General features: G+C 33.6%; 3 protein-coding genes across 4 annotated transcripts; 1 reads left to right on the top strand and 2 right to left on the bottom strand.

Moving 5' to 3' along the window:
* The first annotated feature begins 13,922 nt into the window (after positions 1–13,922).
* LOC140881440 (uncharacterized) lies at positions 13,923–18,349 on the top strand. 2 transcript variants are annotated; one of them, XR_012149959.1, is made up of 16 exons: positions 13,923–14,160; positions 14,242–14,367; positions 14,453–14,512; positions 15,230–15,343; positions 15,435–15,522; positions 15,813–15,958; positions 16,048–16,149; positions 16,423–16,494; positions 16,569–16,668; positions 16,751–16,833; positions 17,114–17,191; positions 17,271–17,369; positions 17,465–17,484; positions 17,565–17,621; positions 17,725–17,766; positions 17,949–17,962. XR_012149959.1 is itself a non-coding variant. In XM_073286758.1 (16 exons), exons 1-16 carry the CDS (start codon positions 14,020–14,022, stop codon positions 18,018–18,020), a joined length of 1,431 nt encoding a protein of 476 aa, XP_073142859.1. In that variant the 5' UTR covers positions 13,923–14,019; the 3' UTR covers positions 18,021–18,349. The 2 variants fall into 2 exon arrangements, 1 of the variants encoding a protein (XP_073142859.1); XM_073286758.1 differs by having other exon boundaries at positions 17,434–17,484; positions 17,949–18,349.
* Positions 18,350–21,705: 3,356 nt separating this feature from the next.
* On the bottom strand, positions 21,706–22,872 carry LOC140882924 (thioredoxin H2). The gene is made up of 3 exons (XM_073289186.1): positions 22,678–22,872; positions 22,329–22,451; positions 21,706–22,074 (listed from the first exon to the last, which is right to left on the bottom strand). The coding sequence occupies exons 1-3, from the start codon at positions 22,834–22,836 to the stop codon at positions 21,925–21,927; spliced, it is 432 nt and encodes a 143-aa protein (XP_073145287.1). The 5' UTR covers positions 22,837–22,872; the 3' UTR covers positions 21,706–21,924.
* Positions 22,873–23,432: 560 nt separating this feature from the next.
* LOC140882638 (uncharacterized) lies at positions 23,433–26,779 on the bottom strand. The gene is made up of 10 exons (XM_073288754.1): positions 26,485–26,779; positions 26,319–26,380; positions 26,085–26,228; positions 25,853–25,963; positions 25,565–25,769; positions 25,169–25,227; positions 24,995–25,047; positions 24,678–24,900; positions 24,030–24,138; positions 23,433–23,865 (listed from the first exon to the last, which is right to left on the bottom strand). Exons 1-10 carry the CDS (start codon positions 26,744–26,746, stop codon positions 23,606–23,608), a joined length of 1,488 nt encoding a protein of 495 aa, XP_073144855.1. The 5' UTR covers positions 26,747–26,779; the 3' UTR covers positions 23,433–23,605.
* Positions 26,780–68,457: the final 41,678 nt, after the last annotated feature.

Below are 68,457 nucleotides of genomic sequence, written 5' to 3' on the forward strand. Positions count from 1 at the left end.
CATTGGTAGGAGCAGTAAGAACTTGGGCTGAAAACCTAGTTATTACTAATCTACCACAAGGAATGACATGACATCGATATTTCAAACTATTTGTTGATGCCTTGTACCAAGAATTTTTAGGAGTTTCTAATAATGATGCTAATTTGGTAGCTAAGAATATAGAACAAAATAGAGCAATATTTATATTAGATAATATTAAATTATGCAATTTATGTTACTTAGAAGAGTTTATTTGTGATTATGAAACAAACTATTATCAATTAATAGATGCTGATAAAAAGGAACATTATAAACTAAGCATCTTTAATAAGATACCTAATATACCTATACACATTAAAGATGAATTCCTAACTAGTCCTTATGCTAAAACTTTAGGAGGAGCTATTAAATTCATCAAAGACATAATAACAAAGAAATGTCATGAAGTAACACTAAATAAAAGAATCTCTAAATCCTACAAACAAAACAATAAACTTTGTTGTGACAAAATGAAATTCACAGTAAAAGAATACGGTTGCAAAACAAACATGTCACACAAATATTTAAAACGACAGAAACAGAATAAATTTAATAAATCTTTTAATAAGAAATTTATTCCCTATAAGAAAAAGAAATTTAAAAAAAATTTCTTCAGAAAACTTTATAAAAGAAAATTTTATAAAAAGTTTGATAACAAAAAACCACATTGCCCAAAGGGTAAAGGAAAGAATTGCACATGTTGGTTGTGCAACGAAGAAGGACATTATGCGAATAAATGTCCAAAACGAAATGAAAAGAAAAATAAAATTAAACTTCTTGAAGAAATATATACTATTGGATTCTATCCCGTAAAAACAATTGAATTTTCATCCGATGATGAAAATATTTATTATCTTGATGAATCAAGTGAATCAGATTTTGAATCTGATTCCACATTTGATCATTCAAGAAATAATAATGATTAAAATAACGGCAAGGGCATTTTCGAAAAGACAAATATAGGGAGTAAATTGAAAGTTATGTTTGATTTAGAAAGTTATCTACAAGTTGCCCTTATTTCTACTGTTAAGTATTATATATATATTTGTATTTAATTTTCCAACAATTATATATTTCATAACATAAAATAAAATTACACCCCAACGTAAAATCACAACTCCGCCCCTCCTCATTCGTTGCCTTCAAAATCAAAGTGGACTAAATAAATGAATACATAAATCTGGCCTATATATATCCATAAGGTAAAAAAAATCTCGGCTCTGTCTCTGCTGTTCATTACATTCAAAATGAAAGTAGGAGTAAAGAAATGAATAAAAAAAAAAATTTGAAACCAAGAATGAATAAATTAAATCTATCAAACTCATACTATTTACAAATCCGAAGCCGGGCCGGGCCCTCTTTGGTTACATAATTCTAGCAGTACGTAGTGAGGCTGAAGCCTGCAGCAGCATCCTTGAGCTCACTATGGGATACCTGATGCGAACACAGCATTGAATTTGAATCCTTCACCGAAGAATCCGAGCTGCAGGTAAATATATTTTTTTTTTCACATTAATGCATAAAATCGATAACAACCAAAAAAGATTTGCTAAAACATGTTCGATCATACCTTGATTCACATGCCTCTTTCATCTCGATATATGATTGTCTATCGTCCGCTGACGGATCAAATTGCATACCTTCATAGTTCAGCATGTCAACTTCCCTGTCTTGTTTGTAATTTGATACGTGATCCATTTGTGCATGAAACGGCGGTGTAAAATTATCGGGGTGGTTAATGTTTAATCCCATCAATGGTCTGGTTATGTTCTCGATAGATTCCAAATATAAGTCGTGATTTTCATTCAAGAAAAATTGACTATCTATCTCGTTCCCAGCCAACTGCGGGACATCGATACCAGAACAAATGTCGTCGCCACCGTCACCAAACTCGATTTGTGTCGAAGGCCAATAATAAGAATATGGATCCGCTTTGTTGTTTGATGTATGCTGATCTTTAAATACCTTGACCTGTGCAGTGACGGCCCTCAAATCGGACATGGCTTCTTGCAGCTGGAAGCGGAGCTGACAGATAATCATGGAACAGCCGTATACAGGGAATCTATCCCGCATCTCGGACTCGTATATGATGGATTTCATGGCATCATCCCTTTGATCCTCTGAATCCAAGCTGCGCAGCGTCTTGGTGACATTCGAGACCCCGAATAGTCGGTGCACGTTTCGGAATATTTTGGTCTGGTTGGCTGGAAAATACGGTGCAAGAGGGCAGGTTGGGGTGCACTTTCTTCTCTGGTACTTGCACGCAGCGCACGCAGGGGTTGTTCCACCTTTTACTGTCATGTTAAAATGGACCAAATTGCATTCAAAGCTTATATAAATTGTTGCGTTTGTAGTCTTTCTATTGTATGTATATTTTAATTTTTTTTTTTAAAAAAAAATTAAAATTAATTTTGAGAGAGAGAGACAGATGTTGCACGAGGAAGAGATCGGAATCAAGAACTTGGATGCATTAAGGTTACTATTAGTCCACGTGGAGGATTTGTTGGGATCTTAAGATCTAATAACGATCCTAAGATCTATTCTAATGGGAAGTCAAATGAGGACGAGAAAAGATATCTTGAAAGTTTCAATAATGTACATGTACTACATGGTACGCTGTGTACATCATTCATTTCATAGTTTGTTGGACTTGTATCAAGTATATGTTTTTTTTTTGTATTATTTTCCTTTCTCAACGTGACTTTGTGTGTGTATGTACATATATAACTGGTTTAATAATTAATCCAATTTGCAATAATGTATCGGATCACGAGTTGAGTTCATGCTATCGTAACGTATACTGCTCTAACAGTCGATCGAATGACTCGTATAATACTATTGACATATAGGCTCGATTAATGATCGAGGTACTACCCGCTTTGGTGCTGGGATAATACATTGATTAGTCATTCTTGTTTATAATATTTACAAATGATTAGTCTCGTACACCATTATCTTATCCAAACATATTGATTTATCACTTTCATATTATGCATTTTTAGGGGTAATTGCATACACTACCTTGTGAAACATCGAGATTGCTAAAATCCCCTTATAAAAAAAATGATCTATTAGCTTCCTGTTTTTTAATCTTGAGCATATACCTCCTCATATTTCAAATTTTGAGCACACAACCTCTTGTCCGAACGTGTTTTCAGGGGTATGTACATATATAACTGGTTTAATAATTAATCCAATTTGCAATAATATATCGGATCACGAGTTGAGTTCATGCTATCGTAACGTATACTGCTCTAACAGTCGATCGAATGACTCGTATAATACTATTGACATATAGGCTCGATTAATGATCGAGGTACTACCCGCTTTGGTGCTGGGATAATACATTGATTAGTCATTCTTGTTTATAATATTTACAAATGATTAGTCTCGTACACCATTATCTTATCCAAACATATTGATTTATCACTTTCATATTATGCATTTTTAGGGGTAATTGCATACACTACCTTGTGAAACATCGAGATTGCTAAAATCCCCTTATAAAAAAAATGATCTATTAGCTTCCTGTTTTTTAATCTTGAGCATATACCTCCTCATATTTCAAATTTTGAGCACACAACCTCTTGTCCGAACGTGTTTTCAGGGGTATTTGTGCTTAAAATTTTAAAACACAAGAGGTTAATAGCAATAGGGGGTTTTCAGCAATCTCATTATTTCACAGAGATAATATATGCAATTATCTCGTTTTTAATCCACGACGAAAACGATCAGGTATGTAGCATCTCATCAACCCTTATTACCATGATAGAGAGTTGATTGGCAACAATAGGATTGATTTTGAAGTTTAACAACATGAATATCACTTTTATTATCTCAACGTTTGATAAGATATGTTTTCAATGGGATTGCTTTTAAAGTATTGTGATCACCATATCCTAGTTATTATTGCCCTCAAATCGGCTACGGATATTCCGTGGAGCTTAAACTCTTATTTTGGAATGAACTACTCGGACTATCATCAAATTATTCCAAAATCATTCAAAATTAATATATATAAATTTTTTAAAAAAATTTGTGCCACCCAGGCTAAAGCCCGGGTCGCAGTACTAGTAAGTGTGGCTTCGCCACTGTGTGTCAGGATCGAAAAGCTACTGCAGCTAAGGTAAAACAAGTAGTGAGCTGCTACTGTACTAGAACTTGTTGCATGAAGCAGTAGCTGACTGCTACTAGTGAGTTCAATAGTACTGTTAGCAGTTGAACTCTCTTTTCTCTTAGATCTCCGAGAGTCAACCAACAAATATACGGTTGTGCGAAAAAAAGGTAAATTGGGAGATTGAACTTGCATCAGCTGACTCCACTGGTTGTGTGTGTGTGTGTGTGTTCAGCAAAAAGTAATCAACACAACAATTTTGTTTCTAGATGTTCGTAGACTCAACTGCTCCTACGTTACCTATTCTTCTGTTTCCAGAAGGTATCACTAGAAGACTTTGACACAACGGCTCACCTCAACCAGAACTTACCCCACTGCCTACTGCTGAGACTCCTAGTTACTCTACTAGTTTCATCTCTTTGCTGAAATCAGGTTACAGAGGTTTGGAATACCTCAACTGCAACAAATACAACATTTGTACAACTCAACACTTAGTGCAATATGATCCTAAAAGATCTGATAGCCTTGATGCGTGTGCTGGTGTTCTTCGGATTTTGTACGATCTTCTATGTAAGTGTTTGAACTCTTCTTGTGTGGATATGAACTACTGAAAGTGTTCAATTGTTCTTTGATAAGCTGTAAGTGATTATGAGTTCTTGGGAGCCGGAGGTTCTTCTGTTGGTTGTGGTCTCTATTTATAAGTGCAAGATAACGGTCATCTTTGATTCAAATGCATCTGTTGGTAACTATCCGTTTTCTTATCTTTTAGCTCACTGTAAGAAATTACACTTGAGCTGTGTAGATCTGAGTCTAATCAGTGTTCTAGAGACCTTTAGTTAATAGCTTTAATTGGTTCATGGAGAGCATCTGCTGATCTACTCTTTCGCTTTTGCTTCTGCTTCTCCTTCTGCTTCTCCTTCTGCTTTTGGTCTTCTTCTTACTTCTTTTGATATGCTCTCTCTTCTACTTCTACTTCTGCTTCTGCTTCTGCTTCTTAATCTACTTCCAATTATTTATATATCAATTTGATGTCTGAAGTATTTTTTGTCAAACACTAGAACTCAGATATTTGATATTCTAAAACTATGGACTATACTTTTTTCTCCTCTCAAATTTTATTTTAACAACTCTATTGTGATATCAATTCTATATTATATATTTCTCAATGTCTACTGACCGACAAAATCAGTTGGTACTAGCAAGTGTACTAGGTCAAATTATAATAAATCGAGTTTGAGTCCGGATCATCCCACAAAGACTGATAGATTAATACCAAGATTGTAATTATTTTACTTAATCTAAACAAAATATTAAAAGGAGATTTGATGGATTCAACTAAGATTAAATTAATATGTAAAATAACAATGAATAACTGGAAAATTATCTTGCAACTAGGACTTAAAGAAGAATTCAATTCAAGTAGAGCGATCAAGACACACGAATGTACCAAGCTAATTCATGCATACACGTGGCGCAAACTAAGAACCATGTTTATTTCAAATCACGGTGAATTTCTCTATTTTATTTAACAATCTATTTCTAGATTTGCTAAACCATTAAAGTTGGATGGATTAATTATTTTTAATTAATTCTAATCAAACTCAAATACATTAAATATTTATGAAAATTCAGCTTTTCACCCAAAACTGCACAATGAAATCGAATACTATTTTTAGTCGATTTAACCTTGTATTAATTGTTGAAACGAGGCTAAAATCAATTCATAATATTTCAACTTAGAATCAAACAATGAATCATGCAAATAATTGGCCAAATCATTCACAAAAACAATATGAAAATCCAACAACTAATAATTGAAAATACTCAAAATATCTTAAACATGAAACCACGTGTTTAAAATAAATCAGTTTCGGCCCAATCTCGCGGGAAAAAAATATACTCCATAAACATAAACATAACTGGATAAATTGTTTTTATCATCAAAAGAAAAATTAAAAAGTGAAAGATGAAAGAAATCTCAGCTTTCTTCAACGGGGTTCTTCCTTCTATGCCCTAGCCGCCAGATGCATTTTCCAATTCTATATTTGCCAAAATTCCTTCATCTGATTGAATTTCTCCTATTGTCCTTCATCTGATTGAATTTCTCCTATTTATAGGCCCTAGAATCCTTGATCCCTTTCTTTCCTTTTCAAAATCCACTACAAGAAAATTTTCCTCATCTCGATCGCGCTCGAGCGGATAGAAATCCATGCTCGAGTGCAAAGTTCTCTGTTTTGTTCCTTTAAAACTCCCTCGGGCGCGCTCGAGCGGATAAAAGTTAAAACCATTTGCTCGAGCGCGAAACTTTCTGTTTTCGCATCTAGACTTCTTCTTTGCATGCTCGAGCGCCCAAAAGTGACGGCTAGAGCGCAAGATTTTCTGTCCAAACACCGAGAATTCTTCATAATACCTACATTTTAACCAAAAACTCGAGGAGTAAATCGAATGCATGAATTACAAAAAAACCAAACATAAAATGATCCTAATGACGTAAAAATACATGCAAAATAACGACACGAATCATCTAATTTATACAAAATTATAAGATTGAATACTAAAATATTTTTCAACAACTATAAATTTAATTAGATTTGTAACCCATAAAGATTTTTGAATAAAGATCTTTTTGCATGCATTTTATAATACATGTTATTGAACTTTACCATTGATTAAAATAGCATGAAAATAATGAATTTGCTACAAATTAATTTTTTTCTCGACTCATATTTTTGACAAATCTTATCGGCAAAAAAAAATGTGTTCACACGTGCATCGCACGTATTTTTCTAGTTATTGAAAACATTCAAAGATATTCGATGATTCTTCTGTTAAAAAAACAAAAATAGAAAAAGATAATAAAAATAGAACAAAACAGTTAGAATGTTCAAGATGTATCTTGAGTATCCCAAAATCTTGTAGAAAGATCCAACATATTTTAGGCATAACTAGTTAGTAATAGAATAATTATTTAGAGTATTGTAGTGACTTGAAGTACTCTAGAACCATATAGTTGCACCACAAAGGAGTAGAACACTCTAGAATCTTCTCACTTGTACATAAAATCTAAAATACTCTAGAAACTTAAGATTGATGACTAGTATAAATTGGATTCTACTAGGCAAGGGCACCTCAATACTTGAGGTGTTCATCCGGGTCTTTGGTTAAAAGATAGTTAATAATAATTGTAAAAATGTTAAATTTGAAAGTAATAAAAAGACAATAAGAATTTATTGATATAGGAGAATAACAACAAAACTACAACGTAAAAATTTTAAACATCATATGCAAGATGACTATAATATATTACTCGAAAGGTTTTAACATATAGGTTTATATCCACATACACACACGCACACACATACACACATATGTATATATATATTACTGATATTACAACATAACTATTAGAAATCATGTCAAAATAAATAGTTCTTGACATAATATAGAACTTGGTGGTGACAAACAAAATAATCTGATCATTTTGATGCATCAACAAAATCGATTGATGATTTTAGAACATGATTTGATGAGTAAAAAGATAAAAGAAACAGAGAAATCACCTCGACCAAAGAATGTGAATAGAAATACATATTTTCACACACTTCTTAACGGAGAAACCTAATTACCTATCTTACGAGTTAGTTACCTGTCTTATTAGTTGTTTCTTCGTTTATGATTTTTCCTCTTGCAGCTGTCAGGATAAAGTAGAAGTTAAAAGTATTAGAACACAAACGGGAAAAAAAAAGGTGGTGGTTAGCTAAAACAGAAACTAATAGACCCATTAATCATGTACAACAGAGCAGAGCAGAGTATAGGTATAAGAAAGCATGTACAAACAGAACAGAGCATAGCATCTTAAAAAGGACAACATCAAAAAAGGCTGGAATAATAAACCCATACGAAAGCTACGAGTCCAAATGGAATATCGTGAAAATAAAAAATAAAAGATACAGGGCGTTGACAACCTAGTTAATGGTAAACAATTGTTGAAGGGAAACATATATCTTAAACCATTAAAAAGATCCCTGCATAACATATTCTTTGTCCATGTGAGATTTTTTTTAGGGAAACAAATGCGTTTTTTTCAGCATATCTCTGGAAGTTTTCGACTATTTCGAGCGGTAAAAATCCAAGATATTGAAAATAAACACTAAATATAAGTATAGCATACAAAAATAAACAAGCAGTAAGAATACGACGCAATCAACACTCAGATCTTGAGACAAAAATACAAATCTATGCACAATGCAAGGGTTTTGTTTTCCATAAGCAAAAACTTTGACGTAAAATCGAAGAAAGCAAAGGCTATATACAAGGAAAAGCAAGGAAAGAAGAAAGAAATACGGGAAAAAAATGAGTCGTCGTAAGAATTCAAGAGTCATTATCTTCATTCTCACATCTGTAACGTTTACGAACGTAGACAAAAGAAAGGAGCCTCACCTGATAAAGATCAATTCTAGAACAAGAAAGCTGATGGCAAGGCTGTGAAGATCTATAAGCAGAAAGAGTTGTTGGCCTACAACCTATTAAGAGAAACTGATGGACCCATTAAGCACGTACAAACAGAATAGATCACAAGTATAAGCAAGTACGTGCATACATCACGTTAAAAAAAAGATAACATGAAAAAAGGTTGAAAGAATAAACCCATACGAAAGGTAAGAGACCAACTGGAACATCGCAAAAAAAAAAAAAAAAAAAGATGCATGGCGTTGACAACCTAGTTAATGGTAATTCCTACACAAAACTTCGTCTCTGGAAGTTTTCCACTTTTTTAACGGGAACGTATGATAGACATAAAAGAAGAAAACCCAATGATTTGAAGCACAAGAATTTATCAGAACGTAGATCTGCAGGTGGAGGAAGTCCGTAGAAAGGATACATCTGCTTTGTAAGCGTTAGATCTTTTTTAGGCAAACATACAAGCATTTTTTTCAAAACAAAAAAACAAAGCTAAGTACAACATCTGAAAAAATCTACACAAAACCTTCTATCTAGAGGTTTTCCATTTTTTTGACGGAAAAAATTTCAGATCTAAAAAATAGAAACAAAATATACTTATGAAAGACAGAAAATAAAAAAACCCAGCGATTCACTAGTACGCAGATCGGCAGGTGGAGGGATTCCGTAGAACTGATATATCGTGACCTAAACAAGAAAGCAATAGATGTAATTACAAGGAATATCGTGGCGTAAACAACAAAGTAGTAGATGTAATTGCAAGAAAAACACCGAAAAAATTCATAAGCAGAAGGAGAGAAACAAAACCGAGAGAAAGTTAGAGAACCAGACAAGTTTGCGGTTGAGGAAGTAGGGAAAAAAATTAATATTAAAGGTGCAAACAAAAGCCAGATATAAAGAACATGTACCAAAAACTTAGCAAAGCTCACGGTGATCAGTCTTTCAATAAACCGCCAACATAACCATTCGTTAAACACAACCACATTACGATACATGAAATGCATGACGGAATTAAAAAAAAGTATTTGAACTTAATAAAACACAGATCTAAGAAACAAAAATTTTTTTTGCACTTTATTAACGATAGAAATGACACATCTTAAAAATAAAAACAAAGAAACTCAAGTTACACCACACAGTAATGATATAACATGTAAATTTTTTTGGAAGATATTGGAAACTGGAAGAAATCGTTTTGAAGGAAGAAGTATTTTAATGTTATGGAAAAATTACTTTTTTGGTCCTGTATATTTGTCACTTTGCGATTTCAGTCATTTATATTTTCAGATTTCATTTTTAGTCCGCTATCTTTATTTTTTTGGAAATTTTAGTCCTTTTTCCGATGTGGCGCTGACGTGGCACCAATTCAGTGTTGATGTGGAGCTGACGTGTACAGTGCCACGTAAGTATTTTCAAATAAAAAGGATCGAAATTGCCAAAAACCGAAACATGCAGGACTAAAACTGAAATATGAAAACTTAGAGGACCAAAATCGCAAAGTGACAAACATACATGACCAAATTTACAGTTTTTTCTAATGTTATTTACTGAAGAAATTGTATAGAGGTGTATGCATAAAGGTTTGCATTTGAAAACAGTTAACATGGAATACAAAATAGGGAAGAAAATAAATATTAAAGTCTTTGTGAAGAAAATAAATATTAAAGTTTTTATGCAAATAAAAGCCAGATATAAAGAACATGTTCCAAAAACTTAGCAGAGCTCACGGTGATCACTCTTTCAATAAACTGCAAACATAACTATTCGTGAAACACAACCACATTATGATACATGAAATGCATGCTGAGAAAAAAAAGTACTTGAACTTAATAAAACACGGATCTAAGAAACCAAAAGTTTTTTTGCACTTTGTTAACGGTAGAAATGACACATCTTAAAAATAAAAACAAAAAAACTCAAGTTACACCACACATTAATGATATAACATGTAAAAAATTTTGGAAGATATTGGAAACTGGAAGAAATCGTTTTGAAGGAATAAGTATTTTAATGTTATTTACCGAAGCAATTGTATAGAGGTGTATGCATAAAGGTTTGCATTTGAAAACAGTTAACATGACATACAAAATAGGGAAGGGGAAGAAAATAAACACTAAAGTCTTTGTGCCAAAAAAAGACATATGAAGAACATGGTTCAAAAACTCAGCGGAGCTCAGGGTGGGGAGTAGATATTTCACATTACATATTATTTTATTTTATTTAAATCTTATAAAATTAAAGTGTAATTATTTCATTTAAAAATACCATTTCATTTGTAAGATGGAATGGAATTAGTATTTCCACGAATAATTTATGGGCAATTTGCTCAAAAATCCTCAAATGCAAACATGTTTTGCTTTGGGGTCCCTAGTCATAAAATGTGATACAAAACAATACAAGATGTGGTACAAAAGCATACAAGATGTGGTACAAATTAACAAAAAATGTGGTACAAAAAAGTGGCTAGGAAGTGCAGAGCAAAACATATTTACATTGGGGATTTTTGAGCAATTTGCACATAATTTATTATGAATTGAAATGTATAAGTAGGGTAAAAGTCTCTTCGAGTACTATTTACTACTAGCAATCAACACACAATATTTCGCATACACAAACTTCTAACGTAATTAAATATTTGTTTAAATTTTTAAGTATTTTTGTTCAAATTTGGCTCATACTATAAAGAATAGATGATTCTAATTATAGAAAAATTTTGTCTAATGAAAATTTAAATTTTAAACTATTTTTTTAATAATAAATTACTTAAAATTTAGAAGTAATCAAGTAACTACGTCAAAAATTTTAAATTTTAGAATACTAAAATTAAAATTTTAATCATTAAAAATCAAATATGGACTTAAAAATTTAAATTTAGAAAGGATATATAAAAAAAATTATATTTACGTTGATTACAATTAGATACTTTATATTATGCTCGAGTTTTTATGAATTTTAGAAAAAAAGTTACGTATAAATAAATGTACATTACCAAATAACTATTAAATTAAAACATCTATCTTCTACATTATTATGTACGTAATATCATATTTAAAATTCCTAGAACTAAAAATTCACACTCTATTGTTATAATGAATATCGAATAATTGATTTTAATTAATATAATGATAATACTAATCAATTATGTTTCAATTTATAATAGTCCTTACAAATCTAGTATTTTAATACATTTAAAATTTGGCGATTGTGCTGAATATCAAATATTCTCAAACTCTAAATAACACTTTATGGGTAATTGTTTTTTATTTGCAAAATCATTGAAACGATTTTGTAAAATAATGTTTTGCAAATATAACTAATATTATATTATTTATGTTTAAAGTTGATATTCATGTGTAACTAATGAGAAACGTGATTTCGATCTCACAAATATTATAATTAGGACCTATATTTAAATAAAACTGAAATAATTTATAAATTTTTAAAAAGTAAAATTTGAAGGGAGCTAAATTGTGTCAAAATCAGTGTTCTAAAAGGCGGCATCTAGGACCGCCTAGGCGCAATGCGGTTTGCTCACCGTCCCAATTTTTAGACATTTGATGTTTTTGGGTGTTATTACATTAATTGGCCATCTAGGCCGCCTAATCGTCGCCTATGCTGCTTAAAATCCGTCTAGACGGTTGCCTAGATTAATATATAATATTTTTTAAATTTATTTTTTAAAAAAATATTATTTGACATATTTGTACATCAATTTGTATCGGATTAAAATGATAAATATACTATTTATTTTGAGTTTAATTAGATGAAGATGAATTATTGAGAAAATTTTAAGATGAACAAGAATAATCAGATATTTATACGAAAAAAACACCACGTAGTTCATATTCAAGTTGGTCTAGTGAGGGTGACCACGAACGTCATCGAGAACCCAAGGAATCCAGAAAAGCAAGTACATATTCATACCATGCAAACTTAGTTAAAAGCGGCAGATAGTATGCTTTATATAGGTCGGGGTCAACGAGAACTTTTATAATAAGTTGAAGCGATAACTGCAGAATCATACTTAGAAGTGTCGATCTAATTTATAAAGGGGAACAAGGAATTTTGTTAAATTCATTTTGTATCTCTTTTCGCTGCATGAGCATCGACAAAGAGAGAGTTTAGAGCATTGAATAGAAGATTCAATAAAAATTGTGAAATAAACATGGACGTGGGTCATTTTTATTTAGATTAATTCGATCGAGAGGAATTATTGAAAAAAAATAATAAGATGAACTAGAATAATTAGATATTTAGCCTAAAAAAATCGCCTAGGTTGGATTAGATATTTAGCTTAATAAGTGTTTAGGTGGGTGATCGCACGCCTATCGTTTTTTAAAACATTGGTCAAAATTTTATTTTAGACAAAAACTCCTATGAGACGGTCTTAAAGGTCATTTTTTTGAAACGAATCTTTTATATGGGTTATTCATTAAAAAATATTACATTTTATGTCAAAAGTATTACTTATTATTATAAATATGGATATGTACGGTTGACTCATCTCATGGATGAGACCGTCTCACATGAGTGTTACTCTTTATTTTAACTTTTTATATTTAATTAGTTATAAATTAATTTATAATATTTATAATTTTTGGAAAAAGTTGAGGGGCGGTGGCCCCCACTGCCCTCTATAACTCCGTCATTGTCCATCAATTAAATTAACAAGATATTTACCCAATTATTATATTGCAAAAACTCCTATGAGATGGTCATGGTAATTTTTTTGAAACGAGTCTTTTATATGAGTTATTTATTAAAAATTATTACATTTTATTCCAAAAAATATTACTTATTATTATAAATATGGGTAGGTTGACCTATGTTTTTTTAAAAATAAAAACAAATTATCATTTCAAATATTTTATGGTTTTGAATTATTTACAATTTGTTTCTCATTTATAAATTCTATATTCTCTATTGAGAAAACCAATCCCATGTCAATAATAAAAAAAAAAAGGAATGCTATACTTTTTAAGAAAATAAATTTAAAAAATATAAAGTTTGAAAATTTTAATTACTTCCACAATAAAATAAAATGAGTTATTGTGCAATTTATTCAAAAATCCTCAAATGCAAACATGTTTTGCTTTGAGATCCCTAGTCATAAAATGTGGTACAAAATAATACAAGATATGATACAAAACCATACAAAATATGGTACAAATTAACAAAAATTGTGGTACAAAAAAGTGGTTAAAGAGCGTTGAACAAAATATATTTGCACTCTGGATTTTTGAACAATTTGGGTTGGGGCATTTATTTGTGATAATAAATATAAAAAGGTTTAGCTTCCTATTCCACCCACAGTCGTAGTAATAAGCAGGACAACCCGCTCGCAAATCTCTGCAATATTTCCTCTTTGTCTGCACAAACAAGCTGGAGCTTCTGAAATTCAAAGGATACTCATACAGTCATACTCCATGAATTTCACCTTCCCGCGGCTCGTTATGCCCAGCAAATTTCTCTCGAAAATGCAGATTCTGTCCACAGATTATAGATGTTTTCGATTTTATCCGCACACAAGGAAATTTTGTGCTGTCACAGTCTCCTTGTGTTCCAAGGTAACGAACACCCAGAAACGATAAATTTTGACTTTGTTTACCAAAATATTTATGGTGGGATTTGGTGAAATTCGTGAGTAGTCAGGTGAAAAAACGTTGGTGGTGGTGGGGGGTGGAGCTGCTGGTGTGTATGGAGCTATTCGGGCTAAAACTGTAGCGCCTAATATTCATGTTGTTGTGATTGAGAAAGGGAAGCCTTTGTCGAAGGTTCGTCGCGTTTAACTTCAGATATTGACCATTTTCACCTGAGAAATTGTGGGTTAGTTTGGTTGTTTTTGGAAATTTCTGACAGGTGAAAATTTCTGGTGGCGGTCGGTGCAATGTGACAAATGGGCATTTCATAGACAATGTGGTAAGATTTCGTGTGTCATTGGATTTGTTTTGTTTGTAAATATGAGCATGTCTTGTTGCCAATTTTTGTTGTAATTTCATCTTACGGCCAAACTATGCTATGAACAGTTGGGGAGTAGATGGAATTTGGATGCAATTTGTGATTGAAAGGTTTACTTAAATTGTGATCTGTTGCTATCTTGATGCATTTGGATTACCTGCATCTAGATGGGCTTATAGGTTGGCATAGGCAAGATGTAGATGTTCTGACATTTGGGGTTTTTTGCCTATTATTTTTTACTCGTGTTTGCATGTTATGTTTATTGTTTGCGGTAGAAAATAGTAGTTGGATCTTTCCGAATGAGAATCATGCTCCATTTCACGATCAGGTGTAGTTTCAAGTTACTGAGTCTGAATGAAAGTTTGGAGTCCTTTCTCTTTCGAGATTCACACACGATTTTATAGTCAATTCTGATGCACAGAATGAGAAAAAGTATTGCAAACTTTACTCTATAACAGAAGTTTTTTTCTCATTAGCTCTTTTTTGTTCTATGCTACCTTTTGACCATAAATTATACAAGTCTGAATTTGTCTGGTTTTATTTCTATTTTGTTGTCATTTTGGGTTATTTTTTTAAGTTTTGCTGGTAATCGAGTGCCCTGGTATGTAGAGAGGTGAGATTTGAAGCATTTAATTATATGGCCTTTTTGAGATGATGAAACTGATGTTGCTGGCATAGACTCTAGCAGGAAGCTATCCTAGAGGCAGTAAAGAATTGCGAGGATCATTTTTTGATGTTCATGGCCCAATAGATACCATGTCATGGTTTTCAGAACGTGGAGTTGAACTGAAGGTAGAATCAATTTGGAAAAGTAGGCATTATTCTTTTTTACTATGTCACGAACGAGATGAACTGAGTTTCTGTGCCTCAACTTTCTACTCAGACTGAAGATGATGGAAGGGTTTTCCCAATCAGTAATAGTTCGTCTACCATTATAGATTGCCTCATGTCTGAAGCAAAGAAGAAAGGTGGTAGGTATTGCACGGCTTTGTGCCAAATAGTAGCTAGCTTGATTTTGAGTTCTATATATGACCGTCTAATGAACTTGATGCCCTTCTACTGCCTGTATTTATGATGGAAAAAACCGATCTATACACAGCATCATTCAGCAAGATGTTCATCAATAGTTCTGAAACTAAGAAGAAACCTTTTTTCTAAATATTATGCCAGAGGGTCATGTTTTCACGCGTGAACAGTAAGGATTTTGTGTCTTCCGAACTAATAATATTTCAGTGACGCCGACTGCTTGTTTCTCATTCAGTTGTATTGAAGACTGGCTGTATTGTAACAAGTGTGTCAACAGTTTCCGGTGTGAAATTCTCTGTCAAGATTGAGAAGCGCACAATTGATTATATTGAGTATGTTGAAGCTGATTACGTAATGATTGCCAGTGGAAGTAGTCAGCAGGTTGTATCGAGTATTAGAAGTTCTGGGCATATTATATTAATGGTTTTGTGCATAAAATCCTGACTTAGCTTCTATTCTGATCGTGTCAGGGATACAATCTTGCTATTCAACTTGGTCACTCTATTGTGAAACCTGTTTCCAGTTTATTTACCTTCAAGATTGACGATTTTCGGCTGGCAGAATTGTCTGGGGTAATTGGCTTTGTCCACCTGTATGGATTTCGTTTGGTAACTAGCAGAATTTAGTGAAACCAGCTCTGAAGGTCACCCATGGCTTTCAATGAACTCTGCATTGCTTTGAACAGATGATTGATAATTAGCTTTTACCGCCGATCCTTAACTTTTACAACTTTTATCTGTTGTTCTTCTTTAGGATCCTTATTGAGCACCACAAACATGCACCGAAACAGAGACACTTTTGATCCACTAGCCAGTACTAAGTCATTGCCCATTTTTTATACGTAGATTTCATTTCCAAAAGTTAGAGCAAAGTTGAAGTTAGAAACTGTTCGAAAGAGCATCCCAGAACATACACAGGCAAGACATTTTATTGGCAACCTTATCTAACATTGTCAAGATATCAAATCTAATTATTTATATTGGAACCATAGGCTGGGCCAATGTTGGTAACACACTGGGGATTGAGCGGGCCAGTAATTCTTCGGTTATCAGCTTGGGGAGCACGTGAGCTCTCTGATTCAGATTACAAGGGTGAGAGACAAAGTAGAATATAATTTCTTAATATTTTATTCATGAGTTGTTATCTCAATGTTTTAACAAGCCATGCATACAGGGTCACTTCTTGTGGATTTTGTTCCTAATCTCAATATAGAAGAAGTGAAGTTGGTTCTTAGTCAACACAGGAATACATTTGCGGTAATGATGTGGCCTAAAGACCTCTGTCGGCCGCTGTTGCTGCTTGTTTTCTTTTCCTTTATATTTTGTTAATTTGTGATCCCATAGAAGGAAAATTAAGAAGAAAGAATTCCGGTCTCATCAGAACAGGAAAATGGATTCTCATTAGTTACGCGGACCAAAGCATAAAAGAAAAAGTACCTTAGAAAAACCGAATTTTATGTAAGGTGCATTGAATAGAAAAAAATTGCTGTGGGTAACCTCTGAAGAACTGTGCTAATATTCTCTTTGTCCACTGCAGAAGCAAAAGGTCATCAACTCTTTTCCTTCTGAATTTGGCCTTGTGAAGAGATTCTGGAGATACCTATTGGAACATGAGGTTGAAAGGCCATTCCACTTGAAAATGCGTCGTTGAATCTTATCGATACGTTTTTGGTGACTTCAACTTGCTTATACAGGATATAGATGTGGATCTTTTGTGGGCTTCAATATCCAACAACTCAATAACAGCAATTGCTTCTTGTCTAAAGCATCGTTCCTTCCGTGTGAAAGGGAAGGTAAGATCACCCAATCCTTTTCCGTCCTCTTTCTGTTGCTAATGCCTTTGTATCCGAAATGTAGGGCCAATTCAAGGATGAATTTGTCACTGCAGGTGGTGTTCCATTGACTGAGGTATCCTCTGTCGCCCATTTTCCTTTATGTGAGGCTTGCGTCAAATGGACTTTTACGAGTGCTCATTGCTTTATGTACAGATATCACTGAATACCATGCAGAGCAGGATCCGGCAGCACCTATTTTTTGCTGGGGAGGTACTTCTACTAGATCCTATTCAAGTGTTTCTTGTTTTGGATAGATCAAGAATGATGCAGACTGTATTGTAGACCAAATTCTCAGTTTTACTTACATGTGTAGGTGCTCAATATAGATGGTGTAACTGGAGGCTTCAATTTCCAGGTAAGGGGACATTCTTTTTTCTGAAGATCCTTTCCATCTGTGGTTACTGACAACCTGATGCTTTAAATTACTGACCCCAACTTACTGACAACCTAACTTTGCAATTCACTAAAGTTTTGTAAGGCCACCATTTGATCATGCATTCTTTTTTGTTCATTTATAAGCATCAATTTTTGTTCCAGAATGCTTGGTCGGGAGGATATATAGCTGGAACGAGCATCGGAAACCTAGCAACAGCTAATATGGAGGCGTGAAAAGTTGAGTGTCAGCTTATTTATTCTTGCTCTGGAGGATATAATGGCAACATAGTGTTGGATTCTCATTTGAAGGAAGAAATCAGGTGAAAAAGATCCAGAAAAGTGTAACGATTCTCGCGGCAGTATACACATTTGTTGGGAGAACTGAAAGCTGCATATGGAACATCTCTTGCAGAAACGTGCTATAACTTTGAGCACGAGGATATTGGGTGATTTGATTAGTTTTCGGTTAATTTATAATTTAATCTTTTATCTTTTCACTTTTCAGTTACCTAAAATAGTCTCCCTACTTTTGGTATTTATTTTAACCCGTTTAAGTTCTTATAGCCCATCATGCGCTCGCAAATCAAATCTTATACCTCTTGACCAAATTGTTTAAAAACCGGGACTCACCGTCTAATCATTGAATCGTAATAGATGGTTTCTGTCCCACATCTTTTCATCAGCATAGTCTTGTTTCGTTTCTTACTTTGACGAGTCGAGTAACATATTTAATTTGAAAATAAAGTCAACATGAGAAAGGTAAAAGCCTGACATAATAATTATCATTACATTAACATTAACCCCGTTGTGGAGAGGAGACTACATCTTGAGAATAGGCTACCACAAGCTGATAAAATCATAGTCTCTGATCGAATTAGAGGATGTTTGCAGGCTAATACTCACTTGTGACATGTAATGGGTTTTTTTTATATATAATTTAAAAAATAATAAAATTTGCATAAATAATGCATTACAGGGTGACTTGCACAATTACCTCAAAACGCATCTATGAAGAGCGGACCCTGACAAAAAAATTTAGGGTCCGCTACTGTGTAGAGCGGACGCTGCAATTCATGCTGGCAGCGTAGCATTTCATGAGGACTTGCGAAGTGCAAGTCCCCATGTGTACTTTATTTTTTTTTGTTTTTTTTAATTAATTAATTATATAATTAATAATATTTTTTAAAATTATATTTAGTAGTATGATAATTTTTTTTTCAAAATTTTAAATTTTGAATTTGATAATTGGTCTGAAAAATTATTAAAGAAACAAAACATAAAATTTACGGTTAAAAAAATTATATTGATTAAAAAAATTTACGATTTAACTTAAATTTTGGTCAGTGGAGTTATATATTTATTTTAGTCATTTGGATTTGTGGAGATCCCTCGTTTACGTGGATAAATCTAGAGTAGTTAATTCAAATCTATTTAAACTGAACTGATACAAAAATATTACAAAATTTCTCAATCCGAAACAAAATCATATCAAAAATTAGAATTAAAATTTATGGTTAAAAAATTCAATTGATTAAATAAATTTTTTTGTGATCAGTTATCACCATATTTTGATAAATTTATTTTAATATAAATTTTATTTTTTTTATAAATTTATTTTATATCATATTTTTTAATATAAATTTTATTTTTTTTATTAAAAATTGGTTAGCGGAGTTATTATCAAAATAAATAATATATATATATATATATTTAGACTAATATAAATATTTTATATGTGTACATAACATAAATAAGATTCAAATAATATTTTTAAATTATAAAAAACTACGCTATCATAAACGAATGTATTATATATAATTTATAAAATTATATATAAACGAAATAATAATAATACTTTTAATTTTAATTTTTTAATAAAATTTTAGATTTAAAAAAATTTGATACCTAAAATATTATTATTATTATTATTATTATTATTATTATTATTATTATTATTATTATTATTATCGAGGCGGTTTCGGGGATGGGGATAACATCCTCATACCCGCCCCAATATATTTCGGGGATTTTTAAAAATCCCCGAACCCGAACCCATACCCGAAAATACTCCCCCAAACCCGCCCCGTTTCGGGTTTTCCCCGCGGGAAAAATTGTCATCCCTAAAAATCATCTCGAAAATTAGAATTAAAATTTATGGTTAAAAAATTCAATTGATTAAATACATTTTTTTGTGATCAGTTATCAACATATTTTGATAAATTTATTTTAATATAATTTGATAAATTTATTTTATATCATATTTTTTAATATAAAATTTATTTTTATTAAAAATTAGCGGATTAAAATTTTTATTATAAATTTATCCACGTAACCGAGGGATCTCCACAAATCCAAGGAAACGAATTAAAATAAGTCAATAACTCCACTTACCAATTTTTAATTAAAAAATAAAATTTATATTAAAAAATATGATATAAAATAAATTTATCAAAAAAATAAAATTTATCAAATTATATTAAAATAAATTTATCAAAATATGGTGATAACTGATCACAAAAAAAATTTATTTAATCAATTGAATTTTTTAACAATAAATTTTAATTTTAATTTTCGAGATGATTTTGTTTCGAATTGAGAAATTTTGTAATATTTTTGAATAAGTTTGGTTTAAATAGATTTGAATTAACTACTCTAGATTTATCCACGTAAACGAGGGATCTCCACAAATCCAAATGATTAAAATAAATATATAACTCCACTGACCAAAATTTAAGTTAAATCGTAAATTTATTTAATCAATATAATTTTTTTAACCGTAAATTTTATGTTTTGTTTCTTTAATAATTTTTCAGACCAATTATCAAATTCAAAATTTAAAATTTTGAAAAAAAAATTATCATACTACTAAATATAATTTTAAAAAATATTATTAATTATATAATTAATTAATTAAAAAAACAAAAATAATAAAGTACACATGGGGACTTGCACTTCGCAAGTCCCCATGAAATGCTGGCAGCGTCCGCTGCCAGCATGAGCGGACGCTGCAAATTACACAGTAGCGGACTCTGTCTTTTTTTTGTCAGGGTCCGCTCTTCACAGGTGTGTTTTGAGATAATTGTGCAAGTCACCCCGTAATGCATTATTTATGCAAATTTTATTATTTTTTAAATTATATATAAAAAAAACCCGACATGTAATACAAAAGGTATAGTGTCGTTTATTTTGTCGAAGCATCATGTGCTAGGAGAAAGATAAAAATTAAGAAAAAAACACGGGCACAATTGGGATTTGTGAAATTTTGGACTAAAACGAGCTAAATACTAACACTATTATTAATCTATTTGTAATTTGTTTTATACAATCTCATATTTACTTGATCATATTATTTATCTATGAATATTTATTCAATCAAATAATTTATTATTATTTTTACATCAATCAAATTTATAAATGGACATCATTGAAAAGATAAAGAGACTATTAACCGAGACTGTGATGACCAAATCAGGTATTAATATTATATTGATAGACTTTGTTAGAATCTATATTTTCATTTTAAATTATTAATTAATTAAACAGTCAAAAGTGCGAAATTTCTATATAATATTGATAGACTTTTAAAAATCTATATTTTAATTTTAAAATAAAAACTACACGTGATTCATTTATATAAAGTGCTATTTGTTGTAGTCAATGAGACTATTCATCATACAATTTACATAAATTACATATATCTAAAATCTTCTTCAATATATATATATAATCAATCCCTTTTTTTTGTCACATGCATTTTTCGATAATTAAATAATCACATTCTTATCTTTTTGATAATCACATCCGTAATTTCCTAATCATTCCATCAAACGTATGGACCTTTTCACAGTAAGGAATGCAAATTTGCCCGTAAAGCAAGACAAGAAGTCACATTTCTCAATATCTTTGGCGTGCAACGAAGTCCAAGTAAAAATGGGAGTAAATTTTAATTGCAAACAAAAATAAACATCAAGACAAAGAAACAAGTCTGCTAGCACCAGATTACACAAATATGGGGCCACCAATCTTGCATATTCAAAGTAAAGATTCTCCGAAAGAAAACCAATCTGCATTAAATCTTAATCTTTAATATTACAATGAAATGTCAAATTTATTCCACATAAACACAGATTTTTGTAAATCAAGCAGCGAATTTAGGGGCTTCCCTGTGCTTTCGGATTTTGTTATCCAGCTCATCTTTCTTGGCTCCCATAATCCTCTCCATTTCCTTCCCTTGTTTTAGTAACACAAATGTTGGCATTGCCTGCACCCCGAACTCCCGGGCCACATCCTATAATAACCCAAATTCGATATCCATTATTATACATAATTTAGGGGGATGAGACGAAATGCCAAAATGTCCCTAAATTAACATTCAACCAATTTGGGGAAAAATTATGCAGCCATAAATTTCTCAGTTTCTAGCGGATTTGACAAGATTTCATGCGAGTTTAGATATAGTTTTTGCAAGAATTTTCAATGTTATTGTTGAAATAGATGGGAAACTGATACTGTCAAAAAATAAATAATTAAAAAATGGCATACGGAGAGTTCATCGACGTCAATCTTGACGAAGTCAACGTCAGGGTATTTGGCGGACATCTCGTGAAACACAGGCTCGATGAATTTGCATGGCCCACACCACGACGCCGAGAAATCCACCACCATCTGATCGATCATAAACAAATTAACAAACAAAAAGCGATTACAAAACAAAATTATTCAGATCGGAAAGCTTAAGCCGCGTCGGCACTCTATGAACGACAGACTCCGTTCCAGATAGATCGGGATCTAGAAACGAGAATTGAAAGAAAATCGAACAATCACGGTTTGAAAAGCGTTGAAGGAATTCAAAGAATGCGAAAATGAGATTTAGGTTAATAGAGAAAGAGACCAATTTATTCAACTGCTTCGCGGAGTCGTAGTGGAGTTTCCATCTCTGCGATGAGTGAAAGGCGTTAACACGAGATGTACCCGACGATTCCGCGGCGGAGGGCTCCTCCTCCGCCGCCGCCGCAGGCCCTCCCACAACGTAAGATAAGACCGAACCCATGCACTCTCTCTCTCCTCTCCGTTTAGACGATGCTAAGCAAAGTGAGTGTGTGAACGAACGGTCAAGTCAAAGTCCAGTTATAGTCGTGTGGATATGGGCTTGGCCCATGTTCTGTTAAGAGCCCATTACAATGGTCATTTTATTTGCTCCGCCAGGCCCACGACCCAAAAACCATATAATAAACTGATTATATAGAATGGTAAATTGTTCAAAAAGAAGAATTTGGTTTTCAAGAACTAGAATTGAATCGTGAGCTTTCGATCCGATTTTTGTTTTTGAGGGATGAAGTTTGTACCTACATATCAATTATCGGAATTAAAATCGAACTCTAAGGCACCATTTAGTATCAAAAGTCTGACTAAAAAAACATTTTTTTAAAAAAAATTATGTTTTTTTATAAGGTGTTTGGATGGTCATTTAAATGCTTAAAAAAACATTTTTTAAATCAAATTTAAAGTTTTTTCAAAAGCCCTAAATTAGAGCTTAAAAAAGCACTTCTTAAAAAAAAGGCTATAAAATCCAAACGAACTCTAACTCGAGCTCACATATTTTATTATTATTTTTAAAAAAAAATGTCCGGTAAAAAAAAAGGAAAAAACGAAAGAAAGTGCATTTTTAATCGTAGAAAATTTGAAATACACAAATATCAGAGCCGACAAAAATTAAGACAAAACCCAAAGGACAACGATAAATCAAAAGCAACAAAAGTTAGCATGCATAAAGAATTGTACATATAGATGAATACATAATCAAGCGACTCTACTTGTTTTTATTCAAACGGAACTGGAATGCCATGCTTCTTGTTAACGATAGCCATGGCTAAGTACCGGGAACCCATCCCAATAGGAGTATTTTCATCAGGGCCCTCCCAAAATGGGGCTTCACCTTCACCAACCAGACGCCAATAACCGGTTCTCAGAGATTCGGCTTGTTCTTCATTGCAGTTATCTAACAATGCTTCCACTCGAAAATTGATCCCAAGTGAACCAAGAAACTGCGACTGAGTCATTGGTCCATGGACGGATACGCCTGCATCAGTGCATATAACATTGTGAATCACTTTTATAGATATGGAGTAGGGGAGAGAGTGGGTTCAAATATCAAAAACACCATGGGGAATATATTCTTTATAATTATTCAACTGAAGCTGCATCATAGTCAGAAGTACAATGTGAGAAAAGAATGTTGAAAACCTGAAATCTCTTCTGCAGAATGCCTAATGGCAGCAAAATCGACATATGCACTGAGATCAGCAGACCCCGGATTATCCAGAATGTAGACAAACTTGTGTTTTCGAATTGCCTGCAGAATAACATGGAAAACGAGACTATTTTTGCAGTTTTACCAAATGATGTTCATAGTAAATCTATCTACAGTACAAATTAAGCAAGAGCATCTTTGCAAAAGCTCTTTGCTTTGTCACTAATGAGACCTCTCTAAGGCGCTTTTGGTATATACAGTATTGCAAAACAAGAAATAAAAAATTAATTATTCTTTATTAAAAAAAAGGTGTTTCAAAAATATCATACTCCAATTATCTGTTATACATCACTACCGACTACCGAGTAATAAAAAAATCATTTACTTCAGTCTTATGAAAAGAATCCTGAAAGTTAATTTTGATTCTCATCACTCTTATGAAAATATCTACAATTGTATTTTATTTTTAAAAAAACAATCTGTTATGCCCACAGGTCCCATATTTTATTCATTCCAATGAAAATAATACGGTCACCAAAAGATGGTGATCATGGCAGTGTACTTCCATTTTGAACAATGTGATACAGAATTTAAGTTGATTGTTGATGCATTGAAGGTGGAAAAAATGAGAAGAAGCAAACCTGCAAACTATCCGAGACTATTCCATCGAGGCCATAGTCGATTATAAGAGCTCCACCTCCGTCACTGCCTATTCTTTCAGCAATCTCTCGAGTTAGATCCATTGCTTTGGGGCAAACTTCAACATTATTAATCTTTGCAATTTCATCGGTCTCTGCCGATTTGAACCGCTGCATGAGATAGAGAGATGCAGGAGTAGGATGTGGGGATAAAACAAAGCGGAACCTACCCAATGAATGACAGATATATTACACACTATTCTACTTCTTAGAAGGTATGCAGTGATAGAGAGATGATAAAAAAAAATTAAAAAACTTACGTTGAATCCTCAGCAACATCGACCATCTTCTCACACCATCCACGAGAAGCTTTCTGCGGAAAATCATGAATAAGTAATACGTTTCTGCCAAATCCAACTTCTGGGGCCAAGACAAAATCATATTTATAGAAGACAGCACTGAAAAAAGTAGCACATTGTGGTTTAAAGTCAGACCTGAAACTGGTGCACTGGTAAAGCATCATAGAACTCATGGGCAATGATGATTGTAGGCACTGAAAGAATGAGCATAAAGCTGTATGTTAGTTAAATGTAAATTACATCATGGACGCATTCTCAACTATCCTAACAATTTCAAATTGGTAAAGTTTGACTTTAAGTGCAATTTCTCTACTAGTGACGAAGTACAATCTTCATGCTTCAAATTTTCAGGAAAACCTGATAGTAAATAAAACCATACTTGACATGCACGTTGTCGTTCATTGACCATCTACAGTGCATAGACAAAAACTGTTATACTACAAACACGTTTCTGTCCTGACATAATAGACCAACTGAGGCTGGACCGTGCAACACGAAATACTACAGTGATTGACAACAAGAATTCCATACATCCAGTAGGAACTTGCTCAAACATGGCATGCCATGATACAGGGGTTGCAGCTAATGTGCTTATTGTTCTCTTCTCAGCATTTTGATCAGCAGCATCTTCCGTCACACACTTCAAGTTCTGATACTGGAGCTTCTGTAATGCTGGGCTACATTCAACCATATGTATTTGCAAAGCATTTGTGAAATTCTTGAACTTTGATGCACCCTGACGCATTACAACTCAAAACTTTAGTCCAAATTCTAATAAATTGTTGTGCGGAACTGCAACATGTGAATCAATAATCATACTCGTAGAAGATCAGCCAAGAGAGTTCCTCTGCCAGGTCCGAGCTCAACTAAGTTAACTCTATCTGGTTGTCCCATTTGCTGCCAAAGGCACATGGCCCAAACAGAAATCATCTGGGGGCAAAAGATTGAATTTAATCTACAAAAATTGTCGAAAAAGATAACATTTTCATCTTTTTGACTGAAATAGTTAGATTTACAACAAGAATCATATGCAAGTAGCAAAGGAAAGGACCTCTCCAAACATCTGGCTCACTTCTGGAGAGGTAATGAAATCGCCATCTGCTCCAAACACATCCCGATTCATATAAAACCCAGCTTTCGGATTCGTCAATACTTCCTCCATGTACTCAGCCACAGTAATCGGTCCCCCTCGGAACTAATACAGATGACACAAAAACCACAACACTCAAAACTACCGATCAAAGCTCAAAAGGCCATTTACAAAATTCTTAAAAAAATGACGTACTTTGATAATGTCCTTGAGGTGCTTAACGAGCTCAGAATCAGCATTCGGTTCATGGGAATGCTCTGCTCACAAGCAAATGTTACACGCTCCTCCATTTTAATCAAACAAAAACGATAACAATTGCCAATAAAAAAAACAACAGGAAAATGACAAGAAATATGTATACCTGGAGGGTGGTACAAGGCTGAGCGGTCGATGGCAATGGTGGCGGCAGGTTCTGGGGCGTCCTCTGATTGTTCGACGAAATGACTACCTGGGATTTGAGAAGAAGAAGAAGAAGAAGAAGAAGAAGAAGAAGAAAAAGAAGAAGAAGAAGAAAAGGATGAAGACGAAGAGGTGGGAAATTGACTCAGGGATTGTAGCATTGGAGAAGATGAGGTGAATAGGCGACGTGCGGAAGCTTGAAGCAGCAGCGCCCTTCTCCACATCTCTGTACTAGTCAAAGACAGAACAGAACTCACTGTTTAGTACTTTATTTTCTTTGTGATAGTTTGTGATTGGATTGATGGTTGGCTAATTGCATTCACATCGCTTGTGAAAAGTTTAAAAGGTATAAAACAATATATGTAAAATTAATAGCATGATGAGAGGGTATAAATGTGCTTGAGTTTGTATAACATAGGGGTGAAATGTGCTACATTTTAAAAATTGAGGGATGCATTAGTCTATTAATATTTTTTCGAATATCATATTATTTGAGCTCGAGTTCGATTTGAATTTGTTTACTAGAGTTTTACCTCGATCGAGTAACTAATTTCATACTCGAACTCGTGTATATGAACTCGAAAAAAAGAAATATATATATATATATATATATATAAACATGAATAAATAAATAATATATATAATATTATATGCATTATATTATATTATATATAAGCTACTCGAACACACATATTTAATACTCGAGCTCAATTATATGTTTGAGTTACTCTAGCTCAAACTCGGTCAACAGAGCTCGAGTCGAGTTTTGACCGAGCTGCTTATGAGTAGCTTGACTCATTTGCACTCATGACACTTAGACCTTCAAATTAGGACAATGAGACAGTGAGAAGAGGAGTCTAGAAAAATGCATGTGCGTTGTACGTAACAACAATTTTATTTAATTGAGATCAAGTTATCAAATTTTAAATGTTCAGCTTTATTAAAATCAAGTGTTGTACTTTTTACAGACAAGTTCAAACTTCAATCACTATGATTCAATATCTAATTAGCTACTGAAGCGGGAATATTACGTCTTTAACTTTCTTTTTTTATATATTTGTCGGTTCCTGGTCGACGTTTTTTAGTCATTTTATGTGTTTATACCATGAGTTTGATTTATTTTTTTAGCTAACAACTTTAAAACAATAACATATGTTATATATTTATTGAAAAGCACAAAAAAATATTTTTTTTTGTTACAAACTGTGGGATCAAGAGATTTTTGTTTTACTAAAAACTATAGTTGATGGTAATTATGCAACTTAGATCTTTTAAATCGTACAACAGTTTGAACAAACATATTTTTCAATTGTTCAACCCAGGAGGAGGACAAATATTTCACCCAAACAATCACCTTATCAATAATTATGCTTTCGATCATTGTGAATCAAAATCATTACTTTGACTTCGATATTAATTGTATGACCGAACGCGTCCTCTCATTACCAAAATTTATACTTGATGGTAACAATACAACTCAAATATTTTAAACAATACAAAATCTCAAGCGCCATGTTTCGATTGCTTTCAGAGACTATTATTGCACATCGGCATAAACTTTTTGTAAATGATAAATTTACTTATATTGATTTTTTAAGTTAAAAAAACAGTAATTTCTTCAAGAAAAATGATTTTTTTATTCATTAACTTGTCCAAATTTGATTTTTAGTCCATTGAGTCGTCAAATTTGGTTTTGGTTCACTAACTTTTAATTTTCGACTATTGTTAGTCCAACTGCTGACGTGATATTTGACAATTCAACAATTTTCGATCTCACTTCAGCATTTTCACGTCATGTCAGTATTTTTTTTAAAATCAGTATTTTCTAGTGTCACGTCACCAATTAGACCAGAAATAGTCGAGAATTAAAATTTAGCGTACCAAAAACAAATTTTGAAAACTTAGTGGACCAAATATTAAAATCAAATAAGTTAGGGAACAAAAAAAACTATTTTTTTCTTTATTTAAAATTTTTATTTGGAGATGAAAGTTGATCTTTTATTGATAAAGTAAATATAAATCACGTATTATTTTTTATCTGGTAAATCATGTTAATCATAAGACAATTGTTGTAGCTTGATTTGCTTTGATTCTCAATCATCTTGGTAATACATAATACATTCAAATTTTTCTTACGTATATTTTTCCAGCTTATTGAATAAATTTGTTTGCTTGGCTTCGATGATCAAATTTAAATATACATTGAACAATAATTTATTATAAAAAATAATCAATATCCTAACAAAAAATATAGAGATTAAAAATAATAATTTTATAATCTAAAATTTGTGTGTTATAGTATTAACAAATTTATATTGAGAAGATTTAATTCAATTATACAATTAATTATTTAATTAATGATATATATACATATTTGTTTCATAAGTTCATCAAACTCTTGTTTTAAAACATCTAACATAATCATATGTAGTAAATATATTTTTTTCGGAAATCAAATTCATATGAAATGCAACAGTTAATCCAATTTTTTTTTACTTTTATCTGTTCAAATCTTGTAATATTTTGTTCATAAAACTCTTGGAGTAATTAGTTTTGATTGGAATGATGATATTATTTTAAATTATCTTTTTTTCCCCTATTCGAGATTATAAGTCATAGAAATAAATGATTTTTTCTATTGTTATCGTTAATAACATAGTTTCTAGTCTAGATATATTATATTTATATTTCTCGAACCTCTAATCAAATATATGGAGAGAATAATTCTATCTCGTCTAATCTCATTATCTCTGGTTTTTCAACCATTAATTTATACGACAGTGTCTTGATAAATGATAATACTCAAATATGTTTTTCTGCTTAATTTTTTTCAGTAATAATCCAATCGAGTTGTTTTATATTTGATATACATATAAAGTACATGTTGTTGTACATACCATAAAAAATATTTATATATGGAGTGTGATAATTAATTTATAATTTTTAAGAATATTATGTTAAATATATTATTTGCAATAAAAATTTGAGCAGACAAAAAAATATGATGAAAAATATTTTTTTTTAGAGGTTGAACAATCGTATTTTAAAAAATTTAAAACTTTTATAATCAATCATTTCAAATATTTAAGTAACTTAGATATAAGAATATTTTGTCTCGCATAAAATCGATTTGAGTTTAGTGTGATTTTCTACTTTTTGTCACGCAAAATTTTACGATTTCATAATTATTAACATTAATTGATTCTATTAGCCAGGTATTATACTGTAGTACAAACATCAACATGAAAGTTAATTATAATCATACTCTCTATGTCTCAATTATTTAGACTACATTTATTTTTTTATTTGTCTTAACTATATAGTTTAGTTTTCATATTAAATATCATATGTCATACTATTTTACTAGTTTATCCCTATTAAATTTATATTATTAACTACTTGTATAATTATTTTATTTTATTAAAATTTCATTAAATAAGGGCAAAATGAGAAATTTCGTTACAAAATTTACTTTTTCAAACACTTTCATAATATATATGTGAAAATATATTTTTTACCATGGACAAAAAATATTGATGTTGTTGATTACATTTAGTCCCTAAAATTTTCGAAAATATTATACAATTACTCGTTACCATTGGTTTTATAATATTTCTTCCTAAAAACTGAAACATCAGAAAGTATAGCTAGATTATCAAATTCCAAAAAAAAATAAATGAATGATTGAATAAAGGAGGGGAATACATTTCTTACATAAGTAAAATATAATATCGACTTATGACATGATTTCACTTGTCTTGAACCAGATGATGTAATTTAATTGTTCGATGTATGACAACGACATCAACGTTAGAACTCAAAATAGTGATAGAGACGATGTGAAGACATCCACAAATGAGGGAAAAAACAACCAATCTGAAGATAATGATTAGTAACGATACACATCGATAGATTTTTTAATATTTACTATACCGTAATAAGTACACAATTTTCCAATATTAAGTTGACAATGCATTATACATATAATTAGATAAATTTTAACCATGATTTATTAAAATAGAATTTGATTTTTGTACGAATTGTAAATAAAAAATTATTTTATATTGTGTTGATAATATTTTTTGACATTTATAATATTAATTAATAATTAATATTAATCATATTAATTATGAGCAAATTTTAAAATATAATGCGATGGTTTTGCCACGGTTTGACTAAAACCGTGGCAATTAATAAATTTTCTCTTCTTCGTTCTCCCTTATCATTTAATTTAATTTCATTTCTCCGCTCAGTTTTCTTTAACTTTCCAAATTTTCTAATCACTTCAAATCGTTGTATCTTTCACTTCGGTGATCAATTTTCGAAACCGAACATAGTTTCGGAATCCTCACGACCAGATATAGCTAGTGGCACCAGTTTTATAAGGTTTTTTCGCGTCACCTTCGAACCCATTTCCGTCAGCCTTCGTTTCTCCGCCATTTTTCCACCGCCGATCAACGTCTGGGCTAGGTGAAGGTTGTTGAGGTCCTTTGGAACTTGTTTCAAAGTTTTGGAAGTATAATTTCGAACTAGGGTTTCGAATTTTTGGGGATTTCGATTCAATTGACTTTCAACTTTTAATATTTATATATTATTGTTTGTAGAAAATATAAATTCGAATTTTTGAATTTTTCAGAATTTATTGGGAATTAATTTCGAATTTTAGATTATATTATGAGTCAATTATGAATAAATCCCAAACCCAAATCTTTCTTTCTCCCAACTCCCTCCCTTAAAGATTCGTTCTTTGCACTCCCTAAGGACCACAAAATTTTATTATTTTAATATTTAATTCTTGTACTCAATATGGGTTGTTTTGTGCTTAGATCTGAAGGTTTTATACTTATATCTAAAGATCTCTGTGCTTATATCTCATGTTTTAATGCTTATTTTGGAACAAAGAATTATGTGCAAAAATGGTATCAAAGCATTAGGTTAAATATTCAGACTTAATATTATTCGTTAACTCATACTTTTCTTTGTTGAGGAGAAGATTTTTTACAAAAGATGACTTCAAACGAAGGTTTGAATCAAGAGGATTTTATTTATATGAAATCCTATAAACAAGTTAATCTGTTCACAATAGATTACTTACGACAGAAAGATGATTTCTAACTCTCAATTTTTAGAAATTATCCCAGATTCCTCTAAACTCTCTGGAGATCTTAGAAAAATTCAAAAGACGGTACAATATTACAGCAATCAGCTGTATGAAATACCTCGGCAGATTGAAGAAATCCTTAAGAAACAAGAAGAAATTCTTATAACCCTAAAGGATCTTCAAACTAAAATCACAAATTTAGAACAAACTTCAGATTCTAGAAAAGGAAATACAGGAGGAAGGTTACCACTTTCGTTTGGTACCGAACCGTTGTTACTTCAGAAAGGTAAAACCAAAATGGTTCAAAAACCTTTAACTGATGATGAAAGGATGATTAATCTTATAAAAGCAGTATCAGAGAAAAACACTATCTGATGACTACTTTAGAGAGATTAAATCTCGAGGATCTACAAGATCTCGCGGATTCTTTTGCGAATCTCAAAGTAGTAGATCTAAAAATGAACTCCCCTGAGGGTGAACAACCCATAGGAAATCCCCCAAGATATGCGGTTAAAAAAGAAGAACCACATAGTGAGTTTCAGGTTGGAGAAAATTCACATCCAGCAGGAACCAGATCAAGAAGGAGTAAAATCCCACTCCATCAAACTCCTTACGGAAAAACTGTTTTAGATCCAATACATCCTTACGGGGTTATGTTAAACCTTGATGTTTTGGACTTAAAAAACAAAGAAGATCTTATAGATGATTAGATGTCAGCTATGAGAATTGCAGCAGGGACATAGATCTCAATAAAGAAGGATTCATTAAACTTCTAGAAATGAGTCTAATAGGATCTGTCAAGATTGCTTGGGAGATGACTATGCCAGATACGAAGGAATCAATCTTAGCAGGAGAATCCCTCAGCGAAATTGAAGAAAGAATGGCCACCCTATTTAAAGCACAATTCATAGGGGTAGACTATTTCAACAATCAAGATACAGAGAAAAAGAGAAGATACACTCAAGCTCTGTATAGCCTCGAGTTACATGATATCTGTTTAGTTGATGAATACATTATGTTATTCACTAAATACAGATGGAATTCATGAGTCGAGGAAAATGTAGCTATTCAGCTATTTTTCGCAAAAATGCCAAGTCCCTGGAGAGAAATGCTGATTAAAGAATACGTTCCAGGTCATCTTGACATTTTGGAAAGACGCGCATCCTTTTTGAAAGGAAAATTGGCAGAATGGTGTCATATGGCAGCATTACAGAAGAACTACAAGAAAATAAGGGGTATAAATAAACGTACACCTTTATGTTGTAAAGATAATGATCTTCCAACGATCATTGAAAACAGATCATAGGGATTTAAAAGGAAGAAATTCAGAAGTAATCCCTATAATAAAAGAATGAGAAGTTCTTGGAAACCAAGAACATTTTGGTCCAAACAAAAGGCCAGATCTTATAGGTCAGGAAAAAGAAGTGGACCTACAAGAACATCCCCAGTAACAAGCTCATCACAAAGCAGGGGAAGAACACCATCAAGAAGAACTTTCAGGAGAACTCATACAAGAGCAAGTGAAAGTTTCAAGGATTGCAACTGCTGGACATGTGGAGCAAGAGGACATATATCTACAAATTGTCCAGAAAACGAGAAAAAAAGAGTTAAACTTTTTGAAGCAACACCAGATATGGATGATGCGGTCTTCTTTCAAGATCTAGTCCAAGTATATCAATTTGAGGATATCCCCTCAGATGAAAGCATATACGAAGAAGAGATATTGTTTAGTCAAGAAGATTCTGAGGATGGATCAGAATCAGAATCAGAATAAAGAAGAAGTGTTTCGGCATGAAACACATGAAAGTTTGGCTGGATTCTTTAGCCAAACCACGATATCTCATAATATGGTCCAAAGGATTATGAGAGAAAATCCAACGTTACAAAAGTACCAGAGATTTTCGGCAGGACAAGTAGAAAGAGTCTTAGGCAACCTAGGGCTTAGACAAAGAAGACATAATTTGATTTACAAAGTATCCAGAAGGGAAATGGAAATCCCAATGGAGTTAACAAGTAATCAAATATAGATGCAGTTGATTCATTTTGAAGAAATAAGAGAGGAATTGCAAAAATTGAAAGGTGAGGTAGCAAGGACGATGTCTTGGATTCATATTGGAGCAATCCAAATAATGATCAAGGCAACTTTTAAAGAAGGAATAGATTCACCCATAGATATCGTAGTATGTGATAAAAGAATGGGGAATATTCAAGATGCTGTCCTGGGTACTATCTCAGGAAATCTTTGTGCAGAAAAAATTGTAGGAGTTATCTATCCAAGAATAGCCTACAATTTAGCTGACAGGGACTTTAGTCGAGCCTTGACGTTGCATCAAAACTTCAAGGAAAAGAGACTAATGAAGGAAGGTAATAGACCATATTCTATTACATATCAAATTTCATATGCTCTTTCTAATACTCATCATTCTGAATTATTTATTAGAAATGAGTTCATTGAAATTCCAGAGATCTTTGGAAAAGTTGCTCATGCAATATACCCAGAAAGAATCGAGTTTCCTTTAATTCAGGAAACAGACATTCAAATCCAAGACAGTCCGGTTTTATACAGAGACCTTAAAATAGAACCTCGAAGGTTATCTTTTCAAGAAAACCGAATGACAAGTAGGAGATGGGACAAATCTCCTATTCAAGAAATTACACCAGAAGAAAAAGAGTTTTCTATAATAGGAAAACTTAGATCTCCAGAAGGATGGAAAGAAGTGAAAATAGTATTCGATATTACAAGTCATCGGAACCAGTTCCCTTGAACTCGATTTACTATTTGGAACAACATGAAAAAGGAACTTACCAAGGATTAATAAATATTGGAGAATTGAAAGTTCAAATATGTGGAATTCCAGGAAAAGAAGTGGATCAGCTCATTCTTGGCCTAGAGTTTCTGGAGGACCATAAACCATGGAAACGCCTTGAAAAAGGAATAGAGTTCATGGCAAAAGAAAAGACTTGGAGGATTCAATAAGAATTCTACGAAATGGAAAACCAAGAGAATTGGATAAGGGACAATCCCTTAATCAGATTCGAGAACTCTGTTTACAAACAGAGGAAGAAGCAGCTGCTAAAATTAGTAAGTCATGAACATGATTTACTAGATCGCATCGAAGAGGTAGAAAGGAGTAACCATACTCTACCTTCTGAAGCCTTAGAAAGACTAAAGGTGAATAGTCTTAATCGGATTACTGAGTTACAACACAGTCTGTTAAAAATGGCAGGGCCATTTAGTAATCCCTTTAAAAAATGACAACAAGTCCTTTCTCCATATACATTCCGATAGGGATGTTGTATGAACAATATAAGGCTGAATACTTTGCAGCTTATATTGATTCGGGAGCAGGAATTTGTACAGCAAAAAGAGGAGTCTTCCCTGAAAAATGTGAAGAAGATTTGCCAAAAATTGCTGGACGAGATTTCTCTCGAAGAATTTTAATTCTTTGCAAAGGAATAAAACAAGCAGAGATCCTTAGGAGGAGCAGGTCAGACACCTTGGTACAAGGTAAAGACACCACCAATCTATTTCCATGATACAAGAGCTGATATCCTGTTAGGAAATAACTTCTTACAAATGTTTAAGAAGTACACACAAGACAATGAGTCAAGAAGACTTATGTTCACTACAATTTGTGATCATAAAATTATCGTTCAAAAACTCAAAGTTGCTTTTTATCGACAATTGCCGATAATATTTCGCAGCCAACGTGGTGATAAGGGACAACTTTTTCACCCAAAAATGAAAGATCCAAGAAGGTTTGGAGAAACCATGTTGAAAATAACAACAAAAAAAGAACTCCAAACAGAGGATATGGAGCTTCTCAAGGTAACTCTAAATCATAGAGATATAGAGTTAGAAAATAAGGTATCCCTTGAAGATGTCAAAAAGAGGCTCAAAGAAAGTTATAATGAGCATCCTTTGGCAAGGTGGGATAGAAATCAACTCAAAGCCAGTCTTACTCTAAAAGAAGGCAAAGAGTATGAATTCGTCAGATATAAGCCTATCCCGATGAACATAACAGATCAAAGGGATATGAGAATGATTATCAAGGAACATTTGGACCTTGGTCTAATCAAAGAAGGAGTTTCACCATATAGTAGCCCAGGTTTTCTGGTCAGAAATCATGGTGAAATAAAAAGAGGGAAACCCAGGTTAGTCATTAACTACCAAGGTATTAATAAAATCCTGGAGTTTGACGGGTACTTCATACCTAGTAGAGAACATCTAATTAGCTGTGTACGAAATGCTAGAGTGTTCTCAAAATTTGATTGTAAGTCTGGATTCTACCAGATAAGAATGGAAGAAGGCAGTAAGAAATTCACAGCCTTCTCTACTCCACAAGGACATTATATTTGGGAAGTTATGCCTATGGGATTGGCTAATGCACCCCAGATATTTCAAAGAAAGATGGATAACCTTTTTAAAGATTATTTCAACTTTATGTTTGTTTATATTGATGATATTCTTATAGCATCAAAAAATATAGACGAACACGTTAAACACTTATAGATTTTTTTTAAATTTTGTAAACAAGAAGGACTGGTGTTATCTGAAAAGAAAGCAGTCATAGCAACAAGGAAAATTGAATTCATCGGTATTGAGATTGATGGAACTGGAATAATTCTACAACCCCATATTGTGGAAAAGGTAAAGAATTTTTCAGATAAACTCAAAGATGTAAAACAACTCTAGAGTTTTCTCGGAGTAGTTAATTTTGCAGGGATGTTTATTAACAATCTAGCAATGTACAGAAAAGTGTTCAGTCCTTTATTAAAAAAGGATGCTAGGTTTATATGGACCGATGACCATACTAAAGGGGTAAACCAATTAAAAGAGATATGTAAGAATCTCCCAAAAATGGCTATACCCGTAGATGAAGATGATCTGGAATTATTTACGGATGCCAGCGACGATTGGTGGGCGACAGTCCTTACCAAAATCACTCCAGATGGGGAAATACCATGCAGATACTGTAGCGGTCTTTTTTCAGAATCTGAGGCCATTAGATGACATATCAACGAGAAGGAATTTTATGCGGTTAAAAGGGCTTTTGAAAAATGGCCATTATTTTTACTTGCTAAAAAATTCACTCTGAAGGTTGATAACACCCAGGTAAAAGCTTTCCTAAAGAATAAGATTGAATCTAAACCTGAGAAAGCTAGGTTATTAAGATGGCAAGCATTATGTCAAAATTATATTTTTGATATTGTTATTATTAAATCTCATGAAAATATTCTTGCAGATTTTTTAACAAGAGATGGAAGGCAGTGACGTGGATTCCATCCTGAGAATGCAGAGGCATCTCAGGGAACACCTTGGATTGCTTCAAAACGAGTTCAACCAGTTAGCCATTAATGCTGAAATGGCCGACAGGTTACAACAAGCTGATCGGATCAAAGTATCTAATCGAATTACAGGATGTATGCAAGCTCAAACACAACTATGGGCTGCTATTCAAGGGCCAATTGTGAAGGCTATAGAGAAACCATTGGTTTCTCATAAACAAAATATACTAAAACCATTGGTTTTACAAGAACAAGAAATACAACCACCGGTTGTGAAACAAGATGTTGAAAAATCTAAAACTCAAGAAACAAGAGCTAATCTATTATCAACCTTTGATGATCTGGATGAAACAACAATGGATGAGGATAACTCATCAAGTCAACCCTCCGCCTCTGGGGTAAAAGAGGAAGAGATCAATCTTAGGCCCAACACTGACAAGGGAAAATCTAAGATTGATACTAATCCATCTATTATTTCTCCATTCCAGGTTTATCAACAGAAGTGGGAGAAATTGAATACAAGGAATGAAATCAACCCGAACACTTGCAGGGTTAATGTTGCAGGAATATATCCAAGGGTTTGGCTAAAAAACAATGTCAATCCTAAAGATGTAAAACTTTGGTATGAATTTGGGGCTTTGGCCTCAGTTTATACAATGTCACCAAGCTTTCTGGAGATATCACAGTTACCAAAATGGATTCAGGAAGCAGTCCAAGAAACATGGGCAAATAATGATCATTTGTCCAGAGGAGATGTGTTTGAGTTATATTTTTTCAGTGCAGCTCCAGAACCAACAGTGAAAGGATCAAACGAACCCTTTCATTTTATCAAGCTGAGGAGACCTGATATAAACAGTCATAAATTTATCAAGGATCCTAAAACTGAAGAAATACCCTTGGTGTCCACTTTCGGGGAAAATGAGATCTCAACCAGAAGGGCATGCGGTATTTGGGTCTGTCTTACTGAGATGGACAAAGTCAAGTTTCCATTCAAATTTTATCAGAATTCTGTGAACGGATCGTTCCTGTTGAACACAATGACAGGAAAAACTACAGCATTTGCGGAAGAACTCTTCGAAAAGAAGAGAAATCTTTTGTGGAACAACAAGCTGCCGGGGAGTAAAGAAACTCGCCGAAAATTTTGTAACATGGCTCATATTGGACGATGGTCAGAGAATATCTGCCCATAATGCCCAAATCAGAAGGAGCCAGAATTTGGAAAAACCTTTAGACCCCGAACGAATCGAAAGGATTTTTCCGAGACAAGCAAAGGTGGACAAGGACCACCAAAAATGCGTTTTCACAGGGGTCTACTTCAAAAGCAAAAGATGCCCCGACAACAATAAAGCAGGCATGTGAGGAGAATAAAGCCAAAAAAAAGTGGCAGACATGTGATTCCTCCACTAGTAAAAGATGTCATCAATAATGACATAAAAAATTCAAGACAGCTGTCTTCTCCACTAGTAAAAGATGTCATCAATAATGGCATAAAGAAATACAAGACAACTGTAAGATTTCCTGAAGTTTCTCGGTGAAACGAGTGGAACTACAGCTATAAATACAGGCATTTGAGGAAGCTGAAGATATCGATCATTCCCTTCAGTTTTCTTACGAATAAAATTGTTGTAATATTTCTCTTTCTATTGTAATAAGTTTTCGTTTATGTATTTCAAGAACGAGGCTACTATGAGTAGCTAAACAAGTTGTCTTCTCCTCTTCAAAGGAGTTGATTTATGTAATAATATTATGTCTGAATAATTTTTCTAAAGTCTCTTGTTCTTTCATGTTCATATTTTATAATTAAATTTATATACCATACGCCTTAAGGTAGAAAATGAATTAAGGCTGTGCTGGGTGTCGTTGAAGGAGCTTGTGCAGAAACCATCTGTTGCGACTGTGGTTGGAGTGTGAGGAGCACTTCGTAAAACTCGGCAGGTATGACCCGACGACATTATGGTCAAAGAGGTATTTAAATTTGATTCACTTTACGGAAGCATGTTGGACCCTAATCTAAAGTATATAGGCTGGAAACCTTGCGCAACCAATAGTTCTTCACGACATGAACTGGTTCGATAGGTAAAACAACGCCAAAGTACAAAAGATTAGTTAAATACTTGTTTAATCAAAATTGGGGACCACTAGGGAATGCAAACTAAAAAATTTAAATGTAGGGAGTTAGGAGAAATTTATGTTTAGATTTAGGGATTTTAAAATAATTACCCCTTATATTATTAGGGATGTTGGAATTATAGAGATGTTTAAATAAATATTTGGATATCTATATGTTTTAGAATTGGCCTATATTAATTTCAGGAATTATTTGCGATTTTCTGAAAATTCAGATTATGAAAGTTGGGTATTTCGACTTTGACAATTGTATATTCGATATTTGCTCATTCATAGATTGCTTTGATATTAAAAATGAATTTTTCGAAATGTTAGTTTGAATTTTAGAGTTAGATTGTATTATTTCCAAATTTTGTAAATGGAATAGAAAATAATAAGGAATAAATGATTTTCCACATGATTGAGTTATCAGAGAAATACGTGAGATATTATCACAAGTATTGGTTAATGTAAGCATGAATGGAGCCCGTGTGCTGAGTTTTAGTGATGAATAATAATTATCCGGATGTATAGATGTATTATAAAAATTAAATGAGTAAAAATTATTTTGGTACATGAACTATTGATAAAAGTGCAAATTGCTCAAAAATCCCCAATGTAAATATGTTTTGCTCTGCACTCCCTAGCCATTTTTTTGTACCACATTTTTTGTTAATTTGTACCATATCTTGTATGATTTTGTACCACATCTTGTATTGTTTTGTACCACATTTTATGACTAGGGACTCCAAAACAAAACATGTTTGCATTTGGGGATTTTTGAGCAAATTGCCCTTGATAAAATGTCAAATTGATACATGAACTATTGAAAATAGTTTAATTGGTATATGATCAAACTCAAAAGTCAATTTTGCCTTTTACTAAAAAAATTTAAGTCCAATAATGTTATTAAATTCAACTGCATACATATTTTATATTTTAAATTATTTTATTAATTACAAATGTAAAAATAAATTCATATTTACTAATTACTATACTATAAAATTAAATTATATATCATATATCCGAAAAAATATTCAACGTAAAATTTGTATATTATAAATGAAAAGGGACATACACACACACACACATATATATATATATATATATATATATATCATTTTTTAATTTTATTAATATAAATAGTAATATTATAACATAGATAAAAAGAAAAAATTACTTATTATATATATTTTAATATATTATTTTTGAATATATAATTTATCAATTATTATATATGTGTATGTATATGTGTATGTTTGTATTAATTGATATTTATAATATTTTCGTACAATGAGTTCGATTTTTTTTTATAATATAAAATTTAAATAAATATAAATTTATGCTTATAATTGTAATAAAATAATTTTGAAAAAAAACATGTATCTATTTTAATTTTACAAAAACATTGGATTATAAAATAATTTAGGTAAAGGGTAAAATTATCTTTAAAACTTGATCATGTACCAATTAAACCATTTTCAATTGTTCATGTACCAATTTGACATTTTATCAATAGTTCGTGTACTAAAATAAATTTTACTCAAAATTAAATACAATTTTGTGGAATTTTGTATAATTCTCGCGGATTATTTATCCAGAAATTCGAAACTATATATTATGTTATTTTGGGGATTTTGAGTTTTAAGGCATAATATTTTAAATTTGTCTATATAGATATATTAGTAAATAAAATTAAGTATTTTGGTCATTTATGAATTCTACAAAAAATTTATAAACAATTGTCTGTGGTATGTGCATGTGTGTAGTGTTTTTTTTTTTTTTCTGTACTTTGTTCAAAAAAATATCGGATGATTTTGGGCATTTTAATAATTTAGTGACCTCCAGTAGTCTTTGTTAGTTAATTGAATATTGTATTAAATAAATAAAAATATCATTGTAGTCGTATTCAAATAATATGGACACCAATTCTGCTACGGGTTCTGGTCATGTTTCTTCCGCCCAGCCAGATCGCCGTACATTGATTTGGCCTGAATACGGAAGGTAAATTATTAGTCAATTCAGTTCGAACATGTATTAAATAAATACACCGTATTATTTGATAATTGTTATGGAATGTTTCGCAGGATTCTTCCGACGAAGAACGGTGTATTTGTTTTTATGAAGCAGAAGTTCAAGCGGAAAATTTGTCCGGGCGGCTACTCTTGGAGGTACATCACAGAGGATCAGCGTGAGTGGTACTGGGAGCAATTTGTGGTACATTTTTTTTGTAATCCCCAAAAATTGATAATATGGTTTGTTATTTGTCAAATATGCATGTTGTTTAAATTCATTTGTTTTCTTTATTACAAAATTAAAGGCTCGGTACAAATGGGAGGCATAGTATGACACACATATCAGAGATATTTGGCACAAGCAGTGTGCTGACGTCTACCGCCGCACATTGCATGGCTGGAGGACTAGTGGCAATATGCCCTGTACTATACATCCGGCAATCTGGGCTATCTATCTTACACATTACGAAGGGGTAAAGTGGCAAAATTTATCGAAGACATATGGGAAGAACATGCATAGCGAGCTTGCTGGTCCAAGGACTCGTATCACGAAGCACGTTGCTCGCTCGAGGCCCTATGTAGTGCACGCTGCAAATCTGGTCAAAAATATTTTTAGTAAATAAGATAAGAAATAATTTAAATTTCATACATGCATACTCATTGTTCGTATATTGTAATTATTTGTCCGTACGTGCGATGCAGCGTCAGGAATTGCAGTCTGCAGAGAGATCCCAACAGTTACGAGCTTCACCTACAGACGCACAGGCCAAACGGGACATTTTCCGTCAGCAAATCCCGACAAATTAGAGTACGTCGAACTTAAATTATGTTAGATTTTTTTTAATTCTACATAATTAAGTTTGTTATACATATATATCTATCATCGTCAATGTTGGGGAAAATAGGATGAGGTGGACCGTCGCATCTCTGAGCAGTTTCCACTTAGGCACAGTGGAGATGTCAAGCACTATCCGTCGGTCGAGGATGTTAATGAGATTTATTTCGACGTCGTCGGTGGTGTAAGTTATCGACGAGTATATGGTATCGGGTCTACCGCACAGACCATATACACGGATAGATGACACCTCATCCTCGCGGGCCTACCCAGATGAAGTCGACACTGGCGGCACAGAATAATGCGATACAGGACGCCAGAGAGGAGGCACAGGCAGCCATACAGGAGGTCAGGCAGCCATACAGGAGACCCAGGCAGCCATACAGGAGATGCAGGAGGTCAGACAGGAGATACAGCAGCTGCGAGCAGAGCATGAGGTGACGCAGACACGCCTAAATAAGATGGAGCGGATGATAGCTAAGGTCATGTCTGCCATTCAAAAGAAGCAGAAGCCCGCAGGAGACACACGTGCTCAACCAAGAAAAGATACGTTGCGTATTCAGGAACCTACTCATCAGCAGGACAACGACGACGACGAGACACAGGAACCGTCGGATTGGTCACAGTGTATTCGTTGATAGACTACTGTATCGAATTAAAAAATAATTGTTTGTACTGTTATGATTTTGTTATGAAACTTCGAATTATTTTAATTATTTGTATTTTTTTATTATTAATTATAATAATATATTAATCTAAAAATTTATAATTTATTAATTAATATATGTATAAATATACATAAACGTTTTAAAAAAAATTAAATATTTGCAATTTTTTTTTTGTCAAAGCATCGGAAAATTTGCGACTCTCTGTTAACAATGTAAAAAACCGTCGCATTGGTTTGAGATGATAGAATATGCGACACTTACATAAACCGTCGCAAATTTCAATTTTCTCATGTGATCAAAATTATATATATATATATATATATACCGACAAAGAAATTAACACAAGTTTCAATTAATAAATTTTTTAGTTTAGGACATGAATTAAATTTAACAATTAATCTACCTTGAATAAATAAATGGACGCAAATTAATTTTTTGAATAATCTATAAAATGACATGAAAAACCTTCAAAAATCTTGGAAATGACAAAAATATCAATTATTAAATGAAATGCTGAGGACAAAACTGTAAATTCATAATCAAAAGTGCACTTTTAAATATATATATATAGATATAGATATAGATATATATTATTTTTTGTCTCTTAATTATTAAATATTTAAAAGAATAATTTACCCTAAATTTGAACATCTATTAAAATGACTAAATTTAGTTTTTTTAATGAGATTATCTATTATAATATATAGTAAAGATTATTTGCTCTTTTTTAATTTGAAAATGAATTTAATAACTGTTGCGCAAAATTTTATATTTCTTGAAATTAAGAAATAAAAAATTGATACAAAGTGATTTTGAGAAATTTAGTGGATGCAATCTCTAAATAATCCCTTTATTCTCCTCTTCAATGACAATTTCTTGTGAAATGTGAATTTCTTGGATGTTTGATCTTCTTGGAATATGATTTGATGTCTTGAAATTTGATTTGATGTCTTGATAAAGTTAATTCGATGGGTTAACAGTTAACACCTTGATATCGAATTAAACTTCAAAATTTGGGAATAATGCGATGAACTCCTTGAATCGCGCCTTGAAATTTTTTATCTTGAATTTGATGAAGAACACGATCTTCTTGAATTTGATGAAGACACAATCTTCTTGAATTTGATTTATTTGTTGAAGAACACGAACTTCATGAATTTGATGAAGAACACAATTTTCTTGAATTTGATTTGTTTGATGAAGAACACATTCTTCTTGAATTTGATGAAGAACATGATCTACTTGAATTTGATTTGTTTGAAGAAGAACACGAACTTCTTGAATTTGATGAAAAACACGATCTTCTTGAATTTGAATGAATTTAAGTATATTTGAAGAAGAACGCAATTAATCCCTTGAATCACGCATTGATCTTCTCGAATTTGATGATTTTGAAGAAGAACGCCTTGAATTGCGACTTGAACTTCTTGAATGTGACTTGAGAGAAAAATCTTGAATTCTTCTACTTCTTTGCTTCAGCCTTCTTTGTTGCGTGTTTTTTGTTGGTCATCTGCCCCCTATTTATAGCTGAAGGATGCAGATTCCTACCATTTCGATTTGATGAGGTGTTGCAATTTGATTGACTCCTCCTGATTTATTTGGTGATTATCTTTTATTAATCACAAGATTTGATTTTAAATACTAAAAATATTAGTATTTTCTTTCATTTGATTCAAGATTTGATTTGAAATACTAAAAATATTAGTATTTCATTCCATTTATTGCAAGATGCAATCTTGATTTAAAAATCTTGATTTGATCACAAAATATATTAAAATATCAATTAATTAACTATTTATTTTTTTAGGAATTTAATCTTTCCAAAAATATCTAATTATTTTATTGATATTTAATTACTTCGTACTTGCCATATTTGAAGGTCAACAAATTTAATTATCTACAATAACTATTATCATATAAATAAAATATTTACTTCTACATCAATATTTGAATGCATTTCCTCGTTACAGACCAGTATCGTTACAGACCAGTATATGTCTGCTATGCGTTTTATTTTTATATGAAATAACAATTGAAATATTAGTTCAATAAATGATTTCACAATATTTATCTCTTACTATTTATTAAAGCTAAGTACCATATAGAAATGGTTTGATATAATTGTCTGTTTTTCTATTTACCGAAAATACACCTCTCACTTCCTTCTAATTCTTCCCACGTTCTTATCCCTGCAAACACATCAGTTTCTCAATAAGAAATGATTCTTCTTCTTCCGCCTTCAAAATAAACAAACATAATAAATATTAATTTTTTTTATTACACACGCAACGCGTGTACCAGGTTGCTAGTATTTATTAATAATTCACATGCAACAAGTCCCATATGCTAGAATATTTTTTCCAACAAACCACCCTCCGCTTCCTTCCTACAAAAATCGCACTTCCCATCCCCGCCACAGCGACAAGGCACATCCTCATCGTCACAAATCAAGCACACGTAAAACAGCAAAGCGCTTCCAAAAATCGCTACGACGTAAAATGGCAGCGCCTCTAGCGTGCTGTAGTACGGGGCGCAGAGGCAAACGACCCCGGACATGACGGCAGTAGACAAGAACCATATCATGATCTCAACAAGAATTATTAGGAAACACGTTTATTATACTAAAGGAAAACGTCGCATTTCTCTTGTATTTCTATATATAGCTCTTTTGGCCGTTTCATTTGGTAACTTCTGAACAATTCAATTGTAATTGACTCTGGGCTTTTCTCCCAATATTCTTTCAATGAAGATTACTGATTTTCTCTTTCGAACTCTATGATTCTAATATGGTATCAGAGAAGTAAAATGCTACTCTGAGTCGTATTCGTCATCTGATTTGTATTCGTCATGGCGAGGGGATCGCAAGCTCAGAATACTCAAGCTCTGCCGAATCCAATCGGACGAGCACCTCTTGAAGATACTGGTAGTCCGTTGTATTTGCAAAATGGGGATCATCCTGGTATGAAATTGGTGTCTCATTTGCTCACAGGTAATAACTATAATTCCTGGAATCGATCTATGTTTATGGCATTAACAGCCAAAAACAAGTTCGTCTTTGTTGATGGTTCGTTGTTGCGACCTAATTCTGATGATTTACTGCTTGGAGCATGGATTCGTTGTAATAGTATGGCCATTTCATGGATATTGAACGCTGTGAGCCATGACATTGCAGATAGCCTGTTGTATCTCTCTACTGCTTCTGAAATTTGGACGGATCTACGTAATCGATTTCATGAAAGTAATGCTCCACGAATTTTCCAGATTAAGAAGCTATTGAATGGTTTACAACGAGGATCTATGGCTGCTAATTCGTATTATACTAAATTGAGAATTCTGTGGGATGAGCTCAAGGATTATCAACCGGTGTTTGTGTGTAATTGTGGTTCAATGAAAGAGTGAATGAATTATCAAGATCAAGAATGTGTTATGCAGTTTTTGATGGGATTAAATGACTCTTATGCTCAAATTAGGGCTCAGATTCTAATGATGGAGCCAACTCCAGCAATTTCAAAGGTTTTCTCATTAGTATTACAGGAGGAAAGACAACGTTCTATACACAAAAATGTTCTAGATAGTAGTATGGATTTATCGTCTGTAGCAGCTCAATCATCTCATGTTGCTGCTGTGCGAAATTTTTAGAATAATAAGGGTGGTAGAAATGGATATCCTACTGATAGACCCCTGTGTTCTGGATGTCATTATCCTGGTCATACTATTGATAAATTCTTCAAGATTCATGGTTATCCTCCGGGACATCCTAGGTATAAACAGAAACAACTAAATGATGGGAGAATGCGAGCAAATCAAGCCCATGTTTCTACTGATGTTCCTGTGAATGATGGAAGGATGCAAGCAAATCAATCAGTTGTATCTTATGATGTATCTGTGAATGATTCTTTGAATCCAGACCAATGCAGACAACTTATTGCATTCTTGAGTTCTAAACTTCAAATGGGGCATGGTAACACACTGGTCAATCAGCAGCATGGTCACACACTGGTCAATCAGCAGCCTGAACCGTCTGTTTCGTTCTTAAATGGTAATCATTCTTTATCAGTAGGTTTTAACTCCAATATTTCTTTTGATTGGGTACTTGATACAGGGGCAACACATCATATTTGTTGTTCTCTGAATTTCTTTGCGTCTTATCAATCAAAAATTTCTCGAGTCACTTTACCAAATAACTCTATAGTTTCAGCCACACATGTTGGTTCAGTTCCAGTAACGTCTAAGCTGGTTTTAGACAATGTCTTGTTTGATCCTCAATTCCATTTTAACTTACTGTCTATAAGATCCTTAACTGCACAGTTGTCTTGCTTAGTTTCTTTCTTTTATGATTTCTGTCACATCCAGGATCTTACCAAGGACAAGATGATTGGGATGGGTAGAAGAGTTGGAAACCTATACATTTTGAACACTCAAATTCAAGACTTTCCTCAAGCAATCTGTAATGTTTCCTTTAGTACTTCTGAACTTTGGCACTATCGGTTGGGTCATCCTTCTTTTTCAAAAGTTGCCATTGTAAATAATGATTTGCGTCTTACATCAATAAAACATGATGATTCCCTGGTTTGTGATACTTGTCATTTGTCGAAACAAAAGGTTTTTACCTTTTGTTTCAAATAATTTTCTTAGTGATCTTCCTTTTCAATTGATTCATATTGATATTTGGGGACCGTTTCAAACTTTAAGTATTGAAGGTTATAAGTATTTTTTGACAATTGTTGATGATCATACACGTTTCACATGAGTTTATCTCCTTAAATCCAAGTCTGCTGCAGTGAATATCATTCCTAATTTTTGTAAGATGGTGCATACTCAGTTTGGACAAAAGATCAAATCTGTCAGATCTGATAATGCTCCTGAGCTTAATTTTTCTCACTTTTTCAATGATGAATGGATTCTTTCTTATCATTCATGTGTTGAGAGGCCACAACAAAATTCTGTGGTCAAACGAAAACATCAAAATATCTTGAATGTAGCTCGAGCCTTGGTGTTTCAATCTCATATCCCACTAGGATATTGGAGTGATTGCATACTAACTTCTGTTTATCTCGTTAACAGAACACCTTCATCACTTTTGTCCAATAAAAGTCCTTTCCAACTTTTTTTTGGTAAAGATCCTTCTTATGATCATTTAAGAGTTTTTGGGTGTTTATGTTATGGTTTCGCTCTTCCTTCTCATCGCCATAAGTTTTCTCCTCGAGCCATAAGATCTGTATTTCTAGGTTATCCACCAGGTTATAAAGCTTATAAATTGTTGAATCTAGAAACAAATGAAGTTTATATCTCGCGTGATGTGATATTTCATGAGACTTCATTTCCTTTTAAAGAAAGTTCTCTTGATCAAGATCCAGTTTCATTTTTTAATCCTGTGATTCCACACCAATCTACTTCCGTGTCATCTTCTAAGGATATTGTGCAAACTTGTCCAGCCAAACAGCCTTATCTGACACGTTCTCATCGAGTTACAATCAAACCTACTCATTTGCGTGATTTTCATTGCTATGCTACTTCTTCTTTTCCCTCATCCTTTCTACTATTCATCCCCTGCACCTAGTACTTAGTGATCAAAAACTTTCTACTTCATACCGTTCCTTTGTTCACAATGTCTCTACCACTTCTGAACCACAAACATTCGCTCAAGCTGCTGCTCAACCAGCATGGTGTCAAGCCATGACTGATGAACTTCAAGCTCTTGAAAACAATGGTACCTGGACCATTGTTTCTTTACCCTCTCAGAAAAGTGTTGTGGGTTGCAAATGGGTTTACAAGATTAAACTTAAAGCTGATGGTTCTTTGGAGCGATATAAAGCTTGCTTGGTTGCCAAAGGTTATACGCAACAAGAAAGAATCGATTTTCTGGAAACTTTCTCTCCTGTAGCCAAATTGGTTACAGTTAGAACCTTTGTGGAATTTTCAGTAAAAAATTATGCTCATTCTACCAAGAAGAGTCGGTGCAGAAATTTACAAAAATTACCAAAGGCTACAACAAAGATCACAGTTGCTAGAGCTATTTCAAATCTGAAAAATTGCATACATAATCTCAACATGTCCCAAGCATGAACACATGCATGTCTAGACATAAAAATAATCGCATACATGTTTCTAAGGTGCAATACAATAAACTCAATTCTAAGTTTTCAAAGCTCAAACTAAATCAACACCTTCTAACATGCATTTGACAGCAATCTATTCTTAGCCCGAAGTCACCACATGCTAATCTTTCTCAATCTCGAGCTATCCAAGCCATATCTGACTCGCTCATGCCCCAAACCTGATGCAATGCACACATACAAACAAAGCAACAGCCGGATAACTCCGGTGAGAATAAATCTCAGTATGAACAACATGCATATACATCAGTTAAACATATGATATCTATATGCCAAATGAATCATAAATCTCCAATCATGTAATAACAGGTAAAATATGATAGTATGTTCATCTTTAATACCAAGCATATAAATTCATTCAAATTTTGAATGTCATAACATAACATGCTAGCATTTATAAACGCATACTCTAAACCATAGAAATCTCTAGGTTAATGCATAAATGCAATGCATGTGCCAAATAATAGGCTATCAAATCTGATATCAATAAATCGTAGTTCTGGGATCTCGAGGAAATAAAATCTTCAACAAACACCAACTCACCCAATCGAGGTAAAGTTGAATACTTCATTTCCCCTGACTTTGGTGCAACTATAGTGAGTCTTCTGGCTCTGGAAGTAAGTCTACATTCCGTGCCACTCAACTATAGCCCTCCAAACGTCATATGCACTCTAGGCCTTTCAACCCTCTATTCTTTACAGGCTGGAGTTCAAGATGAATGCAACATGTTCTGTATGCATTAAATTCTATAAAACACCTTGAACACTTACTCAAATAAGCAAGCAAAGCAATCAAAGCATCTAATCACATAAGGATATCGACAAATCTGTAAGCATCACATAATACATGTAAAACATGTTCAATACAGAAAATACTATAAATCAAATTAAACAAGTAAAAATTTACATAAATATTCTGGGAATTCAAGAAAATAGCTATCTTGAATAATCTATCCCATCTATGTAAACGTAAACAATAACATATATTAAAAACATGCATGTATGTGATTTTAGGCAACTCGATAATCAGAAACAATCTCGAGTTATTCTGCCCATCTTATTAATGTATATTCATACCTTTCATCGCGATTCAAACATCTTGAATCTGTTGCCAATGCTGATCATCTCAAAGCTAGCCAAATCGGTCATACAATTCTGCTCATTTCAATCAGTGCTACTTGAAGGTATTCTTGATTCAACTTCAAACACTTCAAGTCATTCGAACTCGAACTCGTCGATTCGACTTCGATAACTTCAATTCCCAACTGAAATGAATTATACAATATGCTTAATATCATTCTCAATCTGATATTTATTGCTAAGTTCAGTCTATAGTTGATATCGGATTAAATTGCAAACCGGCGGCGTAACGGTTCGAATTCGAAAATCCCAAAGGCATTAACATCATTAAGACAATCATATAAATCAAATATCATCACCAATTCTTCAGCTAAATTTTGAAATATGCAGCCCCTAAAAATCAGATTTTTGACAAATCTTTCAAAAATCGGAAACATGTTCAAACGACGATCTTTTCACAATCCGTCTTAGATATGCTATCATCGTATATGCTAGAACATGTTTATACAATTAACTTAATTCTAACAAAAACTTAAAATTCAAACATTGTAGAATTTCATAAAACTTACGTCAAAACGTAGCACTCGGAGCTGTGATCACAAATATATGTTCAATCGAAAATTCTACCGGGCGGATCGAAAGTTATTGGAGCTTGAAGTGTCAAAAATAGCTTAACCATTCTCTTCCCTTTTCTCTCTCGTTTGGTTCTGTTTTTGGGCTGATAATCTGATCCCTTTTCATACAAAACACACGTATAAAGGGCCACTTGCAATGGAATTGCACTTTGGTCCTCCAACTTTGGCCTACTTGCATTTAAGTCTCCGAACAAGCGATTTAATTCAATTTCAATCCTAAATAATTTAAGAATATTAGAATTTAATTCTAAACTCTAAAAATTCTCAAATTAAATATTCTCGAATTAAAATTAAATTATTTCGAACCTTATCGCATTTTAGTCCTTGAACTATTCAATATTTGCAAATTGGCCCTTGCTCGGATTTCATCCTCAAATTAAATCCTTGATATTTATAATCTTGGAATTTACATATTAAATTTCATAAATATCAATTCAAATATTTTTAATCTTTTAATTTCAAAATTCCGGATATTAAAATCTTAAAATACAAAAAATCCTCAAATTAAATATTTCTGACCCGAAATTGAAATCTCTAATTTCCATAAATTCTTAAATTCATCTTTTCTCTCTTATTCAAAATTTAAATCTTAAATCCCGTCATTAAGAACTTAATATTTTCGGGCCTTACATTTCCTCCCCTCTAAGGAATGATTTCGTCTTCGAAATCGCATTCGATCTTACTGCTGATTCTCGTAAATTGTATAGCTGACTGCAGTAATACTAACTTCAATTCTCTGAGCTTTCGATATCTATTCTGATATCTTCTCTTCTATCGTATCTTAATCTTCTTTTTGATTACTTCTGCAATCATATAATCACTGAGTCAACTTATATCTAAATTGCTCTTTCTCGTGATCTAACTCTGCATCAGTTAGTCTATCTTGCTTACAATCTTATTGACTTCTGTTGTATCTGAATTGAATGCACATACATATTCTAGCTGATATTCTTCAGCCAATGCATATTGATAACAATTCATTTATCTGACAATTCGAGTATTAATCAATAAGCTAGATCAAATACTCTCAGGAATCAATTCTGAAATCTCTTTCTGAACCGAATGATGCTCGGAAAAGAACTTCTTAACTGATCATTCTGTTCAGGCTTCAAATCTCTATCTGTTACTCATTTGTTAGCTCTGTTAATGCTGCTCTATTCTTATTCTGTTCAAAGAAATCTGCACATTCTCTATCTTTTCTTGACTCATATCTGGTCTGATAGCTGATATTGTTGAAATATTGTTTCAATAGAAAGACAATTCTGTGTTTCTGATCAATCAATCATCAAAATACTGTCTTTATATCTATCAAATAGATGTCACAGAAATCATAGTACTCAAGTGGCAAATAATCAATTAATTAGTACCAAATCTAGTACTATCGTTCTGAGCACATCCTCGGAAATCTGAATAATCACATCTGATATTCCACTAATCGGAGGATGGTATAATGAAATCTCATAAAACCAAACACTCAGAACATCTGACAATCAATGCCACAATCTAGAAAACAAATCTAAAGTCTTTATCTTGACAATATATTTTAATAATTCCTGTAATCTTATCATCTTGCTAAATGCATAACCAGTATCTCTTTGTGTTTGTATCATATCGAATACAACATATTCTTGAATCTGTCGCAATCTACGACAATCTAAATCGCAAAATCATGACGATTCGAGTAGATTCGAACTAAAGTCTTTCACAAAGTTGATCTTCTTTCAACTCTTATGTAACTAATCTGTTACAAAAACCACTTGGGTTCTTCTTTTCTGCTTTTTTTTGCTGGAATTTTAGTATTGGTAATGTCAATTCTGTCGTATCTGCTTTCATTTCTTTCACCAATACTGATTTCCAAGTAATAACTACATGTAAGTCATACATGTGTAGACACCTGAATGGATATTAAATCTATTGTCATATGCCTCTTTCAGAATCAGATATTCCATATCTAGAATATCTGGCATAATCAAACGATTATTCACCACAAAAATTCATCTGTTTTGCTTTGCTGTCTTCTCTCTTATCTTCATCTTGCGTTCTCAATCAATATTCTATTGCTTGATCTTAAGATCCATGTTGCTTTCATCTTTCCAAACCAATCGAGTTTAGCTTGGATTGCAATGATTCTGATCATTTAAGTATCTGTCAAGCATAAACATTCAACAAGTACAGATCTGTACTCAATTAATCAAGCAATTATCTAAAACCCATAAATCTTGCTAGTATTCTGAATCTGAATTTATATCAGTTACGAGCCAAATACTTCAAGATACACCGAATAAATACATCAAATAATCAAAATTCTCAAATCTCAGCTCAAAGGAACTTGCTCAAATCAAGATCATCCAAAATTACATATTCTGAATGATAAAATCTGCTAAGTGATACCATATCACTTGCATCATAAAAAAAATCAAGAAGAATGAATCAAATCAGAATCTAGTAAAAAAATAAGAGTCCATCAAACTCGATCGAGGGCGAATACAAAAACCTCAGAATCGATATCAAGAAATTCAAGAATCACGATTTTTATGATGTAATAGCTTCAGCAAAATTGAAGATAACGCTAAACTGTAACTGATTTTTCTTATTCTCTATTGACATGAGTTCAGTTATTAATTCTTAGCTGACAATAGTCGAATATAATCTTTTCGACGTAACTTATTGTCATATAATTAATCATCATTTTGGTACTACATAACTCTTTTCTACTCAATCTGCTAGCTGTTTCCGAAGTTCTTTAATTCAAGTAATGCTTTTCTATACAAGTTGTCATAATACTTTCGTACTAGAAACTACTCTAGATAGAACTGCATTCATGTCGTAGAAAAGTCGAAATATGTCATTGAACTATTTCTGTACATTCTAACCACTGACATAGCTGTCAATTCTAGGTTAATTCTGTACTAGTTCAATATATCGACTAGAATTATACTGACATTCTTCCACGATCATCGTGATAGAACCAGTACCGAAATAACAAAATCTAATTTCTGAAACTCATATCATAAATTCTATTGCTTTTTCAGTGCACGAATTCAATAATGCATTCTAGCTTAATATCCCACGCTTGATATCAGCACATTCAATCTTATTTCCTCAATTCTGTATTTCATCTTCTCTGTCTAATCATTCAAATGCATTTTTTTTTACTCAAAGGCAAAAATCTCAGCAAATACAATAAATAAAGGCTCATCAGATACGGATTATAGCATAACAAATCACTAATCTATGACTGTATGCTATGAAATCAATATATAAGCGGTTAACTAGAATTAACACACTTACCTGTAAATTCTTATCTGATACAACTTGAACCTTTCAGTTAGGGGAACTATGCTTATAGTTCTTCCTCTGCTGGCGTTTAGACTGACTCAATCTTTGCTGCTGTTGTCACTATCTCTTGCTTCATAGCTATACTGCTATGGAAGTTGTAGTGGAGGTGATGATCATAGTGTTTCCACAATTTCAGAGGCATGAATAAAAATTCAAATCTGTCTCGTACTACCGGTTCATGATTTCGTTCTTCTATTACTGTCTTGAAATCAACTTATACTTCTATTCTGCAAAGTCTGCTAGTTTATCTTCTTTAGCATATACGGAAAAAAACAATTCTGTTTACTTACCTGCCAAACAATTTCAGTACTTCTTCTGGCAACTTCATCAATTTTTTTTTAAGTCCTGGAGTTAATATAAAATCAAGCTGATTCTATGTTCATCTGAATATTCTTCTCTTGAACAATGGATCCAGCTCTTCAAATCAACTCCTTTCTAGACATAGCATATTCTGTATCTTTCTGAGTTGATGATTCATAGCTTTGGAGTTGTTCAACTAACATACTCCTCAATTCAATGGGCTCAAAAACGTACTTCAACACTGTTCTGTTCTGTCTACGGTTCTATTCTGTCTGAGGTTCTCATGCTATCTGCATAATCTGTCTTATTCGCTAACAGAAGCAATCGATATGGCAGAGATTATAAAATACAATTGCAGTATAACATACATATAATCTCATGCTTCTGAATATAATACATGCTTGTAAATTCTCATGCTTTTCATATAAAACATGCTTGTAACGAATTCATTTGATCTGATGAATTCAAGAAATCATGCATATATATCAGCATATAAGCATGTAATTCTCATATCAGTAAAGCAAGTAGTGTTCAATCAAGCAATCATCGTCGCATACAATTCTGTAAAGCAAGCAAAGCATACTCATGCAATACTATAAATGCATGCGACTCAATCTACCCCGCTCAACTTCTATCTTAGTCCAAGACTTTACACTCCAAGACTTTACGCTCTGATACCACCTGTTGTGGGGACCTCGGGTTGCTATTCTCATCTTAAGGGGTAATTAATGAATAAGCATCATTAACAAGACAATAATAATTAAATCTGAATAAACTTAACTAGAATATTTGGCGACGCAAAACTATACATTTGGCGACACAAAATCACGTCGCAGAAAGAACCAATTTTTTTTTCAGGACCCCATGCGCGCCCGCGCCCCTCTTCAGGCGCGCCCGCGCATGGATTTCGGGCAGAATTTGGAAAAATGATAAACATAACAGTTGTAGATCTTTGTCTTAGATTTCCAATGCCGCCAACCGCACCCTAATTGGAATTTTCAGTAAAAAGTTATGCTCATTCTACCAAGAAGAGTCGGTGCAGAAATTTACAAAAATTACCAAATGCTACAACAAAGATCACAGTTGCTAGAGCTATTTCAAATCTGAAAAATTGCATACATAATCTCAACATGTCCCAAGCATGAACACATGCATGTCTAGACATAAAAATAATCGCATACATGTTTCTAAGGTGCAATACAATAAACTCAATTTTAAGTTTTCAAAGCTCAAACTAAATCAACACCTTCTAACATGCATTTGACAGCAATCTATTCTTAGCCCAAAGTCACCACATGCTAATCTTTCTCAATCTCGAGCTATCCAAGCCACATCTGACTCGCTCATGCCCCAAACCTGATGCAATGCACACATACAAACAAAGCAACAGCCGGATAACTCCGGTGAGAATAAATCTCAGTATGAACAACATGCATATACATCAGTTAAACATATGATATCTATATGCCAAATGAATCATAAATCTCCAATCATGTAATAACAGGTAAAACATGATAGTATGTTCATCTTTAATACCAAGCATATAAATTCATTCAAATCTTTAATGTCATAACATAACATGCTAGCATTTATAAACGCATACTCTAAACCATAGAAATCTCTAGGTTAATGTATAAATGCAATGCATGTGCCAAAGAATAGGCTATCAAATCTGATATCAATAAATCGTAGTTCTGGGATCCCGAGGAAATAAAATCTTCAACAAACACCAACTCACCCAATCGAGGTGAAGTTGAATACTTCATTTCCCCTGACTTTGGTGCAACTATAGTGAGTCTTCTGGCTCTGGAAGTAAGTCTACATTTCGTGCCACTCAACTACAGCCCTCCAAACTTCATATGCACTCTAGGCCTTTCAACCCTCTGTGCTTTACAGGCTGGAGTTCAAGATGAATGCAACATGTTCTGTATGCATTAAATGCTATAAAACACCTTGAACACTTACTCAAATAAGCAAGCAAAGCAATCAAAGCATCTAATCACATAAGGATATCGACAAATCTGTAAGCATCACATAATACATGTAAAACATGTTCAATACAGAAAATACTATAAATCAAATTAAATAAGTAAACATTTACATAAATATTCTGAGAATTCAAGAAAATAGCTATCTTGAATAATTTATCTCATCTATGTAAACGTAAACAATAACATATATTAAAAACATGCATGTATGTGATTTTAGGCAACTCGATAATCAGAAACAATCTCGAGTTATTCTGCCCATCTTATTAATGTATATTCATACCTTTCATCGTGATTCAAACATCTTGAATCTGTTGCCAATGCTGATCATCTCAAAGCTAGCCAAATCGGTCATACAATTCTGCTCATTTCAATCAGTGCTACTTGAAGGTATTCTTGATTCAATTTCAAACACTTCAAGTCATTCGAACTCGAACTCGTCGATTCGACTTCGATAACTTCAATTCCCAACTGAAATGAAGTATACAATATGCTTAATATCATTCTCAATATGATATTTATTGCTAAGTTCAGTCTATAGTTGATATCGGATTAAATTGCAAACCGACGGCGTAACGGTTCGAATTCGAAAATCCCAAAGGCATTAACATCATTAAGACAATCATATAAATCAAATATCATCACCAATTCTTCAGCTAAATTTCGAAATATGCAGCCCCTAAAAATCAGATTTTTGACAAATCTTTCAAAAATCAAAAACATGTTCAAACGACGATATTTTCACGATCCGTCTTAGATATGCTATCGTCGTATATGCTAGAACATGTTTATACAATCAAATCTTAATTCTAACAACAACTTAAAATTTAAACATGGTAGAATTTCATAAAACTTACGTCAAACCGTAGCACTCGGAGCTGTGATCACAAATATATGTTCAATCGAAAATTCTATCGGGCGGATCGAAAGTTATTGGAGCTTGAAGTGTCAAAAATAGCTTAACCATTCTCTTCCCTTTTCTCTCTCGTTTGGTTCTGTTTTTGGGCTGATAATCTGATCCCTTTTCATACAAAACACACGTATAAAGGGCCACTTGCAATGAAATTGCACTTTGGTCCTTCAACTTTGGCCTACTTGCATTTAAGTCTCCGAACAAGCGATTTAATTCAATTTCAATCCTAAATAATTTAAGAATATTAGAATTTAATTCTAAACTCTAAAAATTCTCAAATTAAATATTCTCGAATTAAAATTAAATTATTTCGGACCTTATCGCATTTTAGTCCTTGAACTATTCAATATTTGCAAATTGGCCCTTGCTCGGATTTCATCCTCAAATTAAATTCTTGATATTTATAATCTTGGAATTTACATATTAAATTCCATAAATATCAATTCAAATATTTTTAATCTTTTAATTTCAGAATTTCGAATATTAAAATCATAAAATCCGAAAAATTCTCAAATTAAATATTTCTGACCCGAAATTGAAATCTCTAATTTCCATACATTCTTAAATTCATCTTTTCTCTCTTATTCAGAATTTAAATCTTAAATCCCGTCATTAAGAACTTAATATTTTTGGGTCTTACAACCTTGTTGGCTCTTGCCTCTATTAAAGGTTGGTTTCTCACTCAATTGGATGTTAACAATGCATTTTTGCATGGTGATCTTTCTGAGGAAGTTTACATGTCTTTGCCTCCGGGTTATCAACGAAAGGGAGAGTCTTTACCCAATAATCTAGTGTGTAAATTGCATAAGTCGATTTATGAGCTTAAACAAGCCTCAAGGCAGTGGTTTGCCAAATTCTCTTCCACTCTAATGAATATTGGTTTTACACAAAGTCATGCAGATAATTCTCTCTTTGTTAGGACCCGTGTGAAAGAGTGGGTGCCCGGATAGCCAACTTGTGGCTAAGGGCTTTGATGACTCTTTATGTAAACAATCTTTTGTTTAATATAATTTACACTTTTATAATAGCATTTGACTTTATCTTTCTTCATATTGTTATATTATGATATACTATTGTTGTGTTGATAAAGACCTTGAATATACTATAGTGTATGTAAGATGTGGTAGCACATGGGGATGGCTATCATGAAACACATCTTATAGTCACTGTATATTCTAAACTGTTCCTAGTCAATTGAGCCGTCCGCAAATAAGGATAAGGATCGCTCGAGATTGAGACTAGCATTTGCGATGCCGAGTACCACGTTTCATTGGTATGGAACATAGAGATGTTCAAAGCATGCAAATGGATATTCATATGATGAATGATCGAACTACCCTATTCGGACTTTTCAAGTGGTTATCACTTATCGAGTGGATAAAGTCCGCGGTTTTGGTTGTACACCATTAGTCCTTATTACTTGAAACATCATTGAGACTCTATATGCTAGTACTATAATTTGACTCGTTTACCGACTCTATTGGGGTCATCAGGTGTCGGGATTGGGTACAGTTACGACACATATAGGAGTCGATGCTTTGTTGTCAAGGATTCACCATATACTTGCGAGTGTGGATATCCTATGCGATCTGAGGAGATATTAGTGTGACGAATCTCTGGCCAGAGTACATGATGTGTTTTAGGTTAATGGGTTATCCTAGTAACACATGCGATGTCACTATTTGATCTCCAAGATGTTATGCATAGTTATCGAATCTCGAATGACTCTCGATGCACCAATGGTTGTTGATTCAATCGGGATATATGGATGAAGGGACCGTACTGTACGCTAACCAAAATCTACTGGTTCTTGCAGGCACTATCAGTAATACCTAGGGAATCATGGGGCGATGTTGCTAGGCGCTCTTACCATGATTCGATGGGTAAGTCGGAAATTATTGTTCCGAGTCACAAGGAGTTGTGAGCCCACGGCTAGCTGTATTCCTGAACCATTGAGGGTTACACAAGTAATGGATTACTAAAACCCCGTAGAGATAGTTAAATTTAAAGAGTTAAATTTAATGAAAGAGAAGTTGGACTTCTTAACTAAAGGGAGTGAGATTTTCTAAAATGACATAGGGATGGGCATTTTTGGAAATCACTGAATTCGGATTCAGAAAAATTATCTTGACTCTAAAAGATGCAAAAATGGTTTTTGTGCTCATTGGTGAAATCAGTTTATCAATCGGAGTCACGATGAATTTTATATTAATTTCTATAACAACAGGCTTGGCTTGTTGGGCTTAAGTTATGGATTGTGGGCTTTAAAGAGTTAGAGTCCTGATACAATTATAACTAGAAATTATCTATAAATATATGTGCAGTGTTCGAAAATTACATGCAATTCATTATTAGAATTTTCGAAAAACACTACAAAATATTTCAAGAGGATTTTCGAAATCCTCTGTCCCTTTTGGAGAAAATCCGGCTTGTGATTTTTATGAAAAATTACAATCTGAATTAACAGATCATATCTGTTTATTCTCTACGCAAACTTTTGATTCATTTCTAGTGCAGTCAATCAGAGGGTTTTGTTTTCTATTCGTGAACCTGATTGAAGAAACGTTCGTTCATCAATTCCGGGGATATACAACAAGAGCAGATTAAATTTTGTTGGTGTCCATAATCTCGCTTCGAGATTTTAAGGTAAAATATTTAATTGTGATTATTTATTTTACTTACATAAATTTAATCGTAAAAGTTTTGATACCCAGATATGGAAGCGTTCCATATTTATAAAAATAAATTTTTAAACTTCCGCTGCACCGGGTATCAATTCTAATTGATCTGAACACAGTTTTCCAACAGTGGTATCAAAGCCAGGTTGCTCAGATCAAACGATTAAATTCATCGATTGTACAAAATTTTTAAGCCTCGGTTTTTGAAACAAAACAAATTTTTAAAATTAAATTTTTTACGGGCAAAACACGGGCAGCGCACGGCACTGCCCAGGGCAGCGATCGTCGCTGCCCGGAATTGTCCCGGGCAGCCCGGAAAATTAAAATTTTAATTTTTGAAAAAATTTTGAATTTTTGAAATTTTACTGTTTTATCCGATCGAAAATTGTTTTTGATTAGATCACGAGGCATCGGATCGAATTGTTCGAGTCCAAAATTTTTAAAATTGATTTTTGGATAAATTTGAATTTTTGGAAAATTTATAAATTTTATCCGTTAAATTAGATTTTATAAAATTAATTATTTTGGTACAATTGATGATAAGATATGATCTTATGGATGGATAAGATAAAATATGATTTTATCTTTTAAATTATGATGTCTTTGCATGTTTATCCAATTATTTAATTATTGAATTAATTAATGGATAAAGGATGATCGATTGCCATGACCAATGTTTTAGGTGTATGTTAGGTGATTTACATTTGTCTTATTGTTGTTGGTTTTATTAATGGGCTTGGTTTATAGCCCAATATGATTGTCATATGTAATAAAAGTGGGTCTGGTTTATGGCCCGTTCCCACCCCTAAAATGTATCTCATATTTGTCATCGAAATTTATTGTAAATTTATTAGACTTAGTGGGAGACAAAGATTTGAAGAAATGGTGGGCCCAGAAGACAATGAAGACCGAAAAAATGTAAATTGGAAGCACAATGTAATAGGATTGCATTACATGCTTGCATATCACCTAGGATTGGACTTAGACTCGTAATTGGAAACCACGGGTCGATTAGTTAATGGGATCGATCATCCTTAAATAATATATGATATTATTGATGTATGCATGTTTAGACAAAATTGTATGAATCCCGCAAGCATACATAAATTGCATGATGAGACAAATATTCAAAATTAAAATCTCTCATTTTAAATATGATTTAAAATTGATATCAAGATTAATAAAAAGGAATTTTAAATATTGTTTAAATATTTCTACCTTCCATCAACGATCAATGTATGTGATGCTACCCGCGGATATGGTCCGGCTCGGGGCCCGTTCGTCGGAAAGCTGTACATTGGATCGACACATGTTGTAAGTTGGGTGGAACTCCCATGGGGTTGGCTCATATTATTGGGGATCCACATGGCGATCGTCCATCACAACTTAATATTGATGGATCATCTTGACATGTCACAATAAACGGCGTCATATTATTGGGCCCTTATTGGACATGAGGTAAAAACATGGAGGTTGCTTTGGAAGCAATTGGGCTCTACCTTTTGAAAATTATGGTTGGCTGATATTATTCGGGACCATAGTTTGTCAATTGGACTCCATGTTCCCACTAAAGAAAATGTTTCTCGTTTTCACTAGAGGGTAGTGAAATCGTCAAAATAGTGGGAGTGTAATTCATAAAATGAAATTCGCCATATTTTATGTCTTAGTAAATTAATTAAACAAATTATTGATTATTGTCTGTTTCCTTTTCAGTATACTATTACAATGACTTCTCGCAATCCACTGTTTTCAATTCTCGAACAAAACAAATTGACTGGCGCAAACTATACGGAATGGTTCCGTAAGTTGAAAATTATTCTTACTTCGGAAAAAGCTTTCTACGTGTTAGAGAAGCCGCCTCCGAAGGAAGCCCCGGCTAATACAAGTCCGGAAGAGTTGGCCAAACTTGATCAATGGTGGGACCATGATATCAAGGCTAAATGCTATATGCAAGCTTCAATGTCTGATGAACTCCAGAGGCGATTTGAGGATGCCGTGAATGCTGCTGACATACACGTGCACCTCAAGGAACTTTTTGGAGCTCGGTCAAGGTCGGAGAGGTATGCCACCGTCAGAGAGCTCATGACGAGCCGCATGCAAGATGGGACTTCGGTCCGTGAGCATGGGGTGCACATGATTGGGCTCATTGAAAAGTTGGTAACACTCGACTTGACTTTGGAGCATGAACTTAGCGCGAACTTGTTACTTCTATCACTTCCTTCATCGTTTGATGGTTTTGTGATGAACTTCAATATGAACAAGATAGAGGCCACCCTTGAAGAGAGGTCAATATGCTTGTCACATATGAAGCCACACTAAAGAAGGATAAACCGGTACTCTTGGTTGGCTCCTCTTCTAACTCTAAGAAAGGACCAAGTGGAAAGGGTAAGAAACGTTCTGCCCCGCCCAAGAAGATTGTACCAAATAAGAAGGGAAAGGCCAAGGCTTCAATTGGGATAAAAGATGAAAACGTTTGCCATTACTGCAAGAAATCCGGTCATTGGAAACGTAACTGCAAGGAATACCTCGAACAGTTGCGAACTGCAAAGGGTATATTTTACATTGAAATAAATGTTTCGCTTAATACTTCTTCTTGGGTATTGGATACCGGATGTGGATCTCACATTTGCAATGATTTGCAGGTGATGACAAGAAGTCGTAAGCTAAGGATGGGTGAGACCCAGCTAAGGCTCGGGAATGGTTCTAGAGTCGAAGCCAAAGCTATAGGAGACATTTATTTAGTTTTGCAGAACAATTTTAAGTTATTTTTGAGAGATGTTTTATATGTTCCGGATTTGGTCAAAAACATTATATATATTTCTATGCTTGATAGAGATGGTTTTTCTTGCAATTTTGTGAATGGGATTTGCAATATTTACAAGAATGAATGTTTGATTGGAAATGGACAACTTGAAAACGATCTATATAGCTTAAAATTAAAAGACGTTCCAATTAATTATGTTGATAAACCGGTAACAACAATTAAAAGTAAGGACGATAGTCAAAACCCGGCAAACCTTTGTCATGCTAGGCTAGGTCATATTTCCTCAAGGAGGATGAACAAGCTAGTGGGAGAGGGCATGTTTGATATGTCTGATATTAACTCTCTACCTACTTGTGAGTCCTGCCTAAAGGAAAAAATGACTAAATCTCCTTTCAAAGGGAAACCTGAGCGTAGTCAAAATCTGTTGGATTTGATCCATACAGATGTTTGCGGTCCATTTAGGATTGGTACTAAATGTGGCAACACCTACTTCATTACCTTTACTGATGATCATTCTAGGTATGAGTATTTATATTTAATGAAATATAAGTCTGAAGCATTTGAAAGGTTCAAAGAATTCAAGGCTGAAGTAGAAAACAAACTAGGTAAAAATATTAAGGCGCTTCGATCGGATCGAGGTGGAGAATACTTAAGTACCGAGTTTTTGGACTATCTAAAAGAGAATGGGATTCTCTCTCAGTGGACTCCTCCTATGACACCTCAGCTTAATGGTGTTTCGGAGCGTCGCAATCGAACTTTGTTGGACATGGTTCGATCCATGATGAGCTTCACTGAGCTCCCACCTTCGTTTTGGGGCTACGCGCTTGAAACGGCGGTATTGTTGTTAAACAACGTCCACACTAAAGCAGTAAATAAAACACCATACGAGTTATGGAATGGCAAAGCTCCTAAGTATTCGTACTTGAGGATTTGGGGATGTCCTGCTTACGTGAAGCAGACAGTGGGAGATAAATTGGATAGTCGATCCACTTTATGTTATTTTGTAGGGTATCCAAAGAATTCAATCGGATATTATTTCTATCATCCTGCTGAAACAAAAGTGTTTGTTTCAAGGAATGCCACCTTCTTGGAGAAGGAGTTCTTATTGGATAAGAAAGGCAAGATGATGGAACTCGAAGAAATTCGAGAAGAACCCGAGATACAAAATAGCGATCCTACACCTCAAGAATCATCACAAGACACGCCTATTACTAGGAGATCCGAGAGGACTTCTAGGCCTCCTATTAGATATGGTCTTCTTCTTGAAGGGGATCAAAGTGAACCCGTCATTGGATGTGATCCAAGAAACTTCAAGGAAGCAATTTCTGATGCGGATTCAAATTTATGGCTTGAAGCTATGCAATCGGAAATAGACTCGATGCATTCTAACCAAGTTTGGTCTTTAGTAGATCCTCCCGATGGAATTGTTCCAATTGGGTTCAAATGGATCTACAAGAAAAAGCTTGGGCCTGATGGAAAGGTATTGACCTACAAGGCACGATTGGTGGCAAAAGGTTATACTCAAAGACAAGGAGTTGACTACGATGAAACATTTTCACCAGTCGCAATGTTTAAGTCCATAAGAATCCTTATTGTCATAGCAGCATGGTATGACTATGAGATATGGCAAATGGATGTAAAGACTGCATTTTTTAATGGAAATATTAAGGAAGAGATCTATATGATGCAGCCTGAGGGATACACATCCATGGGAAGCGAGCATATGCAAGCTTCAGAGATCAATCTATGGTCTCAAACAAGCATCAAGAAGTTGGAACCAGAAATTTGATGAAACGATAAAAGATTTTGGTTTTATCAAGAACCCGGAGGAACCATGCGTGTACAAGAAAGTAGTTAAGAATGCGGTAACATTCTTAGTACTTTATGTTGATGACATCCTACTTATGGGAAATGATGTAGGGATGTTGCAGTCAACAAAGATATGGTTATCAGGTAGATTCTCGATGAAAGATTTAGGTGAGGCATCCTATATTCTAGGAATTCAGATCTATAGAGATAGATCTAAAAGAATGATAGGACTCACTCAATCAACCTACATCGACACCATATTGAAAAGGTTTTCAATGGATGGGTCCAAGAGAAGACATCTACCTATGTGTTATGGAGTTTCTCTATCCAAGTTTATGTGTCCCAAGACTGACGAAGAGATAGAGAAGATGATACACGTGCCATATGCGTCAGTCATAGGTAGTATCATGTATGGGATGATATCTACCAGACCGGATGTGGCCTATGCTCTGAGCGTCACGAGCAGATACCAAGCCAATCCCGGTCAAATGCATTGGAAAGCCGTGAAGGATATTTATTAAGTACTTGCGAAGGACTAAGAATTTGTTCATGGTTTATGGAGGGAGAGAATTGAAGTTGGAAGGCTATACCGACTCTAGCTTCCAATGTGACGTGGATGACTCGAAATCAACCTCTGGATTTGTATTCGTGCTCAATGGCGGTGCTGTCTCTTGGAAGAGTTCCAAACAGGACACCACAGCGGATTCTACCATTGAGGTAGAATACATTGCAGCATCAGCTGCTGCTAAAGAGACGGTTTGGATAAGAAAATTCATCCAAGAGTTGGGTGTAATTTCTAAAGCTGTTGGTCCAGTCCCGGTGTACTGTGACAACACGGGTGCCGTTGCTCAGGCAAAGGAGCCAAGGTCTCATCAGAAGTCCAAACACGTACTGAGGAAATACCACATCCTTCGGGAGATCGTGGAAAGAGGAGACATCAGTGTCGAGAGAGTGGCCTCTACAGACAATATCGCTAATCCGCTTACTAAGCCCTTGCCAGGACCATTGTTTGACAAACATCGCGAAGCAATGGGATTACGTAGTATGATTAGTTGGCTTTAGGGCAAGTGGGAGATTGAAAGAGTGGGTGCCCGGATAGCCAACTTGTGGCTAAGGGCTTTGATGACTCTTTATGTAAACAATATTTTGTTTAATATAATTTACACTTTTATAATGACATTTGACTTTATCTTTCTTCATATTGTTATATTATGATATACTATTGTTGTGTTGATAAAGACCTTGAATATACTATAGTGTATGTAAGATGTGGTAGCACATGGGGATGGCTATCATGAAACACATCTTATAGTCACTGTATATTCTAAACTGTTCCTAGTCAATTGAGCCGTCCGCAAATAAGGATAAGGATCGCTCGAGATTGAGACTAGCATTTGCGATGCCGAGTACCACGTTTCATTGGTATGGAACATAGAGATGTTCAAAGCATGCAAATGGATATTCATATGATGAATGATCGAACTACCATATTCGGACTTTCCAAGTGGTTATCACTTATCGAGTGGATAAAGTCCGCGATTTTGGTTGTACACCATTAGTCCTTATTACTTGAAACATCATTGAGACTCTATATGCTAGTACTGTACTTTGAATCGTTTACCGACTCTATTGGGGTCATCAGGTGTCGGGATTGGGTACAGTTACGACACATATAGGAGTCGATGCTTTGTTGTCAAGGATTCACCACATACTTGCGAGTGTGGATATCCTATGCGATCTGAGGAGATATTAGTGTGACGAATCTCTGGCCAAAGTACATGATGTGTTTTAGGTTAATGGGTTATCCTAGTAACACATGCGATGTCACTATTTGATCTCCAAGATGTTATGCATAGTTATCGAATCTCGAATGACTCTCGATGCACCAATGGTTGTTGATTCGATCGGGATATATGGATGAAGGGACCATACTGTACGTTAACCAAAATCTACTGGTTCTTGCAGGCACTATCAGTAATACCTAGGGAATCATGGGGCGATGTTGCTAGGCGCTCTTACCATGATTCGATGGGTAAGTCGGAAATTGTTGTTCCGAGTCACAAGGAGTTGTGAGCCCACGGCTAGCTGTATTCCTGAACCATTGAGGGTTACACAAGGAATGGATTAATAAAACCCCGTAGAGATAGTTAAATTTAAAGAGTTAAATTTAATGAAAGAGAAGTTGGACTTCTTAACTAAAGGGAGTGGGATTTCCTAAAATGACATAGGGATGGGCATTTTTGGAAATCACTGAATTCGGATTCAGAAAAATTATCTTGACTCTAAAAGATGCAAAAATGATTTCTGTGCACATTGGTGAAATCAGTTTATCAATCGGAGTCACGATGAATTTTATATTAATTTCTATAACAACAGGCTTGGCTTGTTGGGCTTAAGTTATGGATTGTGGGCTTTAAGGAGTTAGAGTCCTGATACAATTATAACTAGAAATTATCTATAAATATATGTGCAGTGTTCAAAAATTACATGCAATTCATTATTAGAATTTTAGAAAAACACTACAAAATATTTCAAGAGGATTTTCGAAATCCTCTGTCCCTTTTGGAGAAAATTCGGCTTGTGATTTTTATGAAAAATTACAATCTGAATTAACAGATCATATCTGTTTATTCTCTACGCAAACTTTTGATTGATTTCTAGTGCAGTCAATCAGAGGGTTTTGTTTTCTATTCGTGGACCTGATTGAAGAAACGTTCGTTCATCAGTTCCGGGGATATACAACAAGAGCAGATTAAATTCTGTTGGTGTCCATAATCTCGCTTCGAGATTTTAAGGTAAAATATTTAATTGTGATTATTTATTTTACTTACATAAATTTAATCGTAAAAGTTTTGATACCCAGATATGGAATCGTTCCATATTAATAAAAATAAATTTTTAAACTTTCGCTGCACCGGGTATCAATTCTAATTGATCTGAACACAGTTTTTCAACACCGTGAGGATATCTTTTTGGCATTGCTAGTGTATGTTGATGACATTGTTATTGCTACCAACAATAAACAAGAAGCAGAGGATCTCAAAGTTTTTCTAGACAGTAAATTCAAACTGAAAGATTTGGGAGATTTGAGGTATTTTCTAGGCATAGAAGTGGCAAGATCATCTCATGGCATATCTATTTGTCAAAGGCATTATGCTCTTCAATTGTTATCTGAAGCAGGACTTACTGGTTGTAAATCACGCAGCACTCCTATGGATACTAATCTGAAGATTAATTGTGAAGAAGGAGAATTGTTGACTGATCCAATCATGTATAGAAAACTTATTGGAAAGCTGTTGTATCTAACCATCACGAGACCGGACTTAGCTTATCCTGTGAATAGGTTGAGTCAATTTGTTGCTAACCCAAGAGACACGCATCTTCAAGCTGCTTATTCAGTACTTAAATATGTTAAATGCACCATTGGTCAGGGTTTGTTTTATAGCTCTAAGTCCCTTCTCAAGCTTACTTTCTTTTCAGACTCTGATTGGGCAACTTGTCCTGACACTCGTCGTTCTACCACTGGATTTTGTGTGCTTATTGGTGAGTCCTTGATATCATGGAGGTCTAAGAAACAACAAACGGTGTCGCGCTCTTCTGCAGAAGCAGAGTATCGATCTATGGCTAGTGCAACATGTGAAATCACTTGGCTATTGTCATTGCTTAAAGATTTGCGTGTGCCTCATCCTAATCATGTTGTTCTATTTTGTGATAGTCAAGCAGCTATATATATTGCATCTAATCCAGTATTCCATGAACGCACGAAGTATATCGAGATTGATTGTCATGTTGTGCGAGAAAAGATTCAGCAGGATGTCATCAAAGCTTTGCATATTCCTTCACACTTGCAACTTGCAGATTTATTCACCAAATCTTTACTGCCAAATCAGTTTCGTATGTTGTTGTCCAAGATGGGTGTTCATAATATACATTCGGGGAGTATTAGGAAACACGTTTATTATACTAAAGGAAAAAGTCGTATTTCTCTTGTATTGCTATATATATAGCTCTTTTGGCGGTTTCATTTGGTAACTTCTGAACAATTCAATTGTAATTGACTCTGGGCTTTTCTCCCAATATTCTTTCAATGAAGATTACTGATTTACTCTTTCGAACTCTATGATTCTAATAAGAATTTTCGGAGTGAATTTTCAAGGGGAGGGAGTCTCTTGTACACGTAGATGCAGTAGTATTGCAATGCAAGAGCCCCATAGAAGAAGTTGACGGTTAGGATGGAGTAGCTACCGGTGTCGACTAGTGGCATCGTGCCAATGACGTGTATTAGGGTAGGCAATGGATG

This window comes from Henckelia pumila, chromosome 2 (genome assembly GCF_033568475.1).
Source record: "Henckelia pumila isolate YLH828 chromosome 2, ASM3356847v2, whole genome shotgun sequence".
NCBI lineage: Eukaryota > Viridiplantae > Streptophyta > Magnoliopsida > Lamiales > Gesneriaceae > Henckelia > Henckelia pumila.

Excerpts from the sequence above, each read along its gene's own strand:
- LOC140881440 (XM_073286758.1), top strand. The coding sequence starts at position 14,020 with ATGAATTTCACCTTCCCGCGGCTCGTTATGCCCAGCAAATTTCTCTCG. Across the intron at positions 16,495-16,568 it reads GCATCCCAGAACATACACAG|GCTGGGCCAATGTTGGTAAC; the intron begins GCAAGACATTTT and ends TTGGAACCATAG. Across the intron at positions 17,622-17,724 it reads ACCTATTTTTTGCTGGGGAG|GTGCTCAATATAGATGGTGT; the intron begins GTACTTCTACTA and ends TTACATGTGTAG.
- LOC140882924 (XM_073289186.1), bottom strand. The coding sequence starts at position 22,836 with ATGGGTTCGGTCTTATCTTACGTTGTGGGAGGGCCTGCGGCGGCGGCG. Across the intron at positions 22,452-22,677 it reads CGAAGCAGTTGAATAAATTG|ATGGTGGTGGATTTCTCGGC; the intron begins GTCTCTTTCTCT and ends ATGATCGATCAG. Across the intron at positions 22,075-22,328 it reads TTGACGTCGATGAACTCTCC|GATGTGGCCCGGGAGTTCGG; the intron begins GTATGCCATTTT and ends GGGTTATTATAG.
- LOC140882638 (XM_073288754.1), bottom strand. The coding sequence starts at position 26,746 with ATGTGGAGAAGGGCGCTGCTGCTTCAAGCTTCCGCACGTCGCCTATTC. Across the intron at positions 25,964-26,084 it reads TGAGCCAGATGTTTGGAGAG|ATGATTTCTGTTTGGGCCAT; the intron begins GTCCTTTCCTTT and ends TTTTGCCCCCAG. Across the intron at positions 25,228-25,564 it reads TGAGCAAGTTCCTACTGGAT|TGCCTACAATCATCATTGCC; the intron begins GTATGGAATTCT and ends TCATTCTTTCAG.